Here is a 71,089-nt window from a genome sequence, read left to right as displayed (position 1 = left end):
AGATGCTCATCCTAAGGAGCTAATCATAGGAGACACATCTAAAGGGGTTCAAACTCGTTCATCTCTTAAGAGTTTTTATGCAAATGCTGCTTTTCTCTTCCAAATTAAACCTAAATGCATTGACGATGCCTTGAAAGATGATTCAGGGTCATCGCAATGCAAGATGAGTTAAATCAATTTGAGAAAAATGAGGTGTGAAAGCTTGTTCCTAGGCCAAATGACCATTTAGTTATCGGTACTAAATAGGTCTTTAGAAACAAACAAGATAAATTCATGGTTAGAAACAAGGCTAGATTAGTGCCCAAAGGTTTCAACCAAGAAGAATGTATTGATTACGAAGAAACCTTCTCTCCTGTGGTTCGATTAGAAGCCATAAGGATGCTCCTTACCTATACTAGTAGTAATAATTTTAATTATTTCAAATGGATATTAAAAGTACTTTTCTTAGTAGTTTTATTTCCGAAGAAGTTTATGTTGAACAACCGCCCGGATTTGAGAATCATGATTTCCCTAATCATGTGTTTAAATTGACTAAAGCTCTCTATGAATTGAAACAAGCCCCAAGAGCTTGGTATGAGAGACTTAGCTCATTTTTAATCCATAATAATATCTCTAAAGGCAAGGTCGATACTACATTGTTTATCAAAAATTTTAAAAATAATTTTCTTATCGTTCAAATTTATGTTGATAATATTATTTTTGGTTCCACGAATGAATCTCTTTGTAAATCATTTGCTAAAAGTATGAGTCTCGAATTTGAAATGAGTTTGATGGAGGAATTAACTTTTTTTTTAAGCTTACAAATCAAACAACTAGGTAGTGGTATTTTTCTTAGTCAAACAAAATATGCTTTAGATTTGCTAAAAAGGTTTAATATAGATAGCTCAAAGGCTATCAATACTCCTATGAGTACCTCCACTAAGTTAGACATTGATGAAAGTGGAGAAAGCTTTGATCAAAAAGCTTATAGGGGTATGATAGGAAGTTTACTATATCTCACTACAACTAGACCAGATATTATGTTTAGTGTAGGTCTTTATACTAGGTTTCAATCTAATCCTAAGATATCTCATCTTAAAGCAGTTAAGAGAATTCTTAAATATCTTAAAGGTACCATAAATCTAGGATTATGGTATCCAAAATCCAAAAACTTTGAACTAATTACATATGCTGATGCGGATTTTGCTAGATGTAGATTAGATAAAAAAAGCATATCCGGAACATGTCAATTTTTAGGACACGCACTTGTTTATTTGTCTTCAAAGAAACAAAACTCGGTTGCACTATCTACAACGGAAGCTGAGTACATTACAGCTAGTGCATGTTGTGCACAAGTTGTGTGGATGAAAAACACTTTAGAGGATTATAAGATTTATCTTAAAAATATTCTCATAAAATGTGATAACACAAGTGTAATATGTTTAACAAAAAATCTCATTCAACACTCTAGAACTAAACATATTGATATTAGGTATCACTTTATACGAGATCATGTTAATAATCATGATGTAATATTAGAGTTTATTGATATGAAATATCAATTAGCCAATATCTTTACAAAACCTTTAAGTGAAGAACAATATGATTTTATTATAAGAGAGTTAGGAATATTAATTTGTCCAAATGCATGAATTTGATGTATATCTTTTCTGGACTATCTTTTTGTATCTCATAAATGGAGCTTTCATGAACTTATTTCATTTTTATCTTCCTTGGTATCAAGTTTACTTCATACTCTTGTTCTATCACTTAATGATTTTTGATACACTCAATCACTCTATGGATTTCATTGACAAATGCATCTCTCACAGATTTATCTCTTGTGAATTTTTAATGAGAAATGAATTTGATGTGATGCTCCTCTCATTATGAAGGTTTATTCATGGAATTTATTTTATCCTTCATATGATCATGAATTCTTTCTTAACGAAGGAAGAATTTTTATTTTTTTTATGAGATGAACACTTGCAAGAGTGAGGAGTTGATTTCACATGAATATCTTGATCCTTATGAAAATTGAAGCATGATTTAATGAAACTCTATTATCGTTTTTGACTTGATTCAAATCATTTCACAAAGTTGGTTCTTAATAAATTTCCTCCTTCTCTTCTTCATGCAAAGTTTTGATGATAAAAAAGGGGAGAAGTTGATGGAAGCTATCTCTTTAAATGTTTATAACTTTTAATGTGAGAATTTTTGAATGATATGATTGGTATCGTCAAATACAAATTGAAATGTGGCATGAATTTTTACCACACTTGCATTGTTAAATCGTTCTCCTTTTTGTTAATGATAAAGGGGGAGAAATAATACCAAAATATGGTAAATTGATGACAAATGCATGTAATGTATTTCATTATATATACTTAAAATGTTTACTTGAAAATTTTCTTCATTATGATAAGATATCTAGAGCTTAACTTGCTATTTTACAATTAATATATTGTCATAGAATGATGAATTACTATCTTTGTCATCTTCATATTTGAAATATCATACTTGAAAATGGATGTCATGCCTTGACATCATTTTGAGAATATTAGATCATGATAGGAATCATGATGTGCATATTGATAAGTTTAATGAACTTATCTTACTAGTTTGTTTCTTGAATTCAAAGGCCTTGAATTCAAGAATGTATTTTCTCTAGTATGGCATATAGATAGGGAGAGTTAAGGTTAACTCCGTCATCAATTGATTGTCATCATCAAAAAGGGAGAGATTGTTGAATCTCGGATTCTGATGATGAAGTCAATTGTAAATTGTTTGATCTAATTTATATATTGAGAAAAGTGTGTAGGATTAACTACGATAACAGTAAGATATAAAGCAGGGTTTGTGCCGGAGTCAAGATCGAGATCTCATTGGGAGTTCGAGAGTTCGACGGAAGTCTGGACGTTTATCGGAAGTTTTGCCGGAACCAACCAAGAAGTCCAGGAGCTTGCCAAAGAAGCTCATCGAAAATCACCAAGAAAATCATCGTAAAGTCTAGGAGCTTACCAGGAGTCCACCAGAACATTGTCGAAAGTTCGTCGGATGTTTGTCGGAAGTACGCTAGAAGCTCGCCGGAAGAGCAATTGATGCACCGGAACAAGCAGCACTATAATCATGTCTTAGTTATCATAGTTAGAGTATAAATTAAGTTAGGATTGGGAGGTGATCCTACTAACTTAATTAGGGGCCAATTGGGCCCTTAATAGGACTGAATTGGGCCGAATTGAGCACCTAATTCAGCCCTTGAATTCCTAGCCGGTGGTGGCACCGCCTGGAAAGTAGTGCCCCCTAGGATTTCTGAGCAATGGTACTGCCGGTAGTTAGTGCTGCCAGCAATGGTACCGCCCCTGTCAGGCGGTGGTACCACCAGAGCTCAGTCTCCAAGCTCTATCAGGTGGTCGTATTGCCTAATGTCAAGTGGTGGTACCGCCCAGTAATGGCGGTGGTATCGCCAGCACCCCGAAAATCCAGGATTATACACTTTTTGGCTTCATTTTTGAAGCCATTTGGGCCTATAAAAATCTCATCCTTTTCTGCATAAAATGACACAAAAGCATTGAGATAATCTTGAGTTGTTAGTGTGTAAAAGTGTTATAAACAAGTGCTAGAGTTCTCCTCCTCCCTTTCTAAGTTTTGAGATCATTCAAGAGATGTGTGAGACTTGTAAGGGTTCTCTCCTAAACCCGTGAAAAGGAGAAAGCGCTGTAAGAGGTGGTTGGTCTTCGCCTATTGAAGGAAGGCTTTTAGTGGATGCCGGTGACCTCGATGGAGAAGGAATCCAAAAGTGGATGTAGGTCACAAAGACCGAACCACTCTAAATTCTGGTTTGCTTTTTAATTTGTGCAAGTTTCATTACTACAAGCTACATTACCTTCTTACTGCCTTCTCTATAGTCACATACGCTTTCAAGTTAAACTCCTTACGAAATGATTTTCATCGGAATCCATTTTAATCAAAACGTAGACTTTTAAAATTTTTCGCTACACTAATTCACCCGCCCTCTTAGTGCTACTCTTGATCCTAACAGCATCTACCATGTGAATCAATGCTAGAGAGGAGGGTAGTTGACCTCCTTCATCCACTTCTATGGATCTGGGATTTTACAGGGATATACGATCTCCCTAGGTAACAAATCTGCCTTAACACGCGTGGTTTTCGCTTTATGTTTTCGGTTTTACGCATCAATCTTCACACGACGATGAAACCCTTTTCTTTAAGAAATCTAGGATTTTATTTTTTTATTATTTCACTACGCATATGATGCTATGTCTAGATTTCCCAACTATGATATTTTTCACTATTGTATGTAAGACACTATCACTAAGTAGAGGGAAAAATGAACTCTTGCATCGAGGGTATCATAGGACAAGCAAATAGGGCTCGGCGTAAGGTCAAATGGACACTGACTGGGTTAGGGGACTTGTAAGTCGAACTTGGTTAGGATAGAATACTTAACTCGCAAGTGATCTAAAAGTGATGCACTCACTACTGAATCATAGTCATGTGAGCTTTTCCTAGACTCTAAGTCCCAAATAACTTTCGGGTTCATCGGAACTACCTCCCCCAATGAAGGGGTGGTCAGGACTTCCTCCGCCCTTAAGTTGTCCAAAGTTAAAGCATGGACCTCGATCGTCTGGTGGCCAATAGATCAAGAGGAACTTGTACGAGAAAGGAGAGACATCTCAACTTGAGGAGATAGAAGAGCAGAATGATAGAAGACCAATTTGTTGCTGAACCGTCGGGACTACAAGAGACTCGAGGACCAACTCGTCATATAGGAAACTAGAACGAAGCAAAGAAGATTTCTAAAGAGGCTCTAGAGGCTTAAATGGAGGAATGAACCTCACTCGTATAGTGAAGAGGGATTTATAAGGAGGAAGCTGATATCTCTCCTCTCACGATTGAAACAAGTGTCCCTTCCAAAGGGATGCCATTGAATTAAGGACCGAAAAAACACCGGATAAAAGATTTATAATGTATCAAACGAAGGATCCAAAATATGCCAGATGAATGACTCAAAAAGCATTGAAATCTATCACGACAGAGGCATAAGACCAAATGTACTCGAGACACGAGTTGGAAAAACCTGACCTGTATGAAGAGAAATCCATCATGACGAAAGTGCAAGGCCAAATATGCTCAATGTGCATAAGTCAAAAAAACCTGACCCATGTAAAGAGAAATCCATTACAACGAAGGCACAAGGCCAAATGTGCTCGAGGTGAATAAGTCAAGAAAATATAACCTGCATGAAGAGAAATACGTCACGGTGAAGGTGCAAGGACAAATGTGCCTAAGGTACATTGAGTCAAAAAAACCTGATCTATGTCAAGAGAAATTTGTCATGACAAAGGCGCAAAACCAAATATGCTCATGGTGTGTGAGTCGGGACAACCCGAACCGTATGAGGAGAAATCTATCATGGCAAAAACATAGGGCAAAATATGTCCAAGGCACATGAGTCAGAAAAACCCAACTCACGAGAGAAAATCCCAAATGCTCTTGTGTCGGATGAACTAAATGTCGCACTTTGAGCCCCTCTCGAAAGAGCCCCACAGTACGCCTTGGAGGGAGGGAGAGAACAAATGATAGGAGATATATTGTCGACTAATCATATGACACATCACCACCATATGATGCCTAAAGAGAGGAGAAGACGAAGATTCCTTCTTATCATTTATGACCAAAAAGTAATCAATAGCTTCCTTCTTGTCATTTATAACTAAAAAGATAATTACAGACTTCCTTCTTATCATTTATGATCAGAAAGATAATCGCAAGCTTCATTCTTGTCTTGACTAGATATAAAAGTTTTATCTTGACTAGATATAAAAGTTGATCTTTAACACAAAGAAAAAGGACAATTGAAAATTACTCGCACTTGTATACCTCGGGTTACTAACTTGGGCACCAGAGAGATTATATCAAAAAAAATTTTGATCTCAGTCTTCGTGAAGGTGACACTTTAGAAGCTCATCGTTTCCACCGTAGAGGTGCTTCGGGCAATCCTACACATATGGATTCGGAGTACGTTGAATTGACCAAGATATTGATAATATTTTTCTCTAACATGATATAATAAAATAAAATGACATAATACCTATCTTTCTTAGATAAAAGGGAGTATTTGCATGGGCACAACACAAAACGATTGTAGACGATGGAATGGAATGATACTGATTGCGTTGTTAATATTGCATGAAACCCGCTCATTGTCGATTGGACCTGTTCGATCGCTTTATACATATGATTGCAATTGAACTGGTTAGATGACTTTCCACAAATTAGTGATTTTTGAGCCCTTTGACTCCGCTCTTTTAAGGTATGTTCGTTATTCACTTCGCGACTCGTTTAAGACTAACCAATTCATGCATGCATGGGTTGGTTGGTTGGTTGGTTGGTTGGTTGGTTGGGATATTTGAGAACCATAACAAATCCTGATATATAAAGTTAGCAAACAAATCATATCCCAACACTGGGATATACTCCTACAAAAGCAAGACTGCATATGTTAACCCTCCCCTCCGCAGACTCCATAGCGACGCGAACACGTGCACAGGATACACCATTTTTATATATTTCTGACCCTTTTCCATACTTGTAGCTGTGACCACCCTTTTCTTTTCTTCCCCCTTACAAATCCAAGTATCAATTGATGAATCCAATTCAGACAATACACAGAAAGCTAACATCGTTTGTATTATATGTCAATTACGGAACGAAGCTTGACTGGTGTATATTTAGATATTTTCCCACAGATACATTTACAAGTGTGTATTTTAACTTTGCAATCACATTAATCTAGATGTGTATAAAGCATAGCAGTGTCATTTTCCCTTCTGAAGCTTTCTTTCAAGTATGTAATCAGTGTAAGCTCTCTGCTGATTCTATCTAATAGAGTAGAATTTGTATTGATGCATGGTTGGTGTTTATGCAAAATTGAGTTCTTCCCTGCCATTTTATCTTGCAAAATATAAAAGAGAACCAAGTCATTCAGCACTAATTTCAAAAGGAAATGAACAATGTACTTCATTTCAACAAGAGGACAGTATTCATAGAAATAAACAGAATAAGTCAATTAAAATCAAAAACATAAAAGAGGACAAGTCATTCAGCACTAGCTTGGAAAGTAAATGAACAATGCACTTCATTTCAACAATAACACAAAATTTATAGAAATAAACAAGAAAGAAGAAGTCCACTAAGATAATTAGAATTAAATTTCTCGTGGAGAAACAGAGACCATTACAATTCAACAACTGATGAGGTCCAGTGTTTGAGGTTCATGTATGAGGCAGCGGCCAGAAAGAACTTACTTGACCTTTTTCACAAGAGTGGATGTCCTGAATTTAGCATCATCCTTGATAAAGCTCCACCAGAGGTATGTGAGGGGAATGGTGGTGGCATGCCAGAGAGCATGAGCATCTACATATCCATGAAAAGGAGGGAAGTCGTAAATCTCCAAAAGCATTGCAAGAGCACATCCGATCATAGCTGTCCACAGCTTGAAGCGTGAGGGATGACGAGTTACACCACCCCAGATTACCCACATCAGAATCTGAGAAACACCCATCACAAGGCACACTTTCATATTCCACCCTGGCAAAATAAAAGAGATCAGCAAAAACTGGGAGACATATAAATGTCAATTTCTGCACTGGATACTTTGTGGACAGAACTGGCTTTGGAACAATTTCATAGAGATTTTAATTCGGAAACAAGCATTTATCTGAGACAAAGAACATGCTTAGTCTGGTCAGTCTTTCACCATACAAACCACCTATATTGACCATTATGTAGTGACAAGACAGATCGTTTATTTCAAGGGTGGAACCAAGATATAAATGCAGGAAGGGCAACAGACAAATCATTGTAGTTTATTTCCATAACACGCATGGTAATATTACAGAAATTTAATTAAAAAATACACTGGACGAGAAAACTGAGTTTGAGTGTGAATTTGGCCCATTGATTGGGAAATCTATGTGGAAATCCTACTCAGTTTTATAGTCAGTGTATTCATTCCACATGGCAACATTATTTGGAAGAACTGCATTGGTTAGGATTAAAGGATACAGATCCACACATGTAAGTACCTATATAAACAGATATGGATAGTTATGCTAATTTAAACATATAAACATACCTGTACATCTCTTTAGTGTCAATTTGATTACTGTGTTATCAAATAGTATTACTTCTAAAATTTCAGTTTTCCATATTGCTCTCATAATAGTTTACTACATGATGATAGATACAATTCTAAATCATAAGCAAGTTGCTGATTTAGTAGCCAAAGGAAAAAAATGGAAATCAAAGGTCATTTTCTTCTTTAGCTTCAAGGATGTTGGTAAGCAATCAAAAAATTGATTCTCCTATGAGTATCACTAGGCTACATCTGATCAAAAGCCTAGAAATCAAGATTGAAACTAGAATATTACAAGAGAAAAGACAACTCATATGCCTCACTAGCAATGTTTGGTGCTGTATCCAGTATCCACTAACAAATATTACTTGAGATTCCAGTCATCAAACTCCCACATACTGAGGTAGTGGAAAAGGATAGTAGGAATTAGTTATCGTACACTGCATCTCTGATAATACAATCAATTGGTACAGATGATTAGGACAAATTCTTTCAGCTAATACCTTGACATGTAAGCCAGATTCCAGTAAAGAATAAAAGAAAAGTGAGAGCAAATGCACGAGAATCCTACCAATGTAGGATTCAGGGAGAGTCAATATATATAGACTTATAAATGCAAGAAAAGAGACTTTTCGCAACTAGAATCCTAGTAACCCAAGTGAAGAAAGAGCAACCTTAGGTTGACCCTCTTAAATCCTTATAAAATATGTGTGCTTAAAATCCATGGAAATAGTTGCTACGTAAAGTGGAAAGTGGAATGTATGCTCACAAATGTTCTCTCAGGCTAGGATGAACATGATCCTGCCTTATTTTGCTTTACAAACTAAAAAAAAGAAGAAAGTGAAATTATACAATAACTAATAATCATCATCATATTACATATCATTGAATGAATAGCAACAACAAATGATAACGTTCACAAGTAACCAAAACATATGCTGCCCACATAAAGAAAGAAAGATAGCTATATTTGCAATCAAAAGAGAATTTGCAAGGAAACCTGTAAATGATAAGAGACCTCACCATAGTCCATTTCATAGAAATTGAGGTACAAGATATGTGTTGTCACAAAGGCTAAAATTGGGGCAGCAAACATAACCCTTGAAGCCTCATCCTTCACATTGAATATCCTCAATAGAGACAAAATGAGAGAATATCCAAGTACAGCCACAGCAGATGAGTAATCTAACTTTTCCGTCAAGTCAAAATCTCTGTAATAGGTTGATCGCCATCACCAGGATCAGAAAGTGGGAAAGCAACACATGGTGCACAAACACTGGAGTTTATTTGGAAAAAAGATGCATACCGAGTATGGAATATAGCACTCCAATACCAAGCATTCATAGACAATAACCCATATATATGCCATAAGCCTGTGTACTCATAGTATGTCCTCCGACTTTGAGGCCTAAGAGGCAACTTGTAAGATACTAAGATGAAAAAGGTTAGCCAGCCAATGAAATGCATCAACAGATTGAACGCCGAGAGGACAGCAGAAAGAGGCTCCTGAATAGAAAACGAGAACAAAGGAAACATGCTAGAAGAAGTAACCAAAAAAGCAATAGAATAAAATGAGTTTAACAAACCACAAGGGATTTACAAACCTGGAAAACAAATACACGTTTGAACGGCCATTTTCCATGATATTTAGCAGGACCCAAACCAAGTTTTTCCCTTTGATATTCACTCTGCATCATACAGTAGTAACGGCAGTCGCTCCTGCAGTTCAGTTGTTTCCACTGCAAATAAAGTGGCTTTTGCATATACCATGAACCATTGAGAGGGACATCAGTAAATGAAAACTTGCAGTGCTGGATGGCATGGTCCCCAATATTTCCAGTCTTTTCGCATTGCACAACACAATTTCTGGTATTTAGGTACATGTCATGAAAAGTGTCTTTAAGTTCATGGTAGAAATACTAAGCAGGTCCAAGAAAATACCTATGAGACAGGATCATTAGAAAAAAACGAGTAACCTTAAGGATGGCAGTGACACCTACATACACAGGCATCTTTACCAAAAACCTAAAATTAAGCTTTCTGCCATATGTATATATTCTAAACTATTGTGAAACGAAAAGCACATATCACCAAAACATCATATCCAGATAAAATTGCATGTGCCTTAATTGGATGCCAGTATTTCTGAATTAGTTGATACTGATGTTAAAATGACATTTTTCTCAGGAGTTTTGACAAGAAGGTATTCATTTTAGTATTGGAGCGCGCTGCACCTCGAATCCACCAGTAAAGAAAACTTTCTCCTATTTTTGGCTATACAGGAAGTAATAGTTGAAACTCCAAAAAGAAAATAAGCAAAACAATATATGTGAGGAAAAAAAAAAGCCAAAATCCACATAAGAACCAATTGGAGGAGCATTGTCGCTTATAATGTCAAAAGAAGTAGGTTTCTTAAGCATGCTGGAGAGCATCTAGAGTAAAACAACACAAAAACATGCAAAATTTTCAAGTCACAAGTAAAACCAAGTCATGTTGGGTGAGAGCCACAATGTGCCACAATGTGACTGATAGGGGCACATTGGTTCTGTTGACCAGAGTGAAATCAAGAATGCAGTAACTGAAAGGGTCATATGCAAATTCGTAGCACTAACTATGTCAAATCAAAATCTAAACACGATAACTAAATCCAGTTTGTCTTGGGTCCTAAAAGTGCTATTCCATTGCCATGATGATAAAAACACCTTTGAACCAACATTTTATAATGTAGTTAAGATGTTATTGACACAAGTTTTCACTAAGTGTGCATAGTAGTATACAGATGTTTTGTGATCCTAAAGGATGTCACTAGTTTCATGTTAGAAGCCAACATGACCAAAATGATGCAAAACCGAAATGCAGAATGGTTAACATCCTCAAACTACAAAAATCTTGTGATTGTTGATAGCGCCACTTATATAACGATGATAAATGACAAACTAAAAGAAATATTATAAGTTCACATCTTTCAAGAGAAAAATAGAACTCTTTTTAAGCAAAAAACCTAATGCTCAAATGATTATTCATAAAAGGAATGGCTGGTGGCATCAAAAAATATGAAGCAATGGAAAAATAAAGTCTTAAAGATATGTTTTCTTATCATAGAATAAACAAAAGGAGTCATAGATTCGGTCTATGGATTTTTTAATCATGTAAAATTGACGATGCTATATGCATGTACATATAGCTACCCTTCACAAGGCAAAGTTTCCTATTGACTATACTAAATTCCCATTGAAATATAAAAGGACATACCCAGTGAATGAGGATCCTGCCAATGCAAGATCTGGGGAGGGTCAATGTTGACAGCTTTACCTTTAAACATTTAAAGAGATCGTTTCCGTGACTCGAACCCTGGCCTCCCAGGTCACAAATGAGTAACATTTCCATTGTACTAAGGCCTGCCCTCACTAAATTCCCATTTAAAGATAAAAATAGAATTGACATAATATTTATAACAGAGATTGATAAACATTTCTTCTCAAACATATAAAATCCTCAAAACTTGGGCATGTTTTAACCCAATTACCCAAATATAGACTCAGATCCTATCCAATGAAATGATCCTTGTGAACCTACACAATCCAAATAATGGTTCCTGTAGGCTTCATTAACCCAACAATAGAACCCATCTTTTGCTTCTGTTCTCTCTTATAGCAGGTAATCATTGAACTTCTTTCACATTGCATCAAGTTATATCCAATAAACTGGCTTGCCATAAGAAGCTTTTAAATGCTAAATATTTTTGGATGATCAAGAAAATCCATCAATGATCTTGCTATTAAAGGGTATGCAAAACTACTAAACACCCTAGTAACTTGGAATTTAGCAGGAGATGTTTGTTAATGTTCCTTAACAGAACAGCCCAACAATAGGGAACTGGTTTCAGGGATACCTTCCAAAGGTATGCACTTTTAGTCAGAGTTGAGCATAAAAGTATTAAATAAACTCATTTCATACACTGTTGAACATGTTCATTGTTTAATGTAATGAAAACAAATAAACTCTTTTCCATTGACAGACACGGAATGGGCCAAAGCATTAATGAAGCAAAGGCTTTGGGGCCTGGTTTGATTACTTCTAGAAGTTCTCATTTAAATGAGAACAGAAATGAGAACTTAAAGCAAATACCATCTAGCTATTCTGTTCAAATGTTCTCATTTGATGTAGATACTCATGAATCCTTCAAGCATTTACCCAGAGATACCCAATCCGGATGCAATCTCGGTAAACAGGGTAAATTGATCTGGATAACCTATATCATACAATAACAAACTCATACAAGAAAAAGAAGCTCATCATCCAAAGGTTCGAACTTTTAAGTGAGGACCAGAGCCGTCTTACCTGTAGAGCGGATCCGCGTCACCAGCGCTGGCATCGAGAACTCCAAAAAGGCATCCGAACGCGAGAAGAAGCGAGACCCATCGGCCGACGCCCATCTCACTCAAGAGCTACCTATTCAGACGACGATCAGCCACGACGATGAGGGATTCAGGGACAGATCAAGACCCAGAAGATTACTACGCCGCCGCACGGATTCACCTCCCACCCCCTACCTCTTCCGATATCGAGGCTTGAAAAGCGTCTGCTACAACGATCGAATGAGGGAATCCAAAGCAGCGGGAAGAACGAACGACGGCTGCGCGGTGATTCCGATTCGATCAAGAGGGGCGGCGTCTGCGAATTGGAGACGAGCGCCGGAAATACAACGAGTCACCGACTCGAATCATCCGGCTTGTATCGGAAAAGAATGGGATTAAAATAGTCAAGATTGTACCGTCCATTGTCCATCAAGGAGGTTGTTCCTCCTGATGGACGGTCAGTTTTTGGCTTGTGTGGTAGTGAGATGATCAGGGCCGATGCCGATATTTCTAATTAAATAAAAGTCTAACTCTAATTTAAATGTGATTAATAAATTTTAATAAGGCCAAAATATTATTCATAATAAAAGTATATAATAAATATTTATGATTGGCGTTACGCACAATCAAAGCAAGATATAAAAATGTTATATTTATCTCATTAAATCACTTTTCTTATTTCAACGTTTTAAAAGGTGACGTCACGTTCTCTTAATTTGATATATTGTCATTCAAATAAGTGAGTCAAACTCAGATTCAGCTCTTTAAGCTTATCCAATTATTTATTTATACACGATTTAAAATTCTCTCTCAAATTAAACTATTAATAGGTATGAGCTCGACATGATACATATATCAATATGCCTCTTCACAAGGGCTGTGGCAGCACATGCAAACCACTTGCTGTCTCTAAAATAATATACAGATACTCCAAAGAAAAAGATTGGTAATTAAGAACTTCAAATTACAGGCATAGATATAAGGAATAAGTTGGACTAATCGACACCCACAGGTCAAGCGGGGAGCAAAACAATCCACGTTGACTTTCTACAGAAGCTCTCCCCTTCACTGTCACCAAAATCGATGCAAGAAACATAAAGAAAGCTACTTTGGAAGAAGCAGTCACTCACCATCCATGGCTTGCAAGCAAAGTAACATGAAGTCAGACGGGGTAATTATCTCTGGTCCTTCTCCCCATGAACATGTCTCGTCCTTTGGGCTCACCGTCTAGGATCTGCTCTGTTCTTCCGTGTAGATGTTTCGATCCAGATATTATCCGTTCCAAATGATCTATCTGACCTTCCTTGAATCTTCGTCGGTCAGCGAGGCCTGAGCATAGCCATGAGAGGCCCACACCTGTTCTTGAGGGTCGGAGTAAAGAGAGGGGTGTATGGATTCACCCTGTTCTTGGCTGTGCTCGCGCTTCTGCTAAGCGTCGTTACGTTCTCCAGATTCTATTCTCAGAGCTCTCATTTGAGCATCAAGGCTTTTGCCAGTTATCTGAGCGCAGATCCCAGGCAGGTAGAAGGTGGAATCAATGAGACAGTGGATGAAATCATCGAGAAGATCGTCAAAGAGATGGCACATCTGAGGGAGACGACAACAGATCACTCCGAACTGATGCGCGAGAGACTTCGATACATCGGCTTCCTCACTGATATCTTAGGCCTGATGGGGTCTGTGAAGGAACCACTGCAGCACATCGGAAGCAGTGCTCATCTCCGGCCGTCAGGAACAGCGGCGGTGGTTCATCCCTTGTCGAGAAGCAACCAGCCATACGATGAGCTCGTCGAGTTCTTCCTGGTGGAGGAGGTAAGGAAGTACATGAGGATTAAGCCCAACAGGCTGGGGAAGCAGAACTTCATGGGCGCCAATGGAACCTTTGCGAGCATCGGCCACGCCTGCTTCTCCATGAAGGAGGAGATGGAGGAGTACATGGACTACGACGTCGGCGACTTCTGCGAGGACGACTGGAAGCAGGCGCAGCGTCTGATGGTGCACGGCTGCGACCCGCTCCCGCGGCGGAGGTGCTTCGCGCGGGCGCCGAAGCTGTACACTAAGCCTTTGCCCATCAACGAGTCCACATGGAGGTACCCCGACGACCGCAACGTCCGCTGGAGCCATTACCGGTGCAAGAGCTTCGCCTGCCTGGCTAGGAACAGCACAGGGAAAGGCTTCTTCAAGTGCGCCGACTGCTTCAATCTCACTCACCATGAGATGCCGAGATGGACGAAGGTGGTGTATATCGATCCCTCGTCGAATTCGACACCGGATTTCCTGGTACGGGAAGTGCTGCAGATCAAACCGGGGGAGATTAGAATAGGACTGGACTTCAGCGTGGGGACGGGGAGTTTTGCTGCGAGGATGAGGGAGTTCAACGTCACCATCGTCACAGCTACCATCAATCTGGGTGCCCCTTTCAGTGAGATGATTGCGCTGAGAGGACTGATCCCTCTGTACTTGACCATAAACCAGCGGCTTCCGTTCTTCGACAACACGCTCGACATCATTCACACGACGAGGTTTCTTGATGGGTGGATGGATTTCATACTCCTGGACTTCGTGTTGTATGACTGGGACAGGGTGCTGAGGCCTGGTGGTCTCCTGTGGATCGATAGCTTCTTCTGTCAGAGGAAGGATTTGGATGATTACTTGGAGGCGTTTAAGCTGCTGAGGTACAAGAAGCACAGGTGGGTGGTGGTGCCTAAGGTGGATAAAGATGGCCAAGAGGTGTTCTTCTCGGCCGTGCTGGAGAAGCCACCGAGACCTTTCTAGGGTGGCAAATCCTCTCTCTCTCTCTCTCTCTCTCTCTCTCTCTCTCTCCTTGCAAGTTCTTAATCATGTTGTTGAATTTAGATCTGTTCCATGTTGTTCATCAAATCTTCAGCTTGCCCTTTCATGCACAGAGAAGGATTTTACCTACTTGGTTTAGAACTATTGAACTAAATCATGTTTTCAATGAATGAAACGAATCAATGCTGCTATGATTGAGAAGCATTTGGATACTTGTTGAGCAAGGAGATCAATATCAAACAATCAAACCTACAGCTGCAAAATGAGTCTAACATCAACGAGCGTCGTTGACTGGAAAAGTGGAAGAAGAAAACCAGGAGAAATTATCTTATCATTTTGAATTCTATATTTTTAAAAATTACATTGAGATTCTTATATTTAAAATATTTAACCACGAAGCTTTAATAATTTTTTTATATTTAATTCTATAAAATTATCTTTTTAATCCTGTATAGAAATATTAATGTTTCACTTTCGTAAATCAAAATATAAAAATATAAGTTTTAAAAAAAATAAAAATAAAAATATTAAAGATAATTAATTTTAAAAAAAATTAATTAGTCTTTATCAAAATGACATCACTTTTAGAGTAGAACCCTCACGTATAAATTAATAAAATGTGTTGGCATTTTTCTTTTCCATTCACTTCGACTAATTTATATAACGGAGTACCAAAGTGAGTCCGTTAATCTCGCTCCAAACCTTAGGTGCTAGATCCCCATCCATTGAGCATCCCGAGCTTTGAGATTAGCACTGCTGATAATGGTGCCGAAATCCGTTGACTAGTTGGAGCTACAGTTTGGGGATTCATCGTGCTTTAAGATTCGCTTGTGATATTGATTAAAACTTTTACATCCGTGTGTTATCTCTATGAAATAGCGGTTTTCTCATTCCTCACTAGTGATAGAGAGTCATCGAAACCCTTTAATTATGGAAAAGTCTGCCCAAACTAATAACGTGGCATATTTTTTAAAAAAATCTTTATATTTCAGATAATTTTCATGTTGATATATCCTTTTTGTTCTTTATTTCTTTCAAGTGGTCTTAATCCCAAAATAGCTCTAACGAAAATAAAAAAAAACTTATCCTTTTTATTTTTTAATATGATTATAATGTTTTTGATATATTTACAAAACCATCTAAGGAGCAAAAGAGTTAAAATATAATATCATTATTTCTTAGGGTTTTTTTGGGTGAAAATTCATGATATATATATTATGACTTCTCAAAAAAATCTCTAATTTAGGATTTTCACGTAAATTTTTTTTTTCTAAAATAAACAATTTTCCCCCTGCCCTTCAATCGCTTTTCTGTTACGGACTTAGCTGGTTTTACCAAAGTCGTGCGGCACCTTTGCGTGTCCGTGCGCAAAGGTTAACCTCCCCGAAACCTCTCATAGTCCCTTAGGACCTACAAAAGAGAAAACGGGTTAAAGAAAACGCCTCACTTGGGATCCACAAGCAAACATCTCAGAAAATATTGCATAGCCAATGCAAATTAAAACAGACTTTACAAGCTCCTAACGGTTGCATAACAAAGGGTCAAAATAGTCCACTACAGACCAAATATCTCTCACAAGTGTCCACATGACATAACATTTATTTACAAGCCTAAGAAGGCTATTAAACCCAACTAAAATGGGGTTGTTAAGCCTTCGACCATTCCTCTATATGTTGTGCAAAGCGTGAATAAACAAAAAGATACAAACATACACAAGTATTACATCAAACATCCTGTTTAGAACTTTGTCTATGACATTCTTCCCCACTTATTCCTTCGATTTCCTCGTCGAAGCATTTGCTAACACTATAACTCCTTGCCTTTGCTGACTCTTCAATCTTCTGCTCCAACTGCAATGCGTCTCTTGGCTCCCAACTACTCTTCGCTGTTGTTTTTGAGTAGTTGAACCTTCGATCTGTCATGTTGCTTCAACTCGCCAATGACTCTGACTCTAGTGAGGGGTTGGCTGAGTTGTGTTGATCCCTGTTGGTTCCTACGGATCCTTCAGATGACTCTTACTATGCGCTAGTCTCTCAAATGCCTCATGCTGCTTGAACTAGGTGGATGCTTGTTGGAGCTTTAACGAGCATCACCTCGCAAACTTCTGAAGTTTTAGGTCCTTCCTCCATAAAATTTACCCATCGACTCTTCTTTCACTTAGTTATCACTTCCAAGTAGATTCGCATCGCTTCCGCTTTCGATTGATATTCTGTTAGAAAATGAAGCGAATAATCTACTCTTAGTAGCACTGATCACCATTGGTGAGGATTTGACAACTATTGTCTTCTAATATCTTCGAAGGGTTTTTGAACCTGTGCAAAGCTCCTATGCTAGATAGATAAGAGAATTGAGATACTCGGTTTCGTCCATTCTCTTCAGAGCTGAGAAGGCAATGGTTACTTGACTTCGCCCGCCTCCTCAAGGGTTGTACTCCATGCATCGAGTTGATTACTGGCCTTTGCTTACTCTTTGCTCACACTTCTGAAGCACTCGAAGTGTTTGCACTCCTTGCACTCGAAGTCTTCTCCATCAACCCTACCTCTAACTCCATTGAGTAGCAAAGGTACAGCACCGCATACTACCTACTTCGTTGCTAGTCATATGTGCCCAACAAGCCAATCACGTGAATGATGGCACGTGTGACTTGATATGGAATCTTGTTGCTTATTATATTTTGGCATTTATCACTTTATATTAACTATTGCATATATGCATATATATATATTGTGATGTCCTTGGATCTGTGTAATGGGAATTAGATCGTGATGAGAGCACGATAATGAGATCAATTCACTTTTAAATACATATCCTAAATAATCTCGGTCATAGGTTACTCGAGAGGGACATCATAATAATCGGACAGACTGGTGTGCTGTATACCCGTCCATATGATGGATGCAGTTGGTCTCATAGCTGCTTGTGTGGGGACACTAGGGATACAGTACAAGTGCTCATTGGAGAATGAGTTCACTGATTGATCGGCTTACGGAATGTTGGATGGTTGATGATGCTTTATTGTCATACAACGATTCCGTAGTCCTAGTGGTGTATCTGGTCCTTAGACTTGAGACACCAAGGATGTCCTGTATGAGTGTTCCACTCTTTGATACTAGACTTATAGGTTTGAATGTCCCAGATCTAGTACAGTTGGTCATTGGGAGTGATAGTCGACCTTACGAGGGCTATTGAGTGTCGATAGAGGATCATCCACTCTTGGCATCATGAGAGGAATATCTCATGTGTTCTTGCTCAAACAAATCCCTGGCCAGGGTCATTCGGATTGAGAGAGAAAGAGTTCTCCGGGAGAATCCGATTAAAGCGAGACTCGAGTAAAAACCGTATGTGTCTGACAGCATCATGCCTGATATACGGTCTTTGGGATATTAGATGGATAAAGGACTATAGGTACACGGTAACTAAGGATAGACAGGTCTAATGAATTGGATTCCCCTGTATCGTTTGGGGACTACGGCGTAGTGGCCTAGTACGTCCGTAGTCGATGAGTCGAGTGAATTATTATAGAAGGAGTTCTGACAGGTATGACTCATGGCCAGCTCGATATTGGGCCTAGAGGCTCACATGCATATGGTAGGCATTGCGATGAGTAGAGGTTCAGATATGAGATATCCGCCGGAGCCCTTATCTTATTGGATATCCAATAAGCCCTTAAATTATTGGATCCTATGGATGAGATCCAATAAGAGCCTATAAGAGATTATTGGATAGAGATCCACTAATCTAATAGGCTTGGCTAGTTGGATGTAGATCCAATACCCAATAGGGGAGGATCCATTAGGGTTTGATAGGGGACCTCTATAAATAGGAGGGATTCAGTGGTTCATAGGCTAGAGCCTTTGCTTGCCTCTCCTATTCTCCTCCCTCTCTCCACCTCAGAGCAGGCCTGGGTTTTGAGGAGCATCGTCGCAGCCCTACTGTGTAGATCACCACTAGAGAGGATGACGCTTGACCTCCTTCACCCTCTCATAGAGATCTGCAAGGAAACAGGGATATACGATCTCCCTAGGTAACACAATCTATTCTATATGTAGTTTGTTTCGCGGATTTTTGTGCACCAATCTTCGCATGATGACAAACATCTTTTTGGGAATTGGGGATTTTATTTTTTCTTGTTCTTCTGCTGCGTATGTGATGTTACACCTAAGATTTCCCAACATTCGTTTCTTGGTCGTGCACTCTTGCATGACCTGAAGTCCTTCACTTTTGGCTATCTTGATGAGAAGCTCGTTGACACCAGTCTTACGAAGTTCTTTAGCCTCTACCCTTCAGCCTTGTCTCGATACTTAGAGTTTGCCTCTGCCTGTTCCACCTCCTCGGCCCCTTTTACGACTAAGCGCTCTCCCTCCATGAGAGCAAGGGATCATTGACTTTCATGGAAATCCCGCCTCTACGGTACCATAGCGCTGCCATGCCCATGGCCCTACTATTCTTGGCCTCGCATCTACATCCCTTTTCTTTACAATCAGTAGATATGTCTCTGTGGTACTCCTCCGAGTCCACCTTCATTCTAACTTATGCTTGATTTTAGGTAGCTAAGTCCCTTTGGACTCGTCGTCGCTTCCTCGCCCCTTTTGACCCCCTGCTTCAACACCTTTGTGTTCTCCAAGTAGCCCCCTTTAGTTGATGGAAAGATAGACTACAACTCTCATACATGGCCTCTTCCATCACGTTGTAGGGTTTGCACCAATTTTGTTCTCCTTAGCTTCCTTGGTAGCAACGTTCGCTTACTCGACCTTATCCTCTGACTTGCCGGATTCTTTTAAGCGAATATGGGCTCTAAAGCAGTCCAACTCTCTAGTTGCTTCGATCATATCTCTGATGATCAAGTCCCTCCCATGGGACTCACTGGTACTTGCATTCAAACATTTCTCTCGGTGGAACACAACCACCATATGCTGATAATCTAGGCTTTCATTTGATGCAAAATTCGATGCACGCACGGAAGACCTACCTCTACGGTACCATGGCCTTCACTTCTTGAATCAATAGCCCTTCTTGTCGTCATGTTATTCACCGAAGTGGAGCTTCCAATAGCTCCTGATTATACCTCTGTATGTATGATATAGTCCCTTACGGGACAATGTCGTGTGTATCGCATTGCCATGAATTGTTCCACCACGATCCGCTGCACCATTTTGCCTCCTGGTGACATCTCTATTGCACATTGTGGGATAAACTCGAATTGTGATCCCTCCATGTGTGGCCTCTACCAATACATCGCAGGGTCTCTTCCACATTCAATTTTGTTCGCTCCTTTGGCAATCGACTTTCATCCACTCACTCTTGGGTCACACTAGATGTGTTGAATCTTGAATTTTTGATAATGAAACCAATTGATAAGTGTTTATGATTTAATCTGTATTTTGAGTGACGCAAGATGCTTAGATCAGGGAAAGACAATTAAAGCAGGAAGAATCATGTTGGGCTGGAGGAAAATGTGTCAGAAGATTAGATGTCGGGTCGGAGGATCGGTCGATGTATCGATAGAAGGCTTTGGGCCATAGATTCAGGTATAGGGCCAAGAAGAGCGGATATTGTGCCAAGGATATCGGAGTTGCGAGGTCAATTGGCCGATTGGACAATAGGCCTCAAGAGAGGACGATGCGTCGAAGAATCGGATGAAGCGTCAATGGATCAATGACATGCCGAATGACATGATTCATGCTTAGTAATAATTGTCTAGATCAAAGTATGTTTTATGTGTGCAGGATTAACTATGATAGCAAGGCATAAAGCAAAATGAAGTCCCGGAGTCAAGAACGTGATTTCGTTGGGAGTTCGAGAGTTCGTCAGAAATCTGAACGTTTGTCGGAAGTTCTACCGGAACTAATCGAGAAGTCCAAGAGCTTGCCAAAGAAGCTCGTTGGAACTCACCAAGAAGATCATCGTGAAGTCTAGGAGCTTGCCGAGAGTCCGTCGAAACATTGCCGAGAGATCGTCGGAAGTTCGTTGGAAGATCGCCGGAAGAAACCAAACTTATCTTACTTAGATTCTGTCTTATGAATCGTAGTTAGCACATAATTAGAGTTGGGATTGGGAGGTAATCCCATCAACTCTGTTAGGGGCCAATTGGGCCCGAAGTTAGGCTGGTTTGGGCCGGATTCAAGGCCCAACCAAGGTGCTGAAACCTTGGCCAGTGGTGGCACCACCTGGGGAACATCACCCCAGGAAATTTGGGTGGTGGTACTGTCGACAGCAATGCTGCCAGCGGTGGTACCGCCCCTATTCGGCGATGGTACCGTCTAGTACCAGATCCTGTGGTGGTAGTATCGCCCAGGAACGACGGTGGTACCATCAGTACCCAGAAAACCTAGGATGAGACCTTTTTAAGCTCCAAGTTTGAATTAACTTGAAGCTTATAAATACCCCTCTCATCTCTGGTTAATAAACATAAGCATAGAGAGTTTTAAAGTAAGAAAACGATGTAGAAATCACTTGAGAAATCCCTCCTCTAGATCTAACTTTAGAATTTTGTTAAGAGAGGAGTGTGTGTGTGCTTATAAGGGTTGTCTCCTAAACCCGGTAAAAGGAGAAGAGGGGTGTAAGAAGGAGGTTAATCTTCACCTATTAAAGGAAGATCGATAGTGGATGCCGGTGGCCTCGACGGAAGAGGAATTGGAGGAGTGGATGTAGGTCACGACGACCGAACCACTATAAATCGGTTTGCATTTCTGTTTTGTCATTTATCTTAACTGCAAACTACCTTCTTTGCTTTACATCAACTATACTTTCGTATGCTTTCAATCTAAAGATCTTTCCGAAACAGTTTTTATCGAAATCAAATTTTATCGTACGAAGGTTTTTCTAACCGATGTAATTTTTACTGCTGCACTAATTCACCCCCCCCCCCCCCCCCCCCCAGTGCTGACTCGTTCCTAACAGTTGGTATCAGAGCCTCGTATTTTCTCATTTGGTTTAACACCCAAAAGAAATGACTCATTTCGGATTTCAAGAGGGACTTTCTCTTATTCGTTCTCTCTTTTTCAATGGGATGGACTACACTTATTGGAAAACTCGAATGAGAGTTTTCTTGCTTTCGATTGATTTAAATTTATGGAATATGGTTGAAAATAGATTTTAAAGGTCTTCTCTTCCAATGAACAATTGGAATGATTTGGAGAAGATGACGTTTTTTCTAAATACTAGAGCTATGAATGCGTTATTTTGTGCCTTAGACAAAAACGAATTCAATCGAGTTTCTTTATGCGAAATGACTTTCGATATTTGGCACATTCTTGAAACCACACACGAAGGCACTAGTAGATTAAAAGTTTCAAAGATTAATCTTTTAATATATGATTTCGAATTGTTTCATATAAAACCAAGTGAAACTGTTGTTGGCATGTACACCCGTTTTACGGATGTCGTCAATGGTTTAAAATCACTTGGTAAAAGTTTTTTAGATTTTAAACTTGTAAACAAAATTTTATGTTCTCTTTCTAAAGATTGGAATTCAAAAGTAACTACCATACAAGAGGCTAAACAACCTTCCACTCGAAGAACTAATTGGGCCTTTAATGACCTACGAAATGAACAATGTAACAAAAAAAGAACTCGAGAACAACCTTCCAAAGAACAGGAATGATTTCAAACTTAAAACAATTGAAGACCACTCGAGCATAAGCTCAAGTGATGGTGAACATGAACTCCTCACTATGAAATTTAAAAGGTTCATGAAACAGGAGTTAAAGAATAAAAATAAATTTAAAAAGAACGTAACTACTTACTATGAATGCAAAAAGAATGAAGCTCTTTGAGACGAATCAAGCTCATCTGAAGACAAGGAGAAAATCAATAAAGGCGAGATGACAGACTACACCTTAACGGCTTTCTACAATGAGGTAAATAAGTCAAACGAAACTCCCTTAGTTTACTTTGAAATTACATAATGCTTTTCATTAGTTATTTTTAATTTAGTTTAGAATAATTATTTTTCTTAAAAATTATATGTTTAATAATATAATGAAAATATAAAAAATTAGGAATCATGCTTATCATGCTAGTAGCTTTGAAAATGATAATAACAAATGCATGTTTCATGATAAACAAACAAAATGATTTTAAATGCCTTATGAAATCATGCTTGATGTTTTAGTGATGAAAATATAACTAAATGTTAGATTTAAATCTAATGATTAATCCTATATTTAATGTATTATTTTTTTTTGTGATGATGATTTTAATTGAAGATGATTTTAAATCATGCTTAATGAGTTTATCTCTCCAAATTATACATGATGATTCTTGCGATTTATGGATTATCGATTTTTATCATAATGAAAGTGATTTTTTCAGTTTTAAAAATAATATATGTTTTTGATTTGACATAAATGAAAAAGGCATGCTAATATGAAATCAATCACTTAAAATGAAACACATAAAAAGGAAAATATATTATCATTGGAATTAAAATAATGAATCAATTTATGAATTTTGTGAACCATGAAATTGATTTTGATGAATCTATTTGTATCATTTTTATGAATTTCTTAAAAGTGACTTTGTTGATTTAACAAGTTGAATGATTTGAAGATAAATGATGAGTTTTCTCTTGATTATAACTTGTGATTTTTTTTAGAAATCATCATCTTAATTTTGAACTCCTATCTTTCTTCTTACCATTTATCTAAAAAGGAGAGATTGATGAATCTATCTTTTTGTTTTTAATCTCTTGAAAATGATTTTGATTCGATGATTTGAATATGAATGAGTTTTATCTTGATTTTTTGAGATTTATAACTTGAGATTTCTTATGTTTAAATCAAGATTTTATATGCATGAATTAAAATATTTTTCTCCTAAGTTTCGTTTACGATTTACTAAAGAGAATATCTTTTTCGAAATTCATGACTTGAAATTTCTTTTGAATATCTTTTATTTTATGATCTCCTAAGAATTCTTTTCATCATTTTATTTAAGATGAGATTTCTTAAAATGAATCATAGTTTCTCTTGATTTCTTGGAATTATAACTTGAGAATTATTTTTATAAATCAAAATTGTTTACTATGATTCATTCTTTTCGCTATTTGAGTTATCTAAAAAGAATCATATATGTCTCTTGTTATTCACAATTTATCTTCATGATTTGTATATCTCATTACCAATTTTTATTGTTAATTTTCATGTGATGATATGAAATCATGCAATACTCATGATATTATACAAATGAGAAGTTATGATAATGCATGATAGGATATAATGACATTTAGATATCATCATGATTTGAAATACTATAATTTGTTGCTAAAATGATGTATTATGAATGTCTTAGTATCATGTATGATATACTCAAAATAATGATGAATATTTTAAAAATAAATATTTGTATATGTTTGATGATTTTACATTTTAACAATGTGCATAATGAGTTGTAGTGATGATTGATTTATTTTTGGTATCATGCATGAAAAATGAAATGTAAGATTTTAAAATTATGCATATTTCAAGTTGAAACCATAATGATGCACAAATATATTGAAATAAGGTTGATACTTTACCTTTGTCATGCTTTGAAAATTATTGTAAGGGAAAAAGAGATACAAAATTATATTCTTCCCTTCTTTTTGACAATGACGATGGGGGAGATAACTAGCTTGCTAGCTAACTAGCTTGCACAAGTCAAGAAGAAGCTAAAATTTGCTAGCTTGCAAATTATATGGAGAAAGAAGTGCTATCTTGCCTATCTCAAGAAGCAAAACATGCTAACTTGCACATCTAGCAAAATTGACAAACTTACATATCTCAAGAAGCAAGAGTTGCTTTCTTGAACATCTCAAAATTGCTAGCTTGCATTTTTTAAAATGCTATAAAATTTTTGCTAGATTACATGATGATAAAACTTGATATTATGTTTTTCATGCAATGATTTGACATTATATCCAAACACTTAATAGTTGAAATTTCTCCTTTTTGTTGATGACAACGGGGGAGAAGTATGATCATGTTATGCATGATCATGTGTTGCAAATATTCATAATGAAATTTATAATGACTTGAATTTAGCTTGAATTCAAGGTTTTATCAATATGGTATATTAATAGAGGGAGTTTGTTTAAACTCCAGGAGTTAAGGTTAACTCTGTCATCAATTGGTTGTCATTATAAAAAAGGGAGAGATTATTAAATCTCAAATTTTGATGATGAAACCAATTGATAAGTGTTTATGATTTAATCCACGTTTTGAGTGACATAGGATTCTTCGATCAGGGAGTGATAATTAAAGGAAGAAGAATCATGTTGGGCTGGAGGAAAACGTGTTAAAAGATTGGACGTCAGGCCGGAGGATCGGTCGACATATCGATAGAAGGCTTTGGGCCATGGATTCAGACATAGGGCCAATAAGAGCGGATATTGTGCTAAGGATATCAGAGTTGCAAGGTCAAATGTTCAATTGGGCAATAGGCCGCAAGAGAGGACGATGCGCCGAAGAATCGGACGAAGCGTCGATGGACCAATAACATGTCGGACGACATGATTCATGCTTAGTAATAATTGTCTAGATCGAAGTGTGTTTTTATGTGTGCAGGATTAACTACGATAGCAAGACATAAAGCAAAATGAAGTTCCAGAGTCAAGAACGCGATTTCGTTCAAAGTTCGAGAGTTCATCGGATGTTTTGCCGGAACTAACCGAGAAGTTCAAGAGCTTGCCAAAGAAGCTCATCGAAACTCACCAAGAAGATCATCGTGAAGTCTAGGAGCTTGTTGGGAGTCCACCGGAATATTATCGAGAGATCGTCGGAAGCTCGTTGGAAGAAACCGGACTTATCTTACTTAGATTATGTCCTAGGAATCGTAGCTAGCACATAATTAGAGTTGGGATTAGGAGATAATCCCATCAACTCTGTTAGGGGCCAATTGGGCCCGAAGTTAGGCTAGTTTAGGTCGGATTCAAGGCCCAACTAGTGTGTTGAAACCTTGGCCAGTGGTGGCACCGCCTAGGGAACATCACCCCAGGAAATCTGGGCGGTGGTACCGCTCAGTACCAGATCCTAGGCGATAGTATCACTCGGGAATGATGGTGGTACCACTAGTACCTAGGAAACTTGGGATTAGACCTTTTTAGGCTCCAAGTTTGAATCAACTTGAAGCTTATAAATACCCCTCTCATCCCTGGTTAACAAACACAAGCATAGAGAGTTTTAAAATAAGAAAACGCTGTAGAAATCACTTGAGAAATCCCTCCTCTAGATCTAACATTAGAATTATGTTTAGAGAGGAGTGTGTGTGCTTGCAAGGGTCATCTCCTAAACCCGATAAAAGGAGAAGAGGGGTCTAAGAAGGAGGTTGATCTTCTCCTATTAAAGAAAGATCGATAATGGATATCGGTGGCCTCGACGGAAGAGGAATCGGAGGAGTGGATATAAATCACGATAACCGAACCACTATAAATTGGTTTGCATTTCTATTTTTCCATTTATCTTAACTACAAATTGCCTTCCTTGCTTTATATCAACTACACTTCCATATGCTTTCAATCTAAAGATCTTTCCGAAACAATTTTCATCGAAATCAGATTTTATCGTACGAAGGTTTTTCTAACCGACGTAATTTTTACCGCTATACTAATTCACCCCCCCCCCCCTTCTTAGTGCTGACTCGTGCATAATAAGATGAAGCACTGCTCTAGGACAGTCCGTCGCCTAGTAGCTCTTGAAGTTCACCGACTTCGCTGCAATTAATGCACCATTGTCTAGATCCTAGGCCTCTGCCCCTACCAGCATAATCTCCGCTGTGCACCGCTTCCTTCATGGAAACTTGAATGGCAATACTATTGTCACGGATAAAGTTCTAAATAGGATGTTTGATGTAATACTTGTGTATGTCCATGGTTCATACTTTGCACAGCATGTAGAGAAACGGTCGAAGGCTTAACAACCTTATTTTAGTTGGGTTTGGTGGCCTTCTTAAGCTTGTAAATAAATGTTGTGTCATGTGGACACTTATGAGAGATATTCGGTCTATAGGGAACCATTTTGACCCTTTGTTGTGCAACCGTTCAGAGCTTGTAAAGTTTGTTTATAATTTGCATTGTCTATGAAGTGTTTCCTAAATTGATGCTTGTGGATCCCAAGTGAGACGCTTTCTCTAACCCGTTTTCTCTTTTGTAGGTCCTAAGGGACCATGGGAGGTTTCAGGGAGGCTGACCTTTGCGGACGGACACGCAAGGGTGCCGCACAACTTAAGCAAAACTAACTAAGTTCATGACAGATAGTATCAAAGCGGGATAAATACTTATAGAAACACTTGGCATGCAAATGTGGGGGACCTAACGGGCTGCGTTGAGGGTAGTCAGCACACGCGCGACCGTTTGGGGGAAAACGGACATGAAGATATAGGGAACAAGAGTCGCTTACTAGTCATAGGTGCCTAGCAAGCCAATCACGTGAGTGATGACACATGTGACTTGATACAGAATCTTTTTGCTTATTATATTTTGGCGTATATCACTTTATAACTATTGCATAAATGCATACATATATTGTGATGTCCTTGGATTTGTGCAATGGAAATCGGATCGTGATGAGATCATGATAATGAGATCGATTCACCTTTAAACACATATCCTAAATAATCTCGGTCATAGGTTACTCAAGAGGGACATCGTGATAACCGGACAGACTGGCGTGCTGTATACCCGTCCATATGATGGATGCAGCTGATCTCATAGCTACTCGTATAGGGACACTAGGAATACAGTACATGTGCTTATTGGAGAATGAGTTCACTGATTGATCCGCTTACGGAATGTTGGATGGTTGATGATGCCTTATTGTTAGACAGCGATTCCGTAGTCCTAGTAGTATATCTGATCCTTAGACTTAAGACACCAAGGATGTCCTATATGAGTGTTCCACTCTTTGATACCAGACTTATAGGTTTGGCTGTCCCAGATCTAGTACAACTGGTCATTGGGAGTGGTAGTCAACCTTACGAGGGCTATTGAGTGTCGATAGAGGATCATCCACTCTCGGCATCATGAGAGGAATATCCCATGTGTTCTTGCTCAGACAAATCCCTGGCCAGGGTCATTTGGGTTGAGAGAGAAAGAGTTCTCCGAGAGAATCCGATTAGAGCGAGACTCGAGTAGAAATCGTATGGGTCTGACAGCACCATGCTCGATATACGGTCTCTGGGATATTAGATGGATGAGGGACTATAGGTACACGGTAACTGAGGACAGATAGGTCCAATGGATTGGATTCCCCTGTATCGTCTGGGGACTACGGCGTATGGCCTAGTACATCTGTAGTCGATGAGTCGAGTGAATTATTACAAAGATAATAATTTACTGAGTTAGAAGGAGTTCTGACAGGTATGACTCACGGCCAGCTCGATATTGGGCCTAGAGGGTCACACACATATGGTAGGCATTGCGATGAGTAGAGGTTCGGATATGAGATATCCGATGGAGCCCTTGTCTTATTGGATGCAGATCCAATACCCACTAGGGGAGGACCCATTATGGTTTGACAGGGGACCTCTATAAATAGGAGGGATTCAGAGCCTCATGGGCTAGAGCCTTTGCTTGCCTTTCCTATTCTCCTCTCCCTCTCCACCTCAAAGTAGGCCTGGAGTTTTGAGGAGCGTCGTCGTTGCCCTGCTATGTGGATCACCGCTAGAGAGGAGGACGCTTGACCTCCTTCACCCTCTCCTAAGGATCTGCAAGGAAACAGGAATATACAATCTCCCTAGGTAACACAATCTACTCTATACGTAGTTTTAAGTTACGCGGATTTTGCGCATCAATCTTCGCACGACGACGAACATCCTTTTGGGAATCGGGGATTTTGTTTACTTGTTCTTCCGCTGCGCATGTGATGTCGCCCCCAAAATTTCCCAACATCGCTTAGAGGAGCGGGTATTTGAAATTGGCATTCAAATGAATGGCCAACCCTTTATACAATTCGAATTCATCCCATAAGGATCAAAATGCAATAGAGATGTCACCAGGAGATGACATGGTGCAGCAGATCATGGTGGAACAGTTTATGGCAATGCGATATACACGACATTGCCCCGTGAGGGACTAGATCATACAGAGGTATGATCAAGAGCTATTGGGAGCTCCACTTCGGTGAATAACATGATGGTAAGAAGGGTTATGGATTCAAATAGTGAAGACTATGGTACCGCAAAGGTGGGTCTTCTATGCGTGCATTGAATCTTGCATCAGATTAAAACCTTGGTTATCAGTATACGGGGGCTGTGTTCCACCGAGGGAAAAGTTCAAATGCAAGTACTAGTGAGTCCCATGGGAGGGACTCGATCATGTAGATGTATGATCGAAGCAGCTAGAGAGTTGGACTGCTCCAGAGCCCATATTCACTTAAGGGAGCCCGACAAGTCAGAGGATAAGGTCGAGCAAGCAAATGTTGCTACCAAGAAAGCTAAGGAGAATAGAATCGGTGCAAACCCTACAATGTAATGGTAGAGGCCATGCATGGGAGTTGCAGTCTATCTTTTCATCGACCAAAGGGAGCTACTTGGAGGACACATAGGTGTTGAAGCAAGGGGTCGAAAGGGGCGAGGAAGTGACGACGAGTCCAGAGGGACTTAGCTACCCAAAATTAAGCATCAGTTAGAATGGAGGTGGACTCAGAGGAGTGCCACATAGACATATCTACTGATCGGGAAGAAAAGTGATGCAGATACGAGGCGACGGATTGTAGGACCATGGGCATGACAGCCCTATGGTACTGTAGAGGCGAGACTTCCGTGAAAGTCATTGATCTCTTGCTCTCATGGAGGGAGAGCGCTTGGTCATAAAAGGGGCCGAGGAGGTGGAGCATACAAAGGCAAACTCCAAGTACTGAGATAAGGCCGAAGGGCAGAGGCCAAGAAACTTTGTAAGATCGGTGTCAACGAGCTTCTCATCAAGATAGCTGAAAGTGAAGGACTTCGGGTCATGCAAGAGTGCACGATCAAGGAACAAAGCAGGCAGTACATGGTATTGTACCTTTGCTACTTAGTGGAGTAGGTGGCAGAGTTGATGGAGAAGACGGTATAATCCCAAAGGCGACCAAAACTATTAGAGACTTACTCCAAGTTGGGGTGAAAACTTCCTGCATTCCAGAAGTTCGATAGCATTGAGAAGGTGAATCACAGTAGCTAACTCAATGCAAGGAGTGCAAACACTTTGAGTGCTTTAGAAGTGTGAGCAAAGAGTAGGCGAAGGTCAATAACCAGCTCGATGCATGAAGTACAACCCTTGAGGAGACGAGCAAAGTCAAGTAACCATTGCTTTCTCAATTCTTAAGAGAATGGGTGAAACCAAGTACCCCAATTCTCTTATCTATCCAGCAAAGGAGCTCTGCATAGGCTCAAAGACCCTTCGAAGATATTAGAAGATAATAGTTATCAAATCCTCACCAATGGTGATCAGTGCTACTGAGAGTAGATTATCCGCTTAATTTCCCAACAGAATGTCAATCGAAAGTGGAAGTTATGCGAATATATTTGGAAGTGACAACTAAGTGAAAGAAGAGTTGATGGGTAAATTTTATGGAGGAAGGACCCAAAACTTCAGAAGTTTGCGAGGTGATGATCGTTAAAGCTCCAACAAGTATCCACCCAGTTCAAGCAGTATGAGGCATTTGAGAGATTGGTGCATAGTAAGGATGGTCTTTTCCTTCATCTGGAGGATCCGCAGGAACCAATAGGGATCAACACAACTCAGCCAACCCCACACTAGAGTCAGAGTCATTGACAAGTTGAAGTAGCGTGATGGATCAAAGGTTCGACTACTCAAAAACAACAGCGGAGAGCAGTTAGGAGCCAAGAGGTGCATTGCAGTTAGAGCAAAAGATTAAAGACTCATCAAAGGCAAGGAGTTGCAGTGTCGGCAAAGGCTTCGACGAGGACGTCGAAGGAATAAGTGGGGGAGAATGTCACGGACAAAGTTCTAAATATGATGTTTGATGTAATACTTGTGTATGTCCGTGTCTTTCTGTTTGTTCATGCTTTACACAGTATGTAGAGAAACGGTCGAAGGCTTAACAACCCCATTTTAGTTGGGTTTGGTGGCCTTCTGTTAAATAAATATTATGTCATGTGGACACTTGTGAGAGATATTTGGTCTGTAGTGGACCATTTTGACCCTTTGTTATGCAACCGTTCATAGCTTGTAAAGTCTGTTTGTAATTTGCATTGTCTATGAAGTGTTTCCCGAAATGATGCTTGTGGATCCCGAGTGAGGTGCTTTCTCTAACCCGTTTTCTCTTTTGTAGGTCCTAAGAGACCCTGGGAGGTTTCAAGGAGGTTGACATTTACGGACGGACATGCAAGGGTGCCACACGACTTAGGCAAAACCAGCTAAGTCCATGATATTGTGGCATATTCTTCAAGAGTACCCACCTCTGCATCCTCTTACCCCGTGCCAAGGCCTTCTGAACCTAACTTCGCCTCCGCAAGTTGAGTCGTCTTAGTTCCTCCATCATATGCTTCTTCGAGATAAGGTGCATATGCCCAAAAACTCCCTTCATCTTTGGCACTATGTAAGATGAGTCCGCTCTATCAGAATGAAGGACCCATGAAACAATATAATCCTGCTCTTGCCTTTGTAAGAGTTCATGTCCTTGACATTTGTCCAAGGAAAGCTCTATGCCTCAGCTCCATGTTCTATATTCTATGTCGGCTCACTTCATGCGGCTTGGGTACTTCGCTAAGTTACACCCAAGTTGCTCCACTCCTCGTTTTGCATTGAGTTGATGGTAGCCCTCGCGCTCACCATTCCATGGGTCAGCCCTCCCTTGAGTCTGATTTTCATATCGACTCCAAGTGTGCCTTCATTTATTTTACTTTGGCTTGTTCCCCCACTTGATCTCGTAATGCATCCACCAATGCATTCTCTCAAGCGAGATCATGCGATGACTCCTCGCTGCTTGCTTAGTCCATTGAGCTTCGTGGAGTTGTTATTTTTGAGATACTCTTCATCAATATGTGCGGTCTATTGCACATGATTCTACCTTTAGAGAACCGAGACCTATTCCTCCTGGATATCTAACCCGTTGGAGCAACATATCTCTTCACTTTCTTTTTATCTGAAAGTTTTGGAGACTATCATCCCCTTAGACTACTCTAATTTGCTGAACAAACTGTGCATTGTTCTGCCTCCTGCAAACGCACTTGCTAGATTGTGACTCCACGTCAATATAGCCCATGCTGCATCACTCAAGGCCTAGCAACATGCTAAACTTGTTGCACACTTTAGCTTCCTACGGACGTATCCTTCACATGCCGAAGAGAAAGTTTCAATGCTCCATGGCACTAAGTTTCGATCGCTTTGGGATGGCCGTGAACATTCCATCGTCCGCATACAAGCCTATGCATGAGTATCGAATTCTTCGAGTTAGCAATTCCCCTCATCTTTGTGAGCTTTGCACAACTCTTTCGGTCATTGAGCAACTCATTCCACCTTGCATAGTCTCATCCTTTACCAAGCGCCTCGCTTGCCTTGAGCACCATCAAGTATAGTTGTCAACGTCGAGCCGTAACTCGAACTCAACCATCCAAACCTTTATGCGCTATGCATTTTTCTAAGCTTGCTTGTTCTCGTTGTGCCTCTTGCGCGAAGGGTTGGCCATTCCTCTAAATGCCAATCTCAAATACCTGTTCCTCCGAGCGACTTCTTTTCCCTACATCTCTATGCTTGTTTTCCCTCAAACGATCGCGCGTGTGCTAATTGCCCTGAACGCAGCCCCGCTAGGTCTCCCACATTTGCATGCTAAGTGTTTCTATGAGTGCTTGTCTCACCGCTCTGATGCCATCTGTCACGGACTTAGCTGGTTTTGCCTAAGTTATGCGGCACCCTTACGTGTCCGTCTGCAAAGGTCAGCCTCCCGGAAACCTCCAATGGTCCCTTAGGACCTACAAAAGAGAAAACATGTTAGAGAAAACGCCTCACTCGGGATCCACAAGTAAATATCCTAGAAAATACTTCGTAGCTAATGCAAATTACAAACATACTTTACAAGCTTCGAACGATTGCACAACAAAGGGTCAAAATGGTTCATTACATACCGAATATCTCTCATAAGTGTCTACATGACACAACATTTATTTACAAGCCTAAGAAGGCCACCAAACCTAACTAAAATAGGGTTGTTAAGCCTTCAACCGTTCCTCTACATGTTGTGCAAAGTATGAACAAACAGAAAGATACGGACATACATACGTATTACATCAAACATCCTATTTAGAACTTTGTCCGTGACATTTCGTTGTGGAGCCTCATTGTCTTGTCACTATTTGCAACTCTTACACGAGGGCTTATCATCCTTTCCGCTTGTAGCCCTTACATGAGGCCTTGTTCACTGTCCTTTCTATTATCCTTCTCTACCCGTAACATTCACGCAAGGGTTCGTTACATGAGAGTTGGGCACAACCTTCCGTTGCACGAGAGCTAATTGCCTCCCTTTAGCGGCCCTTGTCATCCCGTCGTCCCTTGCAATACTTGTGCGATGGACCATCATCGTTGAGTGGCTAAGGGTTAAATGATAATTTTTTTAAATATTATAAGGATAATTTTTTTTTTTCATATAATCAGATATGTTCTGTGAAAATTTTTAAAATTTAAATTTTTCAGGAGAAAATTTTAAGAGCTTTTTTTTTTTTCAGGAATTCGTCCAAAAATATATTATATCTTTTTCGTGCGGAAATAGCGGCCTCCGGTCAATTTGAAGGCAAGACGTAGCCCAGTTTTCTTGGCCCAATAACGAGGCAGCACGAAATAGCTCAACCGGTATGCAACAAATGAAAACGAGGGGATAGAAGAAGGGATAAGGGGAGGAGGAGAGCGCGCAAGGAAGTCTTCCCTTTCTGGTCACTACGACCCTCTCCTCCAATTTGATTGTCGATCTTTCCGATCTCTCTTGCTGCTAAGAGGCGAAATGTATTCGAGCTCGATTCCTATCAGAAGGTTCGGTTCCTATCTTTCTCTTCAATAAGCAGTAGGAGGAGATATATTGCCTTAAAGTTTCACTGACTCGGTATTGGATTTTCCATTTCGGTAGTGATTTCTTGATCGCTCCGGGCTCTCTCGACTCTTATATCCGGCTCGGTTTGCTCCCAAATGTGAAGACCCGAAGCATTCGGCTTCTTTCCAGACGGCAGAGATCTCCTAGGGCAAGCCTCTGTTCTGGTATGACCCCGTAGTTTCCTTCACCATTGTGCCATTTTGTTCTCATTTTGTTTCTGTTTCTTGTTCGTAGTTATGATTTTTGTTGTTCGCTTGCACAAATTTTTGGTAATAGTCACGATGGATATGCCCAGTGGATGAGAACTGACCGATGAAGGTTGAGGGTTTTGTTTTGCTGTTTGCTCAAGATTTGGAGATTTTCCTTCTTTATTTGGCCACCTGCAGGTGTCGTTTGTGAAATTTGATTTCGTCCATTCTGAACTTTTATGAGAAGGATCGCTGGACTTATGTTGACACTGAATTAGGTGCATGGAAAAGGTCTAAATGAGGTCAATTGAATTCAGCGAAGCAATGCCTTGTGAGATTCTATCCTGTTTCCAGAGTGGCAGGATCCAAGTTCCCAAACCCAAACTATACCTAAAATAGAACTTGTTGGCACTTATTACTACATTTAAACTTTTAAAACACACACCTAAAACATTGGTGTCGGTCCATAATTTTACACCTAAAATTTTGGTGTAGTGTTGATGTACGAGAACAAAGGTTGAGGGTTCAAAACCTACTTTGATAATTTGACACTTAATATTGGTATGTGGTCTTGTGGTAGTATAACATATTCATTTACCAAAGGTTTAGAGATCAAAACCTCATAAGATAAAATTTTTGACACCTAAGGCATTGGTTTGATGATAGTGTACTTGTGGTTAAGGGTTCAAATCCTCATTCGATAAATTTCTTAAGATGCTAGCTGGCTTACCAGGAAAATATTTTAATTGTTGATAGCAATATCCAATGATTGAATCCCATCATTACCACTTACCCTTTACTTAAAATAAACTTTTAAAACACTATCAAAGAAGGAAAGAAAAAATAATGGCAAAATTACATCTTAAAGAAAAAGAATTACAACTTGGAACTTATGTTACCTAAATAAGATTAAACTTACCTAAGCAAATTTGTTCTTCATTATTGTTCACTTCTGTTTTTTCTCCTATTTTAGATTTAAATATTAATTTCAGTATAACATCTTGAGGATGCCTAAAACATGTAACGGAGCCTCCCATGTTGACAAAAATCTGTCATGTGATTACGTATCTCTAGTGGAAAAACTTTGGCAAGGTGGAACTCTTATACTTATATTTAGATTATTTCCCCTCTCTTATGGGACTATTCTAATAAGATAATTTATCATTATCCTCAGTAAAGGACCTTTTCTTGACTAAACATTTTGGTATTGCTAAACTTATCTAACATCTCTCTCCACCTTGATTGGTTCAGTTCAACTTATGCATGGGTACCTGGAGCCTTTGTTAAGTAGAGTTGAATTAGAACAAGTTTCTAAAGGCATCTAGTGGACTCTATCTTGCAATACGACATTAAATGCATGTTTTGTTTTTTTACATTGTTGGAGGGCTATATCTATATTTCTTAAACAACAATGATTTATTAGTTTGGAAATTTTGCAGACACAAATAAACATTTTTTAAGAAAATTTAAAGATGGGTATCTATTTAAGTTTAAATAAATTCTTTTCAGATCCACTTTTAGTTCAGGCTGCTAGAGGAAATGCCATAAGTCGGCCTCCAGCATGGATGATGCGCCAAGCAGGAAGGTACATGGATGCTTACAAAAAGCTTGCCAAGAAACATCCATCCTTCAGAGAGAGATCTGAGACGGTTGACCTCATTGTAGAAATTTCTTTGCAGCCTTGGAAAGCTTTTCAGCCAGATGGGGTTATTATTTTTTCTGACATACTTACACCTTTACCTGCATTTGGTGTTCCTTTTGATATAGAAGAAGTAAAAGGCCCTATTATTCATTCACCAATTTGTGATGAGGAAGCGCTTAAATGCTTGCATCCTATTGACCTAGAGAAGCTTCAATTTGTGGGGGAGTCTCTATCGATCTTGCGTGAGGAGGTAAATATCAGTTTTGTATGTTCCATAACATTCAAAAGAATTAAAATGTAACACAATCTCCTTGGTCTTATATGTTATCATTCAAAATTATAGTAGCAAGTTGCATTAAAAACACACAAATATAGCAATTGGAATGTTAATTCACTTAAATATCAAATCAACCAATTGAATTTTTCTTCTTTTGGTACACGTATATGTTTGTTATGGTAAATGCATACTGAAAAGAAGTTGGAAAAACTCTACTAGCTTTTCAGATGTTTCTATTTAAATGTCTACTGGGTTTTCATTTTTTTTCCCTCTTTTAAATCGCATTGAATAAGGTGGCTCTTTCTACATGTCTACTGAGCCTTGTTATCATGGAAACTTGGTTGATCATAGTATGAGTCATAGAAACATGTGTTTCTTGCTTGCAACCTCCACAAATCTATTATCAGGAGAACTTTGTGTGCTGTGCCATCTTTTTTCTATTTTCTCTCATATTTTCTTGTTTCGTCATCAAGCATTGGCTTTAGGGGTTTGAATTGAATTTGACGTCGTTAGCCACTTCTATGGTGCTTTCTTAATTTTTAGTTGTGCTTTACGACCATCAATTATGATTGGATACGTCTTGGATGTGTAAACCTTTAGCTGCTGTGCCAAAGCAATTGAGTTTCTATCCTTTAATTGGTTAGTATTACTTATTGGTCAAGGTCTAGGTATTGACACCAGTTTCCATACTGGAATCCTATTGGAACAGTATGTGCCAACTGGTATGGTATGATTAGCTTTGGTACATCAATGAAAATATCATAAAATTGTTAAAATTTTGGTTCTGACGTTGACAATTTGTACACCAAATTAGCATAAAACAGTCAGTAGAAATGGTAAACCGTCATTTTTGATACCAGGTACTATATAAATATCCATTTAATTTAGTTGCATTATGGGAAGTGTGATCATTGGCCGGTGTCAATGTATTCCTTCACTGGCTTTGTGATAATTTTTGGTTGAATATTGATATTATCTTTCTGGTTGTATGCATGAAATTAACTACACTGGCTTTATGACAAATTTTGGTTGGATATAAATATTATCTTTCTGGTTGTATGCATGAAGTTGCCGACATACATGTCATATTGTCTAACTTGTGATTTTAATCTTTCATTTGTGACATAGGTTGGGGAGAAAGCAGCAGTGCTTGGTTTTGTTGGGGCACCATGGACCATCGCTACTTATGTTGTGGAGGGGGGTAGTACTCGCACATATACGACTATAAAACGCATGTGCCACACTGCACCTCGTGTTCTCAAGGTTCTTCTTTCTCATTTGACACAAGCAATATCCGACTATGTCATTTTCCAAGTGAAATCAGGCGCTCAGTGCATACAGATTTTTGACTCTTGGGGTGGACAACTTCCACCTAATATTTGGGAACAGTGGTCAAAACCATATATTGAACAGGTAAAGTCAACAAAAGGATTGTTTGAATATGTTCATTTCTGATTTTCATCCAACGTTTTTGTTTACTGAAAGTTTTATAAGAATTTGACACCTTTTCATTTTTTTTTAAACCTGGAAGTATTATTAAATGCTTTGATCACAAAAAGGACACTTTACCAACTTGGCCATTATATAGTCTACCTTTCAATATGCAGATAGTGAGTTTAGTCCGGAAAGAATGCCCTCAGATACCACTTGTATTGTATATAAATGGTAATGGTGGTCTACTGGAGCGCATGACTGGAATTGGAGTTGATGTGATTGGGCTCGACTGGACAGTGGATATGGCAGATGGAAGGAGGCGTCTTGGCTATAATGTTAATGTGCAGGGAAATGTTGACCCTGCTTATCTTTTTTCCCCACTCCCAGTTTTAACTGATGAAATCCATAGGTCAGTGCCATTTGTTTTTAGTTAGCTAAGTATGTGTTTGATATCTTTGATTTTCTTCACCAGTAGCAGGTTGGCGTTTCTTCTTATGATTTTAATATTCCAAATAACCTATTTCCCCTCAGCTCTTTCCTTTTACAAAATTTATTTTATGAATCCTTTAAGGAATTTGTGATATCTCTGTTTGATGTTTGAACATTCTTGAGATGAAATCAATGCAGCTTAGACTTGCAGAGAAACTTAAGTTAATCATTTTTTTATTTAGGTGCAATGAAAACTTAAGAAATGATCAGGCTTTTGTGTCAGCCAATTTTGACAAAAATGACCATGAGTCAACCTGTTCTACTAAATTTTATGGCCCTTTGTTTCGTTGGAGCTCTTGTACACTTATCAGGGATCATTTTGTTTTTCAAAACAACCTCTGCATTCTACATTATATTATTTGTTCTTCTGTTATTTTTACTCTATAAAAAAAAATCAAAATTTAGTTTTTATCCTTTTTTCATTCAGGAGCTTTCTCCAGTCTTCATTAGTGAAAACATGCTTCTCCAATCAATCTATTGTTCAACTGTTTGTGTTCAAGGGCTGTCACTGTATGTCATCACCAAAGTCATCCCATTTTATGTAGTAGTTCAATGTTACTTCAGCATAGCAATTCGATTAACATCTCTTTTATGTTTTTTAGTAGTAAAGTTGTTCTTCTGTGATCTACATGATCAAGGTTCAGGTCATGAAAACAATCTCTTTGACAACATTTATTCGCCCCATACGTTGCATTGGTGGGAGCCTTTGCATTGGGCCCTTCTTTTGTCAGTTTAACTACTATAGGATAGCTACTTGGGACAGTTCTCTAATGCAAGATATGCAATGCCAACGTGGACACTTTCAGAGTGTGCAGTGTGATAACATAACATGGTGATAGAGGTGGGGTGCATTAGCACAACCCTGGCTTTAAAACTGATTTTTGTGCTAAGAAATATCTTTACCATGCATTGGATTATGCCTCCCTACTGGAAGAAATCCGTGTTATCCATTGCATTGATAGTGTGTTTCAAACTCATAATGAATTTTTATTTGAAGCTAAGCTTCCAAATGTAGTATGTGACCAGTTGAAATGTTAATGTGCAGGGTTGTGAGGTGTGCTGGGGGAAGGGGGCATATACTTAATCTGGGTCATGGGGTTCTCATGAATACCCCAGAAGAGGCTGTTGCTCATTTCTTTGATGTCGTGAGAGGCTTGAGCTATGACACTCTTTTCGAAGATGGTGTAACCGCTCAAGAATTAGAGCCTCTTAAGCTGTAAATTGAGAGGCTAATTTGTGAATGCATTATCTCCATTGACTTATGGTATCACAACCAGGCAATATGTAGTAAAGCTTCTTAGTCTTCTTTCACTTGAAGACCAAGTTCAAGTTGTTTATTTGTTCTTTTTGCCGGTTAGTAATACCTCGTATTCCTATGATTGCCTTGTATGCATATTTAATATTTAGTAGGCCTGTTATTCCAATGGAAACAAAGGTCAATGTCACCCCAACATGAGAGTTCATAAGATCGTAGAGACTGTAACATAGTGTATTAGTTTTTGTTTTCATTTGTTTGTATTGGTAAATATTTAGAGTTGGTGAAAACAACTATTTGTTGCAAATGGATTAGCTTTCTTTCACTTCTTTCTCTTTTTCCAAATAGAAGCAATGTTATGATTCTCTTCATGACTATCACTAAAGCTGCAGGAACAGATGATGCGATGTCACGGACAAAATTATAAATGTGGTGTTTAATATAATACTTATACATGTCTATGTCTTTTGGTTTGTTCATGTTTTGCACAACATGTAAAGGGTTAACAGTAGGCTTAGCAATCCCATTTTCTTTCGATCTGTAGTGGACCATTTTGGATTCTTTGTTGTGCGACCGTTCAGAGCTTATAAAGTCTGTCTGTAATTTGCATTGGTTATGAAGTGTTTCATGAAATGATTACTTGTGGATCCCGAGTGAAATGCTTTCTCTAACTCGTTTTCTCTTTTGTATGTCCTAAGAGCCCATAGAAGTTTCAGGAAGGTTGACTTTTGCGGATGGACACACAAGGGTGTCACATGATTTAGACAAAACCAACTAAGTCTGTGACATATGGTATCAGAGCAGGACAAGCAATCATAGAAACACTTGGCATGCAAACGTGGGGAACCTAACGAGGCTACGTTGAGGGCAGCTAGTACGCGTGACCATTTGAGGGAAAGCGGGCATGGAGATGTAGGGAAAAGGAGTCGTTAAGAGGAGCGAGCATTTGAGATTGGCATTCAGAGGAATTGTCAACCCTTCTCGCAAAAGGCACAACGAGGACAAGCAAGCTAGAAGGAATGCATAGTGCACAAAGGTTGCGATGGCTGAGTTTGAATTACGGCTCAATGTTGGCAACCATACTTAACGGTGCTCACGGCAAGTGAGACGCTTGGTAAAAGATGAGACCATGCAAGGTGAAATGGGTTGCTCAGCGACCGAAAAAGTTGTGCAAAGCTCACAAAGGTGAGGGGAATTATTAATTCAAATAATTCGGTACTCATGCAAGGGCTTGTATGCGAACGATGGAGCGTTCGTGACCATCCCAAGGCGACCGAAACTTGGCGTCATAGAACCTTTAAACTTTATCTTCAGCATGAGAAGGATACGTTCGTAGGAGGCTAAAGTGTGTAGCGAGTTCAGCATGTTGCTAGGCCTTGAGGGGTGCAGCGGGAGCTGTATTGACGTGGAGTCGTAATCTAGCAAGTGCGTTTGCGAGAGGCAGAACAATGCACAGTTTGTTTAGCAAAGCGAAGTAGTTCAAGGAGATGGTGGTCTTCGAAACTTTCAAAGAGAAGGAAGTGAAGAGAGAAGCTTCTCTAACGAGATAGATATCCGGAAGGGATAAGTCCCGGATCTCTAAAGGGAGAACCATGTGCAACGGACCACACATGTTGAGGAGAAGAACCTCAAAACAACTTCACAAAGCTCAACGGACCGAGCGAGTGGTGATGAGTCGTCACATGATCTTGCTTGAGATAATGCATTGGGTGGATGCATTACGAGATCAAGTGGGGAAGCGACCCAAGACAACTCAAATGAAGGCACACTTAGAGTCAATATGAAGATCATACTCAATGGAGGGCTGACCCATGGAATGGTGGGCGTGAGGACCATCATCAACTCAATGCAAATCGAGGAGCGGAGCAACTTGGGTGTAACTTAGCGAAGTACCCAAGCCGCATGAAGGGAACCAGCATAGAAGATGGTACATGGAGTGGAGGCACAGAGCTTTCCTTGGACAGAGGTCAATGACATAAACTCTTGCAGAGGTAAGAGCGGGATCATGTCGTTTCATAGGTCCTTCATTCTAATGGAGTGAGACTCATCTTGTATGGTGCCAAAGACGAAGGGAGCTTCTGGGCACATGCACCTTATCTCGGAGAAGCATTTGACGAAGAAACCAAGGTGACTCAACTTGCAAAGGCAAAGTTGGGTTCAAAAGGCCTTGGCACGGTGCAAGAGGACGCAGAGGCGGGTACTCTTGAAGAATATGTCATAGTGTTGTCATTCGAGTTGCCATGAAGGAAGAGGTGCACAACGGAGATTGTTCTGGTAGGGGCAGAGGCCCAGGATCTAGACAATTGTACACCAATTTCAGTGAAGTCGGTGGACTTCGGGAATTACTAGGTGACGGACTATCCTAGAGCAGTGTTTCGTTTAGGTGTGACCCGAGAGCGAGTGGACGAATGTCGATTGCCAAATGAGCGAACACAATCGAAGGTGGAAGAAGCCCTGCGATGTGTTGGCAAAGGCCACACATGGAGGGATCATAATTCGAGTTCATCCCACAAGGATCATAATGCAATGAAGATTTCACCAGGAGGCGACATGGTGCAACGGATCATGGTGGAACAGTTCATGGCAATGCGATACACACGAATTTAGTCCTGCAAGGGACTAGATCATACAGAGGTATGATCTAGAGCTACTGGGAGCTCCACTTCGGTGAACAAAATGACGACAAGAAGGGCTATGGATTCAAGGAGTGAAAGTCATGGTACTGCAAAGGCAGGTCTTCCATGCGTGCATCGAATTTTGCATCGGATGAAAGCCTTGGTCATTAGCATATGGGGGTTGTGTACCATTGAGGGAAAAGTTCGAATGCAAGTACTAGTGAGTCCCATGAGAGGGACTTGATCATGCAGAGGTATGATCAGAGCGGTTGGAGAGTTGGACTGCTCTAGAGCCCATATTCGCTTAAGGGAGCCCGACAAGTCAGAGGATAAGGTCGAGCAAGCGAACGTTGCTACCAAGGAAGCTAAGGAGAACAGAATCGGTACGAACCCTACAACATGATGGCAGAGTCCATGCATGGGAGTTGCAGTTTGTCTTTCCATCGACCAAGGGGAACTATTGGGAGAATACAAAGGTGTTGAAGTAGGGGGTCGAAAGGGGCGAGGAAGCGATAACGAGTCCAGAGGGACTTAGCTACCCAAAACCAAGCATCGGTTAGAATAGAGGTGGACTTGGAAGAGTGCCACAGAGGCAGATCTATCAATCGCGGAAAAAGGGATGCATATACGAGACGACGGATAGTAGGGCCATGGTCATGGTAGCGTCATGGTACCGTAGAGACGGGACTTCCGTAAAGTCATCGATCCCTTGCTCTCATGGAAGGGAGCGCTTGGTCGTGAAAGGGGTCGAGGAGATGAAGAATGCAAAGGCAAACTCCAAGTACCGAGACAAGGCTGAAGGGCAGAGGCCAGGGAACTTCATAAGACCGGTGTCAACGAGCTTCTCATCAAGATAGTCAAAAGTGGAGGACTTCGGGTCAATGCAAGAGTGCACAACCAAGGAACGAAGCAGGCAATATGCGGTGTTGTACTTTTGCTACTCAGTGGAGTAGGTGGCTGGGTTGATAGAGAAGACGGTACAATCCCAGAGACGACCATAACTATCATAGACTTACTCCAAGTTGGGCTAAAAACTTCCTGCATTCTAAAAGTTTGATGTCATTAAGAAGGTGAATCATAGTAACTAACTCAACGCAATGAGTGCAAACACTTCAAGTACTTCAGAAGTGTGAGCAAAGAGCAAGTGAAGACCAATAACCAGCTCGATGCATAAAGTATAACCCTCTAGGAGGCGGGCAAATTCAAGTAATCTTGACTTTCTCAACTCTTAAGAGAATGAGTGAAACCGAGTACCCAAATTCTCTTATCTATCCAGGGGGCTCTGTACAGGTTTAAAGACCATTCGAAGATATCTAATAGAAGACAACAGTTGTTAACTCTTCACCAATGGTGATCAGTGCTGCTAAGAGTAGATTATCCGCTTCATTTCCCAACAGAATATCAATCGAAAGTGGAAGTGATACGAATCTACTTGGAAGTGACTGTTGAATCTCGAATTTTGATGATGAAACTAATTGATAGTGTTTATGATTTAATCTGATCTGCGTTTTGAGTGACGCATTGTCACGACCTTAGCTGGAATTGCCTAAGGCGTGCGGCACCCTTGCGGCCAAAGACGCGAACTTAGCTTGCGTTGCCTAAGTCGCGAGTCACCCGTGCGGCAAAGACGCGAACTTAGCTTGCGTTGCCTAAGTCGCGCTTCGCCCTTGCGATCTTGCTCCGCAAGGATCAGCCCACTTTGTAACCTCTCGCAGGTCCCGAAGGACCTGTAAAAGAGAAAGAGAGTTAGATCGAAAGAACGAGCAACGGACAAGTCCCGAAGTCTCGCGAAAAGGAAAGCTTTACAAGCAATTCGTCGAACACCTTGTGTGCACAAGAGAAAAGAGGGAGAGGGAGAAAAACAAGGCTTTCAAGGATGAACGAACAGCTGCAAGCCCACAAACAGCCGCTCACCTGGTCCCGGACGCAACACCAAGTTCCCGTAAAGGTCACGTGTGAACTTGCGAAAGAGTGTTCAACGCCCGGTACCAGGTGAGCGGCTGTTTGTGGGCTTGCAGCTGTTCGTTCATCCTTGAAAGCCTTGTTTTTCTCCCTCTCCCTCTTTTCTCTTGTGCACACAAGGTGTTCGACGAATTGCTTGTAAAGCTTTCCTTTTCGCGAGACTTCGGGACTTGTCCGTTGCTCGTTCTTTCGATCTAACTCTCTTTCTCTTTTACAGGTCCTTCGGGACCTGCGAGAGGTTACAAAGTGGGCTGATCCTTGCGGAGCAAGATCGCAAGGGCGAAGCGCGACTTAGGCAACGCAAGATAAGTTCGCGTCTTTGCCGCACGGGTGACTCGCGACTTAGGCAACGCAAGCTAAGTTCGCGTCTTTGGCCGCAAGGGTGCCGCACGCCTTAGGCAATTCCAGCTAAGGTCGTGACATTGTGGTATCAGAGCTTGTAAAGTCTGTTTGTATTTTGCATTGTCTATGAAGTGTTTTTCGGACAAAAAAAAATTAAGGGAGTGCCCACATAAACAGGTTGCTTCGTTCCTTGGTCGTGCACTCTTGCATGACCCGAAGTCCTTGCACTCATAAAAACTCTTGCAGGCCGCTCACCTGACACGGACTTAGTTGGATTTGCCTAAGTCGTGCGGCACCCTTGCGTGTCCGTCCGCAAAGGTCAACCTCCCCGAAGCCTCCCATTGTCCCTTAGGACCAACAAAAGAGAGAACGGGTTAAAGAGAACGCCTCAATCGGGATCCACAAGCAAACATGTCCGAAAAACACTTCATAGACAATGCAAAATACAAACAGACTTTACAAGCTCTGAACAGTGGCACAACAAAGGGTAAAATGGTCCATTACAGACCGAAAAGCTCTCGTGCGTGTCCACATGACACAACCTTTATTTACAAGCCTAAAGAGGCCACCAACCCAACTAACATGGGGCTATTAAGCCTTCGGCCGCCCCTCTACCTGTTGTACAAGGCATGAACATGCCAAACGACACGGACATACATAAGCATTACATCAAACACCCTGTTTCGAAGTTTGTCCGTGACATTCTCCCCCACTTATCCCTTCGACATCCTCGTCGAAGCCTTTGTGAACACTGCAACTCTTCGCCTTTGCTGAGTCTTCAATCTTCTGCTCCAGCTGCAATGCGCCTCCTGGCTCCCAGCTGCTCTCCGCTGCTGTTTCTGAGTAGTCGAACCTTTGATCCGCCATGCTGCTTCAACTCGCCAATGACTCTGACTCTGGTGTGGGGTTGGCTGAGTTGTGTTGATCCTCGTTGATTCCTGCGGATCCACCAAAATGAAGGAAAAGACCATCCTTACTACGCCAGTCTCTCAAAATTTCTCCATGCTGCTTGAACTGGGTGGATGCTTGTTGGAGCTTTAACGAGCATCGCCTTGCAAACTTCTGAAGTTTTGGGTCCTTCCTCCACAACATCTGCTCATTGACTCTTCTTTCAGTTAGTTGTCACATCCAAGTAGGTTCGCATCACTTCCGCTTTCGATTGGCATTTCATTGGGAAATGAAGCGGACAATCTACTCTCAGTAGCACTGATCACCGTTGGTGAGGATTTGACAACTGTTGTCTTCCATTCTTTTCGAAGGGTCTTTGAACTTGTGCAGAGCTCCTCAGCTGGATAGATAAGAGAATTGGGGTACTCGGTTTCGCCCATTCTCTTAAAAGTTGAGAAGGCAAAGGTTACTTGACTTCGCCCGCCTCCTCGAGGTTGTACTTCATGCATCGAGCTGGTTACTGGCCTTCGCCTGCTCTTTGCTCACACTTCTGAAGCACTTGAAGTGTTTGCACTCCTTGCGTTGAGTTAGCTACTGTGATTCACCTTCTCAATACCATTGAACTTCTGGAATGCAGAAAGTTTTCACCCCAACTTGGAGTAATTCTCTGATAGATGAGGTCGCCTCTAGGATTGTACTGTCTTCTCCATCAACCTTGCCGCCTACTCCACTGAGTAGCAAAGGTACAGCACCGCGTACTGCTTGCTTCATTCCTTGGTCGTGCACTCTTGCATGACCCGAAGTCCTTCACTTACGTCTATCTTGATGAGAAACTTGTTGACACCGGTCTTACGAAGTTCTTCGGCCTCTGCCCTTCAGCCTTGTCTCGGTACTTGAAGATTGTCTCTGCATTCTCCACCTCCTCGGCCCCTTTCACGACCAAGCGCTCTCCCTTCGTGAGAGCAAGGGATCAATGACTTTCACGGAAGTCCCGCCTCTGCGGTACCATGGCGCTGCCATGCCCATGGCCCTACTATCCGTCTCCTCGCATCTGTATCCCTTTTCTTCACGATCAGTAGATATGTCTCCGTGGCACTCCTCTGAGTCCACCTCCATTCTGACTGATGCTTGATTTTGGGTAGCTAAGTCCCGCTGGACTCGTCGTCGCTTCCTCGCCCCTTTCGACCTCCTGCTTCAACACCTCTGTGTTCTTCAAGCAGTCTGTTTGGTCGATAGAAAGACAGACTACAACTCTCATGCATGACCTCTGCCATCACATTGTAGGGTTTGCACTGATTCTGTTCTCCTTAGCTTCCTTGGTAGCAACGTTCGCTTACTCGGCCTTGTCCTCTGACTTGCCGGGCTCCCTTAAGCGAAGATGAGCTCTGGAGCAGTCCAACTCTCCAGCTGCTTCGATCATACCTCTGCATGATCAAGTCCCTCCCATGGGACTCACTGGTACTTGCATTCGAACTTTTCCCTTAGTGGAACACAGCCCCCATATGCTGATGACCAAGGTTTCCATCCGATGCAAAATTCGATGCACGCCCGGAAGACCCGCCTCTGCGGTACCATGGCCTTCACTCCTTGAATCCATAGCCCTTCTTGCCGTCGTGTTGTTCACCGAAGTAGAGCTTCCAGTAGCTCCCGATCATACCTCCATATGATCCAGTCCCTCCCGGGACTATGTCGTGTGTGTCGCATTGCCACGAACTGTTCCACCACGATCCGCTGCACCATGTCGCCTCTTGGTGACACCTCCATTGCATTCTGATCCTTGTGGAATAAACTCGAATTGTGAACCCTCCATGTGTGGCCTCTGCCAATACATCGCAGGATCTCTTCCACCTTCGATTTTGTTCGCTCCTTTGGCAATCGACCTTCATCCACCCACTCTTGGGTCACACCAAGATGAAGCACCGCTCTAGGACAGTCCGTCGCCTAGTAGCTCCCGAGGTCCACCGACTTCACTGTAATTAGTGCACCATTGTCTAGATCCTGGGCCTCTGCCCCTACCAGCACAATCTCCGCTGCGCACTGCTTCCTTCATGGCAACTTGAATGGCAACACTGTGGCATATTCTTCAAGAGTACCCGCCTCTACGTCCTCTTGCCCCGTGCTAAGGCCTTTTGAACCCAACTTCGCCTCCGCAAATTGAGTCGCCTTAGTTCCTCCATCAAATGCTCCTCCGAGATAAGGTGCATGTGCCCAGAAGCTCCCTTCATCTTTGGCACCATGCAAGATGAGTCCACTCCGTCAGAATGAAGGACCCATGGAAAAACATAATCCTGCTCTTACCTCTACAAGAGTTCATGTCCTTGACCTTTGTCTAAGGAAAGCACTGTGCCTCTGCTCCATGTTCCAACTTCTCTGTTGGCTCCCTTCATGCGGCTTGGGTACTTCGCCAAGTTACACCCAAGTTGCTCCGCTCCTCGTTTTTGCATTGAGTCGATGGTGGCCCTCGCGCCCACCATTCCACGGGTCAGCCCTCCCTTGAGTCCGATCTCTACATCGACTCCAAGTGTGCCTTCATTTAAGTTGCTTTAGGTCGCTCCCCCACTTGATCTCGCAATGCATCCACCCATGCATTCTCTCGAGCGAGATCATGTGACAACTCCTCGCTGCTTGCTCGGTCCATTGAGCTTCGTGGAGTTGTTGTTTGTGAGGTACTCCTCAACATGTGAAGTCTGTCTCACATGATTCTCCCTCTGGAGAGCCGAGACTTATCCCTCTTGGGTAACTATCCCGTTGGAGCAACATCTCTCTTCGTTTCGGAGACCACCATCCCCTTGGACTACTCCGATCTGCTGAACAAACTGTGCATTGTTCTGCCTCTTGCAAACGCACTTGCTAGATTGCGCCTCCACGTCAATACAGCCACCGCTGCACCCCTCAAGGCCTAGCAACATACTGAACTCGTTGCACACTTCAGCCTCCTCCGGACGTATCCTTCGCATGCCGAAGAGAAAGTTTCAATGCTCCATGGCGCCGAGTCTCGACCGCCTTGGGATGGCCACGAACAATCCATCGTCCGCATACAAGCCCATGCATGAGTACCGAATTCTTCGAGTTAGCAATTCCCCTCACCTCTGTGAGCTTTGCACAACTCTTTCGGTCACTGAGCAACTCATTCCACTTTGCATGGTCTCGTCCTTTGCCAAGCGCCTCGCTTGCCTTGAGCACCATCAAGTAAAGTTGTCAACGTTGAGCCGTAGCTCAAACTCAGTCATCCCAACCTTTGTGTGCTCCGCATTCTTCCAAGCTTGCCTGTTCTCGTGGTGCCTCTTGCGCGAAGGGTTGGCCATTCCTCTGAATGCCAATGTTAGATGCCCGCTCCTCTGAGCGACTCTTTTCTCTACATCTCCATGCCCGTTTTCTCTCAAACGGTCGCGCGTGTGCTATACCTTGCAGGCCGTAAGTGAATGACTTCGGGTCATGCAAGAGTGCACGACCAAGGAACGAAGCAAGCAGTACGCGGTGCTGTACCTTTGCTACTCAGTGGAGTAGGCGGCAGGGTTGATGGAGAAGACGGTACAATCCCAGAGGCGACCTCATCTATCAGAGAATTACTCCAAGTTGGGGTGAAAACTTCCTGCATTCCAGAAGTTCAATGGCATTGAGAAGGTGAATCACAGTAGCTAACTCAACGCAAGGAGTGCAAACACTTCAAGTGCTTCAGAAGTGTGAGCAAAGAGCAGGCGAAGGCCAGTAACTAGCTCGATGCATGAAGTACAACCTCGAGGAGGCGGGCGAAGTCAACCTTTGCCTTCTCAACTCTTAAGAGAATGGGCGAAACCGAGTACCCCAATTCTCTTATCTATCCAGCTGAGGAGCTCTGCACAAGTTCAAAGACCCTTCGAAGAGAATGGAAGACAACAGTTGTCAAATCCTCACCAACGGTGATCAGTGCTACTGAGAGTAGATTGTCCGCTTCATTTCCCAATGAAATGCCAATCGAAAGCGGAAGTGATGCGAACCTACTTGGATGTGACAACTAACTGAAAGAAGAGTCAATGAGCAGATGTTGTGGAGGAAGGACCCAAAACTTCAGAAGTTTGCAAGGCGATGCTCGTTAAAGCTCCAACAAGCATCCACCCAGTTCAAGCAGCATGGAGAAATTTTGAGAGACTGGCGTAGTAAGGATGGTCTTTTCCTTCATTTTGGTGGATCCGCAGGAATCAACGAGGATCAACACAACTCAGCCAACCCCACACCAGAGTCAGAATCATTGGCGAGTTGAAGCAGCATGGCGGAACAAAGGTTCGACTACTCAGAAACAGCAGCGGAGAGCAGCTGGGAGCCAGGAGTGAAGCTTCCAGCAAGACCACCCTACCGAATGCCTCCACCAGAGTTGGCCGAACTCAGGAAGCAGTTAGGTGAACTGCTAAGCGGTGATCTCATCCGCAGCTCAAAAGCACCTTTCGGAGCTCCAGTTCTCTTTCAGAAGAAACAAGATGGGAGCCTCCGATTATGCGTCGACTACCGAGCCCTCAACAAAGTAACAGTGAAGAACAAGTATCCCATCCCGCTCATTGCGGACTTGTTCGATCAATTGGGCAAGGCGAAGTATTTCTCAAAACTCGACCTTCGGTCGGGATATTGGCAGGTGCGCATTGCTAAAGGCAACGCAAGCTAAGTTCGCGTCTTTGGCCGCAAGGGTGCCGCACGCCTTAGGCAATTCCAGCTAAGGTCGTGACATTGTGGTATCAGAGCGGGCAAGCTCTTCGATCGAACAGCGAACGAACTTCGCAACTTCGCCATGGCAAAGCATCGTGGCGAATCAAGCAAGACGGGGCAAGCCGGAACCTTGCCCCAAGCAGCCGCAGGTGGGCTGCATGTGCACACTCGCTCTCATGCTGTTGGAGCCGCTCACGAGGATCGCGACAGCGAACAGGATGAGCGAGAAGTTGGCAACTCTCCGCGAGCGGAGGAAGCGCAATCTGGTGCGCTAACTGGGAAAAAGAGTCATAAGGAGAGACTCACGACGGCGGAAACCCGCCTGGATGTTCTGGAAGCGAGCATGGAAGAACTCTACCATGGCCAACAAAGACTTGTACGGGTAGAGAGCTCGCAAGAGGAAGCGGAGTCCAGGATTGACAAGGTCGAGGCCCTAGTCGACCGACTGTCCGATGACACCAAGGACTCCGTGCAGCACTTCCAGGACGTTGTGGCGGAACTCACGGCAAAGGTGGCTATGCTCACAAGAACGCTAAATGTGGGAGGAGGAAACACCCGCGTTGCACCGCCACAAAACTTGAGGGCACCTGAGCCCCATAGATACGGAGGGGCCAGAGATGCCAAGGAGCTCGAGAACTTTCTGTTCGACATGGAGCAATACTTCCGAGCTACGAGGCCCGATTCTGAAGATACCAAAGTTTCTATAGCAACAATGTATCTGAATGGAGATGCGAAACTTTGGTGGCGAACTCGTTGGGAGGAAATCCAACAAGGTCGGTGTCGAGTCGACACATGGGAAGACTTGAAGCGGGAGTTGAGAACTCAGTTCCTACCGGAGAACACCGAGTTCGTCGCGAGAAGGAAGTTGAGACAACTCCGCCAAAGTACCACCATCCGAGACTATGTGAAGCAGTTTTCTGCACTAATGCTGGACATACAGGACATGTCCGAGAAGGACAAGTTGTTCAGCTTCCTTGATGGTTTGAAACCATGGGCTCAACAGGAGCTGAATCGAAGGAATGTTACCGATGTAGTCGGGGCAATTGCAGCTGCAGAAAGGCTCACCGACTTTGTTTCCTCTGAAGACCCAGCGAGAAGGAAACAATCTTCAGGCAATCGCCCTCCAAAACATTCTCGAGGGATGGAGCTTGGGGGCGAACAGAAGAAGAAGAGCTCCCACAAAGGGCCGAACCCGAAAGGCAAGGCCTCAAAACCTGGAGGATGCTTCTTGTGCGGAGGACCGCTCATGGTAAGGGAGTGCCCACAGAAACAGGCACTCAATGCATTAACGGCTTCCATCCACCCCCCCCGATCGGACAAGGGCAAAGCTGTTGCTCTTAGTTCGAGCAGTTCAGAATCCAGCAGCGACGATGAGGAGTCGCAAGGACCCCGAATGGGAGCAATGCGTTTGTTGAACGCTATGCGGGGTCAAGTGGGGGAGAACATGAAGACAAAGGCACAAAAAGCAGGAAGCAGTGAACTGATGTACGTGGACATCAAGCTGAATGGCCAAACGACCCGTGCAATGGTGGACACGGGCGCTACCCACAACTTCATAGCCGATCATGAAGCACAGCGACTTGGGTTGACATTGGAGAAGAGCCCAAGCCGAATGAAAGCGGTGAACTCGGAGGCCAGGCGAATCTCCGGGTTAGCGAAGGGAGTTCCCATCAAAATCAGAACATGGAGCGGGAACACCAACATGATGGTCGTGCCACTGGACGACTTCCAAGTGATTCTTGGAATGGAGTTTATGCACGCGGCGAAGTTGGTGCCGATGCCGTTCTTGAATTCCCTATGTATGATGGGAGGCGATGACCCCTGCGTGGTTCCCGTCTCTCGGAGAGGAACCAAGGAGCCCCAACACATCTCGGCATTACAATTGAAGAAACGGGTGCGAAAGGGCGATCTGACATTCGTGGCTGCTATGAAGCTAGAGCCACTCAACGAAGAGGCCATTCAAGAACCTGCTATGGTGGCGAACGTCCTAAAAGAGTTCAAAGACGTTATGCCGCCCGAGTTGCCGAAGACTCTCCCTCCACGCAGAGGCATGGATCACAATATCGAGCTGGAGCCAGGAGTGAAGCCTCCAGCAAGACCACCCTACCGCATGCCTCCACCAGAGTTGGCCGAACTCAGGAAGCAGTTAGGTGAACTGCTAAGCGGTGGTCTCATCCGCAGCTCAAAAGCACCTTTCGGAGCTCCAGTTCTCTTTCAGAAGAAACAAGATGGGTGCCTCCGATTATGCGTCGACTACCGAGCCCTCAACAAAGTAACAGTGAAGAACAAGTATCCCATCCCGCTCATTGCGGACTTGTTCGATCAATTGGGCAAGGCGAAGTATTTCTCAAAACTCGACCTTCGGTCGGGATATTGGCAGGTGCGCATTGCTGAAGGCAACGCAAGCTAAGTTCGCGTCTTTGGCCGCAAGGGTGCCGCACGCCTTAGGCAATTCCAGCTAAAGTCGTGACATTGTGGTATTAGAGCGGGCAAGCTCTTCGATCGAACAGCGAACGAACTTCACAACATCGCCATGGCAAAGCATCGTGGCGAATCAAGCAAGACGGGGCAAGCCGGAACCATGCCCCAAGCAGCCGCAGGTGGGCTGCATGTGCACACTCGCTCTCATGCTGTTGGAGCCGCTCACGAGGATCGCGGCAGCGAACAGGATGAGCGAGAAGTTGGCAACTCTCCGCGAGCGGAGGAAGCGCAATCTGGTGCGCTAACTGGGAAAAAGAGTCATAAGGAGAGACTCACGACGGCGGAAACCCGCCTGGATGTTCTGGAAGCGAGCATGGAAGAACTCTACCATGGCCAACAAAGACTTGTTGGGGTAGAGAGCTCGCAAGAGGAAGCGGAGTCCATGATCGACAAGGTAGAGGCCCTAGTCGACCGACTGTCCGATGACACCAAGGACTCCGTGCAGCACTTACAGGACGTTGTGGCGGAACTCACGGCAAAGGTGGCTATGCTCACAAGAACGCTAAATACGGGAGGAGGCAACACCCGCGTTGCACCGCCACAAAACTTGAGGGCACCTGAGCCCCATGGATACGGAGGGGCCAGAGATGCCAAGGAGCTCAAGAACTTTCTGTTCGACATGGAGCAATACTTCCGAGCTACGAGGCCCGATTCTGAAGATACCAAAGTTTCTATAGCAACAATGTATCTGAATGGAGATGTGAAACTTTGGTGGCGAACTCGTTGGGAGGAAATCCAACAAGGTCGGTGTCGAGTCGACACATGGGAAGACTTGAAGCGGGAGTTGAGAACTCAGTTCCTACCGGAGAACACCGAGTTCGTCGCAAGAAGGAAGTTGAGACAACTCCGCCAAAGTACCACCATCCGAGACTATGTGAAGCAGTTTTCTGCACTAATGCTGGACATACAGGACATGTCCGAGAAGGACAAGTTGTTCAGCTTCCTTGATGGTTTGAAACCATGGGCTCAACAGGAGCTGAATCGAAGGAATGTTACCGATGTAGTCGGGGCAATTGCAGCTGCAGAAAGGCTCACCGACTTTGTTTCCTCTGAAGCCCCAGCGAGAAGGAAACAATCTTCAGGCAATCGCCCTCCAAAACATTCTTGAGGGATGGAGCTTGGGGGCGAACAGAAGAAGAAGAGCTCCCACAAATGGCCGAACCCGAAAGGCAAGGCCTCAAAAATTGGAGGATGCTTCTTGTGCGGAGGACCGCACATGGTAAGGGAGTGCCCACAGAAACAGGCACTCAATGCATTAACGGCTTCCATCCACCCCCCCCCGATCGGACAAGGGCAAAGCTGTTGCTCTTAGTTCGAGCAGTTCAGAATCCAGCAGCGACGATGAGGAGTCGCAAGGACCCCGAATGGGAGCAATGCGTTTGTTGAACGCTATGTGGGGTCAAGTGGGGGAGAACATGAAGACAAAGGCACAAAAAGCAGGAAGCAGTGAACTGATGTACGTGGACATCAAGCTGAATGGCCAAACGACCCGTGCAATGGTGGACACGGGCGCTACCCACAACTTCATAGCCGATCGTGAAGCACAGCGACTTGGGTTGACATTGGAGAAGAGCCCAAGCCGAATGAAAGCGGTGAACTCGGAGGCCAGGCGAATCTCCGGGTTAGCGAAGGGAGTTCCCATCAAAATCGGAACATGGAGCGGGAACACCAACATGATGGCCGTGCCACTGGACGACTTCCAAGTGATTCTTGGAATGGAGTTTATGCACGCGGCGAAGTTGGTGCCGATGCCGTTCTTGAATTCCCTATGTATGATGGGAGGCGATGACCCCTGCGTGGTTCCCGTCTCTCGGAGAGGAACCAAGGAGCCCCAACACATCTCGGCATTACAATGGAAGAAACGGGTGCGAAAGGGCGAACTGACATTCGTGGCTGCTATGAAGCTAGAGCCACTCAACGAAGAGGCCATTCAAGAACCTGCTATGGTGGCGAACGTTCTAAAAGAGTTCAAAGACGTTATGCCGCCCGAGTTGCCGAAGACTCTCCCTCCACGCAGAGGCGTGGATCATAATATCGAGCTGGAGCCAGGAGTGAAGCCTCCAGCAAGACCACCCTACCGCATGCCTCCACCAGAGTTGGCCGAACTCAGGAAGCAGTTAGGTGAACTTCTAAGCGGTGGTCTCATCCGCAGCTCAAAAGCACCTTTCGGAGCTCCAGTTCTCTTTCAGAAGAAACAAGATGGGAGCCTCCGATTATGCGTCGACTACCGAGCCCTCAACAAAGGAACAGTGAAGAACAAGTATCCCATCCTGCTCATTGCGGACTTGTTCGATCAATTGGGCAAGGCGAAGTATTTCTCAAAACTCGACCTTCGGTCGGGATATTGGCAGGTGCGCATTGCTGAAGGCAACGCAAGCTAAGTTCGCGTCTTTGGCCGCAAGGGTGCCGCACGCCTTAGGCAATTCCAGCTAAGGTCGTGACATTGTGGTATCAGAGCGGGCAAGCTCTTCGATCGAACAGCGAACGAACTTCGCAACTTCACCATGGCAAAGCATCGTGGCGAATCAAGCAAGACGGGGCATGCCGGAACCTTGCCCCAAGCAGCCGCAGGTGGGCTGCATGTGCACACTCGCTCTCATGCTGTTGGAGCCGCTCACGAGGATCGCGGCAGCGAACAGGATGAGCGAGAAGTTGGCAACTCTCCGCGAGTGGAGGAAGCGCAATCTGGTGCGCTAACTGGGAAAAAGAGTCATAAGGAGAGACTCACGACGGCGGAAACCCGCCTGGATGTTCTGGAAGCGAGCATGGAAGAACTCTACCATGGCCAACAAAGACTTGTTGGGGTAGAGAGATCGCAAGAGGAAGCGGAGTCCAGGATCGACAAGGTCGAGGCCCTAGTCGACCGACTGTCCGATGACACCAAGGACTCCGTGCAGCACTTACAGGACGTTGTGGCGGAACTCACGGCAAAGGTGGCTATGCTCACAAGAACGCTAAATACGGGAGGAGGCAACACCCGCGTTGCACCGCCACAAAACTTGAGGGCACCTGAGCCCCATGGATACGGAGGGGCCAGAGATGCCAAGGAGCTCGAGAACTTTCTGTTCGACATGGAGCAATACTTCCGAGCTACGAGGCCCGATTCTGAAGATACCAAAGTTTCTATAGCAACAATGTATCTGAATGGAGATGCGAAACTTTGGTGGCGAACTCGTTGGGAGGAAATCCAACAAGGTCGGTGTCGAGTCGACACATGGGAAGACTTGAAGCGGGAGTTGAGAACTCAGTTCCTACCGGAGAACACCGAGTTCGTCGCAAGAAGGAAGTTGAGACAACTCCGCCAAAGTACCACCATCCGAGACTATGTGAAGCAGTTTTCTGCACTAATGTTGGACATACAGGACATGTCCGAGAAGGACAAGTTGTTCAGCTTCTTTGATGGTTTGAAACCATGGGCTCAACAGGAGCTGAATCGAAGGAATGTTACCGATGTGGTCGGGGCAATTGCAGCTGCAGAAAGGCTCACCGACTTTGTTTCCTCTGAAGACCCAGCGAGAAGGAAACAATCTTCAGGCAATCGCCCTCCAAAACATTCTCGAGGGATGGAGCTTGGGGGCGAACAGAAGAAGAAGAGCTCCCACAAAGGGCCGAACCCGAAAGGCATGGCCTCAAAACCTGGAGGATGCTTCTTGTGCGGAGGATCGCACATGGTAAGGGAGTGCCCACAGAAACAGGCACTCAATGCATTAACGGCTTCCATCCACCCACCCCCGATCGGACAAGGGCAAAGCTGTTGCTCTTAGTTCGAGCAGTTCAGAATCCAGCAGCGACGATGAGGAGTCGCAAGGACCCTGAATGGGAGCAATGCGTTTGTTGAACTGCTCGAACTAAGAGCAACAGCTTTGCCCTTGTCCGATCGGGGGGGGTGGATGGAAGCCGTTAATGCATTGAGTGCCTGTTTCTGTGGGCACTCCCTTAATTTTTTTTTTGTCAGAAAAACACTTCATAGACAATGCAAAATACAAACAAACTTTACAAGCTCTGAACAGTGGCACAACAAAGGGTAAAATGGTCCATTACAGACCGAAAAGCTCTCGTGCGTGTCCACATGACACAACCTTTATTTACAAGCCTAAAGAGGCCACCAACCCAACTAACATGGGGCTATTAAGCCTTCGGCCGCCCCTCTACCTGTTGTACAAGGCATGAACATGCCAAACGACACGGACATACATAAGCATTACATCAAACACCCTGTTTCGAAGTTTGTCCGTGACAGCATGGTGCTTTGATCAAGGAGCGACAACTAAAGCAGGAAGAATCATGTTGGGCAGAGAAAAATGTCAAAAGATTAGATGTCGGGCCGAAGGATCGGTCGACGTATCGACAGAAGGCTTCGGGCCATGGATTCGGGCATTGGGCTAAGAAGAGCAGATATTGCGCCAAGGATATTGAAGTTGCGGAGGTCAACTGGCCGATTGGGCAATAGGCCACAAGAGAGGACGATGCGCCGAAGAATTGGACGAAGCGTCGATGGACCAATGACATGTCGGACGACATTATTCATGCTTAGTAATAATTGTCTAGATCGAAGTGTATTTTTTATGTCTGCAAGATTAACTACGATAGCAAGGCATAAAGCAAAATGAAGTCCGGAGTCAAGAACGTGATTTCGTTGGGAGTTCGAGAGTTCGTCGGAAGTCCGGACGTTCGTCAGAAGTTCTGCCGAAATTGATTGAGAAGTCCTGGAGCTTGCTAAAGAAGATCGTTGAAACTCACCAAGAAGATCGTTGTGAAGTCCAGGAGCTTGCCGGGAGTCCACCGGAACATTACCTAGAGATCGTCGGAAGATCGCTGGAAGATCGTCGGAAGCTCGCCGGAAGAAAACGGACTTATCTTGCTTAGATTATGTCTTAGGAATCGTAGCTAGCACATAATTAGAGTTGTGATTGGGAGGTAATCCCATCAACTCTGTTAGGGGCCAACTGGGCATGAAGGTGGGCTGGTTTGGGCTGGATTCAAGGCCCAACCATGGTGTTGAACCCTGGCCGACGGTGGCACCGCCTGGGGAACATCACCCCAGAAAATCTGGGTCGTGGTACCGCCCTTGTTCGGCGGTGGTATCGCCTAGTACTAGATCCTGCGGCGGTAGTACCGCCCAAGAACGACGGTGGTACCGCCAGTACTCAGGAAACCTGGGATGAGACCTTTTTAGGCTCCAAGTTTGAATCAACTTGAAACCTATAAGTGCCCCTCTCATCCCTGGTTAACAAACACAAGCACAGAGAATTTAAAAAGGGAAAAACACTATAGAAATCTCTTGTGAGAATCCTCCTCTAGTCTAAGTGTTAGAATTCTGTTTAGAGAGGAGTGTGTGTGCTTGTAAGGGTTTTCTCCTAAACCCGGTAAAAGGAGAAGAGGGGTATAAGAAGGAGGTTGATCTTCGCCTATTAAAGCTAGTGGCCTCGACGGAAGAGGAATCAGAGGAGTGGATATAGGTCACGACGACCGAACCACTATAAATCTTGTTTACATTTTACTTTAAGCAATTTATCTTTACTGCAAACCACTTTACCTCCGTACTTACTTTACATTCAATACGCTCTTACTTTGCTTTTAAAGTTAAGCATTTCCGAAATTGGTTTTATCGTACGAAGAGATTTTTCGGAACCATTTTGAAGACGTATTTTACCGCTGCACTAATTCACCCCCCCCTCTTAGTACCGGCTCGTTCCTAACAGTGACAACTAAGTGAAAGAAGAGTCGAATGGTAAATTTTATGGAGGAAGGATCCAAAAACTTCAAAAGTTTGCGAGGCGATACTCGTTAAAGTTCTAACAGGCATCTATCTAGTTCAAACGATATTAGGTAATTGAGACACTAGCGCATACTAAGGATGATCTTTTCCTTCATATGAAGGATTCGCAAGAACCAATAATGATCAACACAACTCATCCAACCTCATACTAGAGTTAGTCATTGGCGAGTTGAAGCATCATGGCAGATTAAAAGTTTGACTACTCAACAACAGCAGCGGAGAGCAGCTAGGAGCCAAGAGGCGCATTGTAGCTAAAACAGAAGATTGAAGACTCAGTAAAGGCGAGGAGTTGCAATGTCGACAAAGGCGTCGACGAGGACGTCGAAGGAATAAGTGGGGGAGAATGTCACAGACAAAATTGTAAATGGGGTGTTCGACTTAATGCTTATGTATGTCTGTGTCTTTTGGTTTGTTTATGCTTTGCACAATATGTAAAGGGTTGGTAGTAGGCTTAGTAGCCCCATTTTCTTTCGGTCTGTAGTGGACCATTTTGGATCCTTTGTTGTGCGATCATTCAGAGCTTGTAAAGTTTGTTTGTAATTTGATTGGTCATAAAGTGTTTTCTAAAATGATTGCTTGTGGATCCCGAATGAGGTGTTTTATCTAACTCGTTTTCTCTTTTGTATGTATTAACGGACCATAGGAGGTTTCGGAGAGACTGATCTTTGTCCGTGATAGTGAGCTGACCGATAATCTATCAAATTTTCCTATTTGTTCAATAATTCATACTCATGAGCCATGTAGGATAATCTATCAAAATTTCCTATTTGTTCAATAATTCATACTCATGAGCCATGTAGTTTCTTTTATGCATATAAGGTGATTGGATTGCGGCAATACTACAACGGTGTGGATTTGTTTGATCAGATGTATGATTCCACCGCTCTGCTCAGTAGACCATTTAGAAGTATAGCTTCAGAAAAGTAAACCTCTATCGGGAAAAGAGAAAAAAGAAATGATCTCACTTTGTACATCACTTCAGTGAGATTTAAGCAGTTTTTAAATGCTTGCTTTACTTACTGATGTTTAGTCTCTCCAAAAACTGCTGCTATTACTTGACAATGAGCTTTTGGTGAACGAGTTAAGTGGAGTCAGAGTCAGCATATCTGGGTTGACAGCCAAAATTGACGTTAATATTAGTTTTTGTCATGCTTATCAAAAATTTATTGTGCATTTGGAAATGTACAGACATATAGTCAAACCTTTCTCTTGTAAATTTCTGGCAATTTGTTACATCTCATTGAATGCATTAGTCTGACTTCAAACTTTGCAACAAAATTGTATACATTTACTTACGGTAATAAGGCTGTTAGTACACAAAGCAGTTAGTTTGTCCTACATTGATGTAAGTTGACTTGCAAATTTTCATCAAATTTTGTTGTTCCTGTCTATCAGGTACTCGTCATATATTGTTAAGAGATAATATTTGGAATCCTATCAGATGGATTTTGGCTTAGTATAATTATGAATTAATAGGGCTCACTGATTTAGTGATTATTCCTGACACAATTTTTCTCATCATAAGGCAAAAAGGCTTCTTTGTCTTCTTCTCAAGTTGTAAAGTTCATAGCTTCTTTGTCTTCTTCTGTAGTGTCTTGGCTGCACTCTGAGCCACAGAAGTTGGTTCTACCACATTTACAGAAAAAAGTTCACATTGTTTCTGTAACTAAAGTTGGCGGCGGAAAAGGACTTGAGTTTGGTACTGTCATAAGAAAGAAGCCATTATATTTTACTAATTAACATGTACTTACTCTCGGGCTTGACCTTATTTTAGCAGTAAATATGTGTCATTTTATAATATCGTTTCAGTAAACAAGTCAATCACTAGATCTTCAATTTCGAATAATATCTTCTGTAACGAATGGTACAATACGTATTGGTTCATCAATAAATCGGTATATAAATCATTCGTTATCAGATGATATTATATATATATATATATATATATATATATATATATATATGACATAAGAAAAAAAAGATGGGACGTCGTTAAAAAAGAGAAATATGATATATCACAATATATCGCTTGATATATAATATTTTATTATATCGAATGAATATCAAAACTTTAGTATTATATAATATTTCAATCCTTGATCAACAGATCGTTCAGAGGGATACTCGACGTCTCGAGCTCTTCCGATGTTGGAAGCAAGGAGAGGCTAACAATGATATTATTTCTGGCGAGTCTCCTGTCTCTCAGTAATAGTAGGTTTGACCAGCCCAAAGCAGCCATCATTGTCTCTCAGTAATAGTACGTTTGACCAGTCCAGAGCAGCAATCATTGCTCACATCAGGTAATCCACTATCACTCAGATGGCTTTTCTATTTCTCCAGAACAGAAATAAGTGTTTCAGAACTTATAGTTGTTGAATTGGATAGAACTTGAATGCCCATAAATAGCGGATCAGAAATAGTTTGGGCATTGCGGCTTCTTGTTGTTTTATTTTTACAACTGGGAACTCTTCATCTAAAGTAGAGTACACAATAAAGTGATCATATATCAAGTCATCCATTTAGAAGTTTGATGGCTTTGAGCTATATTGCTTATTTTTCTGGATAGACTTGGTAATAACTTCTGGGAGGATCAAGTCCCATTTTTAGGTCCCTGCATAGAGGAATAGGATACCTCGCCCATAATCTTCTATGGCATTCTTTAAAATTGGATTAATATATAACATAAGAATGTGCAAACATCTCACTTGAACCTATGAAATGAAGCTTTATCTTGGCACTTAAAAAACAAGGGTGGGGGGAATTTGGTCCTTTCTGAGGTTATCCTCCCATTTTCAGACATGAAGAACAGAATATGCAACAAAAGGAGAGGTTTTACGTGTTAGAACTGTTTGGTACTAAGCAATTTGTGTCTTGTTGGATCTTGGTTAACTGGAAAAGGATTTGTTTAGTGGAAACAAAAGAAATCAGTTGCAGTTTGGTCTTCTGCATTTTCAAGACTTTCTGGCTACATATTACTGACAGAATGAGATAGTTGCATAGTGATTTCTGTCGGAATTTTCTGTGGACTTCCTCTTGCAGCCAAAGGTGGAACTTATTGGTCCAAGCTTTGTATATCCTCTTGAAAGCTGGTTGTGGGGACCTGCAACATGTATGTAGTTTTTGCGAGTTTTATGCAGCTTTTGAATTGCTTGCTTCACTTGTTGATGTTAAAATTCCTCTCAGAAACTGCTGCTGCTACATGACAGTGGGCATCTTTGGCAATAGAATAAAACGTGAAGGCTTTTAAGACATGCACTAACATCGGTTGTTTGTCACTATTTCTTGCTAATCTTTCTTCTTTTGTTCTCTCATTGCTAGGTTTAGCTTAACAGTGTAATTTGTTGTCATTGGCTGATGTTTGTGACTGCACTAACAAAATGTGGGTTGATGCAGTAGTAGATGAGAGTGAAGGAAGATGGTTTAGTTAGTCCTCCTATCTTAAATCCTCTCAGGTTTCATGTGCACCCAACATTATTCTCCGTTTGCAAATTGCTAATAATGCAAAAGATAGCTCCACTAAGAAAGCTGTCATTGCCATTTCCCCATGTTTATGTTAATTCCCAGCAATTTGCAGTGTTGGGGCAATTAATTCCCATTTTTCTGGGAGGTATATACCCAACTTTGAACATTCTCATCAGAAACGAACCACCTGCACCAGTTAACGTTTCTTGTCTCCTTGGTTTCTTGTTTTATGTGTAAAGCATTTTTTGGCAGCTGAGGTGAGAGTACTTGAAAATAAATAACAACAGGGTACTTTCAGAACCAGATGCCATGAAATGAAGACAGCTAATATTCTTCCCAACAATCATCTCTCGGTATGGTGTCTCTTGTGACTTTTAATCCTAGGAATTATATTACTAGATATGACGAGGTTGATTCCATTTGTTATGCTGTGCTACCATTCAATCACTAACCCTTCCTCTTCTTTTGCCCTTGATATCTATCTATTTCATTTGACTGCTATGTCGTATGTCATGTGTTTAAGCATCCGGGTATGCTAAATAGAATGAAACTGTAGTGTCACCTGTTTAGCATTCTTCTTTTGAAGTATGAGAGAATAGTTTATTGTTGCAAAACAGGATGAGAAAGCAAGAAAGAAGAATGTGTTGTCGATGGGAAACAGCAAATGTTTAGATTCCAATTATCCATCAACCAAAACAGCATTTTTGTGCTCGAGCATCTATCTCCCTCTAATCCCTCATGTTTCCTATGCATCTTTCCTTGTATTATTTATAGGTATAATTCTCCATATCACGTTACAGGTGTGCCACGACACCACTGTTCTATCTACTTGCACCACCATCTCATCAGCAAACATCCTTTATATTCTCATCTCAGCTCAGCTCCATCACTCCACTCATTTCAGGAGGCAGCACACAGCAATAGATAGGTTTTGTCGTCAGAAGATGAACGGAAAGAAGGGCAACAGCATTCGCATCGATATCGGCTTGCCGTCGAGTGCAGTGCCACGAGAAACTGCGAGGAAATCCGGGAGCGGAGAAGGCGACGAGGCCATCACCATCCCCCTGAGGAAATGGATGATGGAGGTGTGGCAGTTCGCCAGGGAGGACACCAACAGGGTGACCTTCTCGCTCAAGGTAGGTTTGGCCTGTCTCCTCGTATCGCTGCTCATCCTCCTCCGAGCTCCCTACCAAGTCTTCGGCGCCAACATCATCTGGTCCATCCTCACAGTCGCCATCATGTTCGAGTACACCGTCGGTACTGCCTCGTCCATGCACGCACGCCTTCGAGCTGTAAACAAAACTCATGCTAAGGATGATCTAACGAAGTGAACGTTACTGGCTCGCAGGTGCAACCTTCAATCGAGGGTTCAATCGAGCACTAGGGAGTTTACTGGCAGGGGTCTTCGCCGTCGTGGTGATCCAAGTGGCCATGTCCAGTGGCCACGTCGCAGAGCCTTACGTCATTGGCCTCAGCATCTTCCTCGTCGGTGAGTTCGAATCCCACGCCCTTCTTACGCATACCGTGCTTAGCTCCGTCACGTCTTGCAATATACCATACCATGCATGTACGCAGGATCTATTACGTCGTTCATGAAGCTGTGGCCGTCGTTGGTGCCTTACGAGTACGGCTTCAGGGTGATCCTCTTCACCTACTGCTTGATCATCGTGTCGGGATACCGCATGGGTAACCCGATCAGGACCGCCATGGATCGGCTCTACTCGATCGCCATAGGCGCTATCGTCGCCGTCCTCGTCAACGTCCTCATCTTCCCGATATGGGCCGGGGAGCAGCTTCACAGGGAGCTCGTCGGCCACTTCGACTCCGTCGCCGACTCCCTCGAAGGTCGACTGCTCTTCTTCTCTTGATTCTTCGCGCATCCGATGACTCCTCGATCTCATTCCTCCTCCTGTGTATAGAGTGCGTGAAGAAGTATCTGAGCGACGATGGGTCGGACCACCCGGAGTTCGCGAAGACGGTGATGGACGACTTCCAGGACGAGCCGGCGTTTCGGAAATGCCGGTCGACGTTGAACTCCTCGGCGAAGCTCGATTCCTTGGTACGCAGTTCTGTCATTGATACGCCAACCAATCTTCCAAGAAACTGAAGCAGATGCGTGATGAGTGGTCCATCTCGCAGGCCAATTCTGCAAAATGGGAACCTCCACACGGGAGATTCATGCAGATGTTCTACCCGTGGGCAGAGTACGTCAAGGTCGGCGCCGTGCTTCGGCACTGCGCTTACGAGGTGATGGCACTGCATGGCTGCCTTCACTCGGAGATACAGGTATCACACGGTGACATCCAATCTGGTTTTTACATGCTTTTATTAATCTCTTGATTCACCAGTAAGATGATGATCTGCCTGCCAACTATCTGACATCCTCTATAAGAATCAACTTTCATCATGCACATAATATCTCTCATTAAATTAAAGATCATCTCATAGCAAAAATCTTCTTGTGTCTCTCTTTATTTCTCCTCCTATCATAATATCAATCAACTCATCTTGTTTAATCATAACATATAAATTTCTTTAAATAATTATTTTATTATACATCTAATTGTTAATGATGTTTTTTTTTAAAATAAAAAAATTCCTAATAATTGGCTATATATAAAAGATCATAGAATGATCGATGTACATCACCTTATCTTTATTTTTGGATTAAGAAAATTTTATTTTCATACTCTTAATTCTTCTACTCATAAATTTTTAGAGAAATATGCAGTTCAGTGGATTGTGGTTGGATGTCCAAATCATAGGCGTAATATGTTTCCATGACACCAGCAACCGCTGTGCCCGAGAATAGATTCGTATCCTCTCTAATTGGCATCAGAACCTGATCCGATGTGAATGTGAAACCGAAGTGGAATAATGGTCCATTGATCACTCGACATATTTATCAATAGAGATAATAAATACATCTATTTCAACAAAAAAAAAACAAAATAAAATTAGATTTGAACTCAAAAAATAAAAAAAAAATCCTTTATTATTATAGAAAAAAATAAGACTATGATTCAAAATAATTTAAGTGGACTAATTCTCCTTCGGAAAAGAAAAAGAAAGCTTGAGGCTAAATTGATAATAGATGTAAGAATAGATGGGGTGAAAAGTATTCTAATAATGAGGCCACTTACACTGAGTGTCTTCTTCGTCAGGCGCCCTACAACCTCAGGTACACATTCCGGACCGAGATCCTCGATGCCACGAACCAGGCGGCGGAGCTACTGCGGAGCTTGGCCAAAGACCTCAGCAACATGAAGCACAGCCTCCACACCAGCCTACTCAAGCGTGTCCACGCCTCGACCGAACGCCTTCAGCGCTCCATCGACCTCCACTCCTACCTCCTCACCTTGAGCCACGACGTCTGTGATTGCTCGACCAAACCACCCGCTAAACTCTCCCACGTCTCGTCCTTGAACGGCACCGACGCGGACGGGAAGAAGGCCGAGGCGGAGACGTACCACGAGACGATGAAGAAGCAGCAGAGGCGGCTCCATTCATGGCCGTCGAGGGAGGTGGACGACTTCGAGGAGGACATGAGCGGGGAGTCGATTCCCCGGATGCATGCGCTGGAGAGCACGGCCGCGCTGTCCCTCGCCACTTTCACGTCGCTGCTCATCGAGTTCGTGGCTCGCCTCGACCACCTGGTGGAGGCCGCCGATGAGCTCGCCAAGTTGGCCAAGTTCAAGCAGGAGATTGCATGCTAAACATGGACTGCACCAGTCTCTCGCCCTGTTGATCTTACACATGTAATAGAAATTAACATTCTTCGAACAAAGAATGGTAAAGAAGCACTAATATGTGTCCCCACGATGCCTATTTCTCTTCTCTCTCAGCGTCTGTGCGTTGGTGTGGTCCATCGGCTGAAGGAGAAACACGAACGAGGGAGGGGGAAGGAACGGACCTGCCATCTGCCGTAACAACGAGATCCCATCCTCCCCTAGCCGCGGATTTGGACGTGAAACCACATACTCCACAGCCTCGCCATAACAACAAACACCTGGTGGTCCACCTCCTTCTACTGTACTTTGTCGTTGGTTCTCCGCGCCGCTGCCGGGGCTGGTGGAAGAGAACAAAGGAGGAGGGGACGCCACCATGTGGGCGAACGTGGAGCGTCTCCCGTGCTCGCTGGACACTACTCTTGACGTGATACGTAAGACCTGCACAGGCAGAGTTACATGTATCTGCTACAGCACCACCTGGTTCGACCTGAGACGGTGTGGGACAAAACGGGGATGTTCATCTGCCTTGCCTGCGTGCTCTTTGTCTCTGCAACAGCTGTTTGCTGACGTGTCACTCAGTTTATCCCAGTTTACTAGATATCATTAAGTCCCTAATCTTATTAACTAAGAGCGGACGGTGGCAGTAGTAGCACTGGATTAACGTTTATGGACGGGAATTAAGGTCCTCATTAGTCGTCGGCATCACCGACAAGCTGCGTGGGACCCATCCGCCAACTCCACGTCACCTCCTCCTACGTCGACCCTGGCATTTAAGACCACACCCTCCCCAACTTCCCCTTCTCCCCGATATCGCCTGAGACTGGTCCTCCGCCTACCGCCGGGCGATCACGCCGGATCGCGCGAATCTTGAGGCACCTGCCTCGCTACGTTCGCATGCCACGGGAGACACGCCGCGCACTCTCCTCCTCCGCCTTCGCCTCGCTTCGCTTCTCTTCCATTGTCGCCGCTGCCCTCCGCTTTCCTTCTGTTCTGTGGGGGTTGGGGTTCCCTCTCTCATCTCAACGCACCGTGTAATGAGATCTTCACCGTTGGATTGTTCCTTCGTCCCTAAATTTCTCCCTTTTTATTTCTCTTTTTCTGCATCTGAATTATATATTATTGGATATGATCTTAAATTTTGAGGGAAAGTAAATTCCAAGAAATTATGTGGATTTATGGAGGAATGTGAATGTATTCTTTGAATTGAGGATCGAAATAGATTTTTGACGGAAATGGCGGAAGAGAAGCCTACCTCGAAGCCGGTGCTCCAGAAGCCACCGGGGTACCGTGACCCGGCAGCGGCGGCCCCCGCCACGCCGAGGCCGCCGCCCAGGCGGCAGCCGCTGCCCCCGGCGTTCCGCCAGCCCGGGAAGCCGCTCCCCCGCCAGCGCTACCGCCGCTCGCGGCGCTGCTCCTGCTGCCGCATCTGCTGTTGGGCATCCGCGGTGGCCCTCGTCGCAGCTGCGATACTCGCCGTGGTCGCCGGACTCGCGTACCTCTGGTTCCAGCCGCGGCTGCCCTCCTTCCGCCTCGAGTCCCTCAACGCCACCCAGCTTCGCGTCGCCGTCAGGCCCGACGGGACCTTCCTCGACGCCGTCACCAAGGTCGGGATCCTGGTGTCGAACCCGAACGGGAGGATCGTGGTGGAGTACGGTGACGGGAAGGCGCGGATGTCGGTGGCGGATGACGACGGCGACGTGGCGGTTGGGGAAGCGGCGATCGCGGGGTTCGAGCAGGCGAGGAGGAATCGGACGGTGGTGCGGTTCGCGGCGGCGGCGAAGGGGGTGGCGGTGGACGAGGTGGCCGGGGAGAGGATCCGGGCCGGCTTCAGGAGCAAGGAAGTGCGGTTCGTGGTGGAAGTGAGGACGAAGGTGGGGATCCGGGTGGGCGGTATGAGTACCGGTAAGGTGCCGATCCGGGTGGGGTGCGGCCCGGTGAGCTTAAAGCAGGGGGTGAGCGGTGCGACGCCGCCCAAGTGCCGCTTCTACTTGCTTAGATGGTCAGCTGCCGCTCCTCTCCTATTTACTAGTTCTCGTCACTTTCTGCGGTCATCACTCTTTGCTAAATCCATCTGCCTTCTATTTATATGCTTGTTATGAAATTCTTTGTTCTGCATTCCTAATAGTGGTTTGATTCAAGCTCATTTCATCATAATTAGTTGGTTTGATTAGTTCTACTGATTAACATGTAAAACTTAGGAGTTTGTCCTGCCATGTCACAGTGTCGGCTTAAGATATAAGGAAAATATTCTTTGTTTTAAAGAGCTGTGGCATAAAGACTTGAGAAAATGTGAATTAGTAATTAAAATCATTGGAGAATTTAAGGTCTCCATTGGCATCATTTTCATTGCTTTGCTTGACATGTGAACTTGCAATTCCCAGATAGCTTGAAACTTGGGCTTGGCATTTAGGTCTGATTGATCCGTCAATAATTTCTAGCTAAATCAGTTGCATGGTATTTTAATAGAAAATATAGAAAAGTTTTGTTTGATTGGCAGACTACCGTTGTCACTTGGATCTGATTACTTGGACTTGACATTGACTCAATCTGATCTGGATCTAAACTCTATTGGATCCTATGTCCCTTGGGTCGAGCTGGTTCCAGCAGCTGAACCTTTGACTTTTGTTTTAATTGATAGCTTAAGTCCAGAATCTTAAGATTTTCTTGGAACTTTAATGGTTTCCATGTCCTTATTCTTCCCATTAGTCTGAATGACTGGATGTTTATTCATTGTGTCTCTACCGAACTAGGACTGGATCATGTCATAGGTTTGGCGATGCTCGAGCTGTTTTTTATTAGTCCTCTACTACCCTTATCCCTGAGAGAGGTGATACTTGGGCTCGAACTCAATCCGATAACATAGCTGCCAATGGTTGGCCATTTTCATTAATTATATAAGGAGCATTGCTTGTAAAATGTAGGGTACGGATACGAAGATAAAGAAAGCAAGTCTTTATGGATTTAGGTATTCTGTCATGATAACCGCTTGTTATAACGCTGATGGATGTCTCCCTCTTCCAAAACCCTTTGTACAGGCTACGGATACATGTAGGAACTCCTTTTGAGATTTCATTTTGGAATATAGGAGTTATATTCCAGGTTAAAGCTAAGGGTAATACAGCTATTGGATGTAGCTATGTCACAAGCTTCTTAAGAAAAGTATAAAGTAAAATAGATCACTCTTCTTTTCCAAGCAACTGAACAAACCTTTACATTCAAGGAGTTTGTACCCATAGAAAATTACTTTATATGGTATATGATGTGTTTTTTGTTAAGAATAGGAATACTGTCATCAACTGGTTACCTAGAAACGTACAGCAAAGATACAATTCTACTAATTGGAAAATGACTCGGTAGGGTTGTTCGGCTCGTTCGTTGGATAGGAGTTAGAAAAGGTAGGTACGAAGCGTTGGTTGATCGAAGTATGCATTTTCTGTGGTGGTCTGTTAGTTTCTGAGGTTTCATTAGCTGCAACCATGGAACCTGTGGATGGACTGATGCTTATGGACAACCTTTTAACAATCTCAACTGATGCTGACTTATACACAATTTTTTTCTCATCAAGAGAACATCAAACTGAGATTGGATAGTATTGGGTATTGATTATGCCTAATTGATTATGCCGGGTCTAATTGATTATGCCTCAAATCAGTTGGAAATCAACATATTAAGTACTAATGTACAAAATAGTTTTCTAGCTTATATGATTTTTTCTTCTCTTGATTATTAAAAAATGTGTGCCAAATAATGAAGTAGGCAAGTTGTAAGATGCGTGACATTATATATAATATTCTGAAGTTCCATATATTTTATGATGAATGAAGTCCAGTCTTACTGGGTGTGTCCTGTACTGTTGAAGAAGGATCACTTTCATAACTACTTATGGTACATTTAATGATTGATAACATCTATTACTTTTTAGACGATATCATCTATTGTGGGTGCGCTCCCTTTTGTTTGTGTTGTCAATCTAAATATTCAGCTTCACAATGTCCTCTGATGTGTTTTGTGGGTACAATTAAAATTTTAGTCATGGATCAGTCTTATACTAGAGTTATAATTTGTTCCTCTACCTGTCGATTTCAGGATTAATTTGCATTGAGAGGGTTTTCTAGGTGTACGTCTAAAGGAGATGATGACATTTGCTGTTGCTGTATAGCAGATTTGTATTTGTTTTCCCATATATAAGCATTTGGAAGGGATCGATCTTCGAGTTCGGCTTCGACTTGCTTCGCATAAAGCTTGTATTTACACAAATGATTATGAAATACTAATTTTTTTTGTTTACTTGTATGGGACATTTGGGACTTTTTTTTTATATATAGTTTTAATGAATTTGTGTTCCTAATAAGCAGCTGATGGCAATTGTTTCTGGAGGTACATTTGAGTATATGATTATCCAAGAAAAATAAGATTTACATGAACAGCAAAATTATTTGGATACATGTTGGTATGTGAATCATGGATGTATGATCACTGACTGACCATCTGAGACTACCTTGTGGGAGTTGTGTGTGAAGAAAAATGTCTGCTACTACTACTACTATTAGAATAGTGTGTACTATAGAATCATGGTATAATGATCATGTTTTTTGTAGTTGACTTCTGTAGACTCTGCTCCTAAATATCATTCACAGATTTCTCGCTCAGGATTCTGTAAGGGTTAGACTCCGATCATTATCAAAATGATCATTAGGGTTTGAGGTTGAAGTGCTAACCACTACAACTGTGTCTTTGGAATTGAATCGGAACCATCAGTTTTGAGAATCAAAACATGATCAATGCTAATAAAAGAAAGATAATTCCCAATGTATTAATCATATGTTATGTAAAATTATAAGTATTTGTATGATGAAATATCTTACAATTTAGTCTCGTCTAAATCCAGTTAAATGTCTATCAAATAACAATAAAAATTAAATTGCTTTTACGTAAACAACAATGAATGTGATGAGTACATGGTAACTATAGAGTCAATCATATGGTGATGGTACGACTCGCATGCATGAAAATGATTGGATAACCACGTGACCCAATCTTATCACACCATTGGTACGTGGCTGACACGCCATTGTCCTAATGCCAGTAGAGTGTCACATTGACATTGGTGTCCATGTCATGACAGTCATCACACTGCCACTACATCTTTATCATTAGGATGTCACAGTATTTTTATGAGATGTCATATCGATGATGGTGCAACAACATCCGTATGTTAGTGATGTGGCAACCGTGTAATGTGCGCGTCACATTATATTAGCGTATGGTTGCCACAGTGTCAAGTTACCGCTACCATATCATCGTCATGTGGCTGTCACATCATTATCTTATTGAGACATTTGACGTCTCCTTTGTTAAGAAAATATTCGTATACGGGAGAAATAAACATTAAAGTTCAAAAAAAATAAAAGAATAATCTGAAATTCCTAAGTATGGATAAAATCAGATGACAGACATATTTGAATAAATCCATAATTTAATAGGAAGCTCACTATTCATAGTTTCTTTTTTATTATTAATAACTCTTTAAAAAATAAATAAAATATTATTTTACTATTTACAACTACTTTATTATCAATTT

General features: G+C 42.4%; 5 protein-coding genes across 11 annotated transcripts; 4 read left to right on the top strand and 1 right to left on the bottom strand.

The window, feature by feature from the left end:
- Positions 1–7,124: 7,124 nt before the first annotated feature.
- Positions 7,125–12,883, bottom strand: LOC103971244 (uncharacterized). Of its 3 annotated transcripts, none has more exons than XM_009385219.3 (6): positions 12,694–12,883; positions 12,482–12,592; positions 9,745–10,006; positions 9,447–9,646; positions 9,164–9,351; positions 7,125–7,593 (listed from the first exon to the last, which is right to left on the bottom strand). In XM_009385219.3, exons 2-6 carry the CDS (start codon positions 12,574–12,576, stop codon positions 7,307–7,309), a joined length of 1,032 nt encoding a protein of 343 aa, XP_009383494.2. In that variant the 5' UTR covers positions 12,577–12,592; positions 12,694–12,883; the 3' UTR covers positions 7,125–7,306. The 3 variants fall into 3 exon arrangements, with proteins under 3 accessions (XP_009383494.2, XP_018676618.2, XP_009383493.2); XM_018821073.2 differs by having other exon boundaries at positions 12,482–12,588; XM_009385218.3 differs by having other exon boundaries at positions 12,482–12,883.
- Positions 12,884–13,639: 756 nt separating this feature from the next.
- Positions 13,640–15,470, top strand: LOC135597183 (probable methyltransferase At1g29790). Its single transcript, XM_065089789.1, has one exon. It carries the CDS (start codon positions 13,840–13,842, stop codon positions 15,271–15,273), a length of 1,434 nt encoding a protein of 477 aa, XP_064945861.1. The 5' UTR covers positions 13,640–13,839; the 3' UTR covers positions 15,274–15,470.
- An 18,565-nt stretch (positions 15,471–34,035) lies between these two features.
- Positions 34,036–61,566, top strand: LOC103971242 (uroporphyrinogen decarboxylase 1, chloroplastic). 5 transcript variants are annotated; one of them, XR_010481152.1, is made up of 8 exons: positions 34,036–34,228; positions 34,323–34,450; positions 35,984–36,366; positions 37,522–37,806; positions 38,001–38,236; positions 60,423–60,615; positions 61,355–61,424; positions 61,499–61,566. XR_010481152.1 is itself a non-coding variant. In XM_065089786.1 (7 exons), the coding sequence occupies exons 1-6, from the start codon at positions 34,200–34,202 to the stop codon at positions 60,568–60,570; spliced, it is 1,209 nt and encodes a 402-aa protein (XP_064945858.1). In that variant the 5' UTR covers positions 34,036–34,199; the 3' UTR covers positions 60,571–60,615; positions 61,355–61,566. The 5 variants fall into 5 exon arrangements, 4 of the variants coding, with proteins under 4 accessions (XP_064945858.1, XP_064945859.1, XP_064945860.1 ...); XM_065089786.1 differs by having other exon boundaries at positions 61,355–61,566; XM_065089787.1 differs by lacking the exons at positions 60,423–60,615; positions 61,355–61,424; positions 61,499–61,566 and adding an exon at positions 38,744–38,876.
- A 1,075-nt stretch (positions 61,567–62,641) lies between these two features.
- LOC103971240 (aluminum-activated malate transporter 9-like) lies at positions 62,642–65,596 on the top strand. Its single transcript, XM_009385215.3, has 6 exons — positions 62,642–63,034; positions 63,126–63,266; positions 63,353–63,622; positions 63,697–63,836; positions 63,917–64,063; positions 64,942–65,596. Exons 1-6 carry the CDS (start codon positions 62,722–62,724, stop codon positions 65,491–65,493), a joined length of 1,563 nt encoding a protein of 520 aa, XP_009383490.2. The 5' UTR covers positions 62,642–62,721; the 3' UTR covers positions 65,494–65,596.
- A 1,004-nt stretch (positions 65,597–66,600) lies between these two features.
- Positions 66,601–69,843, top strand: LOC103971239 (NDR1/HIN1-like protein 6). Its single transcript, XM_009385214.3, has 2 exons — positions 66,601–67,507; positions 69,595–69,843. Exons 1-2 carry the CDS (start codon positions 66,741–66,743, stop codon positions 69,608–69,610), a joined length of 783 nt encoding a protein of 260 aa, XP_009383489.2. The 5' UTR covers positions 66,601–66,740; the 3' UTR covers positions 69,611–69,843.
- The last annotated feature ends 1,246 nt before the right edge of the window (positions 69,844–71,089 follow it).

The sequence above is a fragment of the Musa acuminata genome, chromosome BXJ1-11 (genome assembly GCF_036884655.1).
Source record: "Musa acuminata AAA Group cultivar baxijiao chromosome BXJ1-11, Cavendish_Baxijiao_AAA, whole genome shotgun sequence".
NCBI classification, from domain to species: domain Eukaryota; kingdom Viridiplantae; phylum Streptophyta; class Magnoliopsida; order Zingiberales; family Musaceae; genus Musa; species Musa acuminata.
This window is presented reverse-complemented; position numbering and strand designations above follow the sequence as displayed.

Excerpts from the sequence above, each read along its gene's own strand:
- LOC103971242 (XM_009385216.3), top strand. The coding sequence starts at position 34,200 with ATGTATTCGAGCTCGATTCCTATCAGAAG. Across the intron at positions 34,451-35,983 it reads TAGGGCAAGCCTCTGTTCTG|ATCCACTTTTAGTTCAGGCT; the intron begins GTATGACCCCGT and ends AATTCTTTTCAG. Across the intron at positions 38,237-39,361 it reads TTAACTGATGAAATCCATAG|GGTTGTGAGGTGTGCTGGGG; the intron begins GTCAGTGCCATT and ends GTTAATGTGCAG.
- LOC103971239 (XM_009385214.3), top strand. The coding sequence starts at position 66,741 with ATGGCGGAAGAGAAGCCTACCTCGAAGCCGGTGCTCCAGAAGCCACCG.
- LOC103971240 (XM_009385215.3), top strand. The coding sequence starts at position 62,722 with ATGAACGGAAAGAAGGGCAACAGCATTCGCATCGATATCGGCTTGCCG. Across the intron at positions 63,267-63,352 it reads CCTCAGCATCTTCCTCGTCG|GATCTATTACGTCGTTCATG; the intron begins GTGAGTTCGAAT and ends GCATGTACGCAG. Across the intron at positions 63,837-63,916 it reads CGGCGAAGCTCGATTCCTTG|GCCAATTCTGCAAAATGGGA; the intron begins GTACGCAGTTCT and ends TCCATCTCGCAG.
- LOC103971244 (XM_009385218.3), bottom strand. The coding sequence starts at position 12,576 with ATGGGCGTCGGCCGATGGGTCTCGCTTCTTCTCGCGTTCGGATGCCTT. Across the intron at positions 9,647-9,744 it reads AACGTGTATTTGTTTTCCAG|GAGCCTCTTTCTGCTGTCCT; the intron begins GTTTGTAAATCC and ends TTTTCTATTCAG. Across the intron at positions 7,594-9,163 it reads TTTCTATGAAATGGACTATG|GGTGGAATATGAAAGTGTGC; the intron begins GTGAGGTCTCTT and ends TTATTTTGCCAG.
- LOC135597183 (XM_065089789.1), top strand. The coding sequence starts at position 13,840 with ATGAGAGGCCCACACCTGTTCTTGAGGGTCGGAGTAAAGAGAGGGGTG.